At 43.4% G+C, this 72,089-nt stretch overlaps 1 protein-coding gene across 2 annotated transcripts; it reads right to left on the bottom strand.

The window, feature by feature from the left end:
* Positions 1 to 21,861: 21,861 nt before the first annotated feature.
* On the bottom strand, positions 21,862 to 60,865 carry SKIP16 (SKP1/ASK-interacting protein 16). Of its 2 annotated transcripts, none has more exons than XM_087390661.1 (5): positions 60,552 to 60,865; positions 45,105 to 45,827; positions 22,678 to 22,899; positions 22,381 to 22,487; positions 21,862 to 22,227 (listed from the first exon to the last, which is right to left on the bottom strand). In XM_087390661.1, exons 1-5 carry the CDS (start codon positions 60,762 to 60,764, stop codon positions 22,149 to 22,151), a joined length of 1,344 nt encoding a protein of 447 aa, XP_087246787.1. In that variant the 5' UTR covers positions 60,765 to 60,865; the 3' UTR covers positions 21,862 to 22,148. The 2 variants fall into 2 exon arrangements, with proteins under 2 accessions (XP_087246787.1, XP_087246786.1); XM_087390660.1 differs by having other exon boundaries at positions 21,862 to 22,223.
* Between the last annotated feature and the right edge of the window lie 11,224 nt (positions 60,866 to 72,089).

Genomic DNA, 72,089 nt, shown 5'->3' with positions numbered 1-72,089 from the left:
TAGATTATCTCAGCCACTTGGAGCCCGGAGAACATCCAGGATAAGGAATTCTTGATGACCTACCTGATGCTAGGTAGAAACCATTCATGGAATAGATTGGTATGAAAAAAGGTTGTAGTTCCTAATAGGTGGAGTGTTTCCTGAAAGTTTCAAAGCCGAATTGTGGTGGCCGACAGTAATTAAATATTCTCATGAACTTGGAGCCATGTCGGCCAAGTGTACTCCATCTTGTTTCCATTTTTGGTGCCACCAACGATAGGAGCACTGGAGGCCAACCCAACAACTGGAGCACTGGAGGCCAACCCAACAAAGACGTCTAAGGTGGGGAAGCACCGCTCAAAGCGCCGCACACTAGAGAACAAGAGCAACCACATCAGAAGATTTCCTGAGTCATGAAGTTGGTGGATACCAACCCTGACAAGACCCCCGACTCTAAAGCATTTGCAGATGATGACTTTGAGCTAATCTCCTTGTTCCACTTGCCCTTAGTTATTGAGACAGTATCCTTCTTTGAGTTGCCTCTAATAGCTCCCTCAACAAGTGCGACTGCCCTTGCACCCCTTCCCCCTGTTTTGACTACCTCAACTTCACCACCTCAAACAACCCTTCCTTTTTCTCTTCCAGTGTATTTGATCATACCACCTGCTTCAGTGTCTATCCCTCGACAAGCACGACTATCTTTATACCCATTCCCCCTGTTTTGACTACCTCGACTTCACCACCTCAAACAACCCTTACTTTTTCTCTTCCTCCAGTGTATTTGATCATACCACCTGCTTTGGAGTCTATCCCACTCCCCTCGGATGACCGCAGCTGTGACAAACACCATAGGGGAAATACCCAAGCTCAATGACCCCATCAAGGCACTATTTAAAAGGAAGGCCCCATCATAGAGACGTCCCCCACCACTTCCAACAAGTGCTCAAAGCTAGACCAAGAGGTGCCATCCAAACTCTCCTATCACCATGCTCCCCCCCTAGTTGGCCATTCCCATGGAGCTCCCCATGTCTGACCTTGCCCAAAAATGTCGACATGGCCCAACATTGTGCCCAATATGTCATAGACAACCTAGCCATCAATTAGATAGTGGGCCTTCACTAGGAGCTAGAACAAGCCCATAGTAGGCTACTATGGTTGAAGCTGCTAGGAGCTAGCATAGGCCCACCATTGCTATAAGAGATGGCACGGATGTGGTAGGAGTTTGTCACTAGGGTCTCCCTCTATCATAGCTAGTAGAAAGCCTCAAGCAATGCAATAGTAGGCTGGAGAGGATCCTGTTTGCATGTTGGAGAGCCTCTACAAGCAACATACAGACATGATAGCTCAAGACCTCCTTTAGGATATGCAGCTCTGTGCCACCCAGAATCAAATTGAGAGTGCAATCCCCATGGACATCAACACGTTCGTTGTTGATGGAGCTATAGACACTCATCATGGCAGGGCAGGCCTAGCAATGGAAACAAAACATTGAGTGCCTATAGCTCATCCTAGCATCTGGTTGCAAACAGATGGTCATTTTTTAGCAAGATGAGTTGGAGCCATATGCAAACATGGCCGGTGCTTTTGCTCTTCAACCACAAAGACATATCACTAGAATCGAGAGTTGGATGTCTAGTCTTCTATCCAAGGCCAAGATATTATGCTTGCATCATATGCTAGCAGCCAGAAGTAGGTAGCACTATCCCTTGCAAAGGGAAAAGCCCCCATGCCGATAGAGCCTCTGCAACTATATGCCCTCCTCCTACTCACCAGATTGGTAGAAGAAGCTGAATCCCCTCAACTTTGGCTACTACAAGAGCACATTATGCCCCTGCAATGCAACTAGGATGATGCCAAGAACCAGCTCAGGGCAGTGAAGCTGCATTTTGGCCTTAAGTCCAAGAGCTAGGTAGAGCAAAAGTATGAACTAGGGCAACAAATCAAGACGCTTGAATAGAGCAACAGAGTCCTACAAAAGAAGAGACCATAAACAAGGAGCCAAGGAGACATTACTCCCTCTCTCTCTCTCTCTCTCTCTCTCTCTCTCTCTCTCTCTCTCTCTCTCTCTCTCTCTCATGCATGCAAAGGCTATGCTGCTCACACAATCATGCACACCCATGGTTGTACTAGTGGTAAGACAATCAAGCCAACCAACTTGCCAAGGAAAGGACAACAACACTAATCCACACATCATGGTGTAATCAATGTACAAATTTGAGAACATAGCTTAAATATCAATTTTCCCATTTAAAAGAAAAACATCCAATTTTTTGTACACATGTGCTTCTCACTCAATTTATGCACTTGATTCTCCTCTTGCCTACATGCTACCTACATTGTGCCTTTGCCTCATTATGCTTACTCTGTGCCTTATTGTTTGAGTTAAACTTGATTCGTCTATTTCAGTCTTCTCTGGCTTCTAAAATATTGACCACCATTCCTCTTGTCTATTGCCCTGTGAGCCTTCTTCTACTACATTTTCTAACAAAATTTCAAAATGATCTCCTAGAGTCCTTAAAGGGGAAATGTGAGTTTGAACCTCACTTCTCTGAAAAATGGAAAGCAATTAGAAATAGCGATCCAACTAATCGAGAGGCTTTTACTAAGGAGTCACATGGAAATGGTGACACACCACAGGTTGGTGATAAAGGACTCAAGTGGAAAAAATATACTATTGGAGATGGCTACCTACTCTACAAGGGTAGAGTATGTGTCCTGGATAATAATAACATAAGGTGCCAAATTCTTTTTGAATGTCATGATAGTCCGAGTGCTGGACACTTGGGAATTCATATGTGCTTCTGAAAAGACAATTCTTTTGGCCTGGAATAGGTAAGGACACCCAAGATTATGTATTGAAATGCCCCAAATGCCAGGTTAATAAGGTTGAATGCCTTAAGGTAGGAGGTCTCCTACACCCATTGGAGATTCCATCTAGCAAATGGGAAAGCCTCTCCATGGATTTCATTGTGGGATTACCTAGGACACAGAGGAGGCACAACTCAGTGGGGGTAATTGTGGATCGGCTGACCAAGATGGCTCATTTTATTCCTATTAGTGAAGATGTTAAAACTCCAGAATTAGCTAGGCTATTTGTGGAGCATATCTATAGATTATATGGGCTACCAGCCAGTATTGTTAGTAACTGGGATAGCAAATTTAACAACCATTTTTGGAGGGTTGTGTTTAAGAGATTAGAAACTTCATTGAATATGAGCACCACAGATCATCCACACAGTGATGGTCAAACTGAAAGGGTCAACTGGATCATTGAGTATATGCTTCAGGCATATGTAAGTAAATGGAAAACTAATTGGGAATAGTATCTTCCCATATTAGAATTTGCATATAACAATTCCAAACATTCAGGTATAGGTTTTAGTCCATTCATGATGATGTATGTATTTCAACCAAGAGCCCCAATGACAGTGGGACTCAAAAAAGAGAAGGTTCAAGTGGCCAAAGACTTTCTTGAGGATATGAATCAAATGCTTAAGTTAGCTAAAGATAGCATAAGAAGAGCTCAAGATAGAGCACAAAGTTATGCAAACCCCCACTGTAGAAAGTTGGAGTAAATGAGAAGGTTTACCTTAAGGTACTTGAATCTTCAGAATCTCTAAAGACAGGTAAATGTCCGAAGTTGTCTCCTAGGTATTATGGACAATTCACAATACTTAAGAGGATTGGAGAACTTGCTTACAAATTAGCCTTACCTAAGGGATGTAGAGTACATCCAGTTTTCCATGTCAGTAGGCTTAAAAGAAAATTAGGAGATGATGATAATCTCATTGGAAATGAAGTCCTAGTTGAACTCATTGAACTTGCATCTTTACCACACGAACCAGAAAGGATTTTAGACAAACAAGAAAAAAGAACACAACATACTATATGGTAAGAATGTTTGGTTAAGTGGAAAGATAGATCTAAAGAGACTTCAACATGGGAAAGGGTAAGCAGTCTCCAGAGTACATTTCCCAATTTTGTTTTCGAGGACATAAACCATTCTTAATGGGAAGGGAATGTTATGTCAGCCATAATCCCAGTATCATCTGGTATGGTTACAGTGAAGCAAGAAACTAGAGGGCTTGATAGTGCTTGCATCAATATGGAGTGCAATGTTAAGGCCTAAAGGGAAGTAAGGTACTAAGGTCCTTTATGACATGTGGCACTCAAGTGGGCTCCAAGTGGCAAGCACTAGGTTCAAGCGAGATTTTAGAGAGAGGCTCCACAAAAGGAAGAAAAGGGAGGGAACTCAGGGAGAGTTCACGTACGGTCATGAGTGGGAGCACTCTAGGAATCGTGGCTGGGTGGAGAAGCAAAGAGAGCCCTTTTTTGTGGTCATGTAACAAGCTCGATTGCTATTAGGGAGGTGGTTCAATTTTTCCCTATACATGAAGATGGAGAGACAAACGATGAATCACCATAGTTTGGGGAGTGTTTTCATGACCTTATTGACTATCTAGAAGATGGGGATAGCTTTGCAGTTGTTGTTCACTTAGACAGATGACCCATACTTTGTGTTATAGTGTACCAAATCCAAGTAGGAGGTTGATGGAGCATTTAAGGATCATAGGGGAACAAGCTATGAGAAACGAGATGTAGTAGTTGGAGCTATCTAGTACCAAAAACATCCATGAGAGACCGCAAATTACAATCTATTGCATAAGAGTCCACAAACATTTGTGTACTCTCATCTAGTAAGAGCTATTAAGGTCTAGTTGCAAGTTGTGCCTAGCAAAAGAAATACATAAGTGTATTCAAAATGGATTTAGACATGCATGAGCACATCATGGGGTGTCTTGGAGTAGTGGACGACTAAGAAAGTATAAGAAAATGTATTCTCACTACCTGGGTATAGTAAACCAAGGAAAATGTATTCCACTTATCTTGAAAAATGGAAAATGTATTTCAATCATCTTGTTTTTAGTAAATTCCAAACCCACTGCACTTGTTTTAGTAAATCCCCACTGTGCTTGTTTAACAAACACTGTGCTTGTTTTAGTAAATTATGAACCCGCCATGCTTGTCTAGTAGAACATAAATAGTAAATCCCAAACAACCCTGTGCTTGTTTTAGCAATCCAAAATGAGGAAAAATTTATGCCACTTATCTTGTAAAAACACCAAATTGGTGATTACAAGTCCTAAATGAATGAACTGTATGCCATTCATCTTGTAATAACTGAAGGAAACCACGATGCTAGTGATACTTAATCCTAGATGACATATCGTTGTGCAACAAACTACTAAGACCGATTGCAATCCTAAATAAATACAAGTGTCAATATGGGCCCTAAGGGTTCTCCTTTAGGGAAAAGGGCCATATGGACATGTCACTAGACATGTATGGCATGCCCATTTGTCCCTTAATTGCAAAGGGGACTCCCCAAGGGCTCATATATCATGTGCAACTAGTAGCCACGCTAGTGACCACTTATCATGTACTACCATTGTGATGTTTGCAATCCTAAAACAACTTGTATAAAGGAAATGTGTTGAGACACAATCCTAAAACCAACCACCATGCTGGTTGTAATCCTAAAATAGCTTGTTTGTATAAAAGAAACTTGTATTCAAATTGCTACAAACTTTTGACAACTTTGGCAATACTTAAAAAGTGGTTTCATTAGTAATTGAACAGATTCATCTCATACATCGAGGTCTTTTAGCTATATCTGGTCACTTGAAGGTCTTTCAGTTCCTTGATGGGATTTATTTCTCCTTTCCTTTAGGGGTTTGGTTCCACATTTTTCTTTCTTCTTTGAGATCCCTTCAACAGGTTGCTTTGAGCTCTTTGGGTTACATACACTCCCTGACGGGAGGATCTGCCTTTTTTTTAAAGGCACGAGCTTGGGCCTCTTCCCTTAAGGCTCCTTTCTTTTAGGGGTTGATTCTTCCCTTCTTCAAGGCCCTTTATTTTTGCATTATCGACTTAATTGAAGAATGTTCTTGTAGCATCTATTTTCTCATTTTGTGGATAGATACAAAGGTAGGCATAGTTGATGTTTCAATGACCTAGGTAGTGGAAAATTATGATCAGGTCCTCTACATTTTGAGGTTGCATCCAAGAATGCCCCAATGTAAAACAAATACAGAGGGTGGTTGTGCTAGGGCCATCAGATCATGCATTCGTCTATGAATTACCCATGGCAGACTGAACACATATGACCCTACCACACCTCAAGAGGATAGTCATCCAATTTAACTATTACAGATGTCGATACCATAGTGAGTGCTCTCAACAGAAGTGGAACAGAAGAGGGTGAGAGAAAGGGAGAGCCTGAAGAGAGCCACACAAGTTTAGTGGGTGAAAAACACCATAATCTTCTATGTCATCCATATATAAATGTGTTTGAGTATTGTACATAATCGGGGTTAAGGTATAGTGGCCTTCAACCCCAACCTCCCACTTAAAGGCCAATGTGCCTTTAAGGGAGAACATCCAGTGAGCATACTATCCAATTCCCATCAATACATGACATTACTCAAACCTTTGACTAGGTAGACTCTTCATCAACATATTTGTAGGGTTATCATTTGTATGAACCTTGACAAGGTCTATGCGCTTGTCCTCATGTACCTCCTTGATTAAATGGTACCTGTCCTTAATGTGTTTGGGGTCTTTGCATGAAAGACTGGATTCTATGCTAGTTGTATATAGCACTCATGGAATCACTATGCAATGTTGGTACACCTATATGAATCCCCTAATCTCCCACTAGACGATCAAGCCATATAGCCTCCTTGCAACCCTCTGTGACTGCAACATACTCAGCCTCTGTGGTAGACAAAGCAATGAACTTTTGTGCATGAGGAGACATCCACGACGCTACACTCCCATTGCAAATGCAATGTCCAATCTAGTAGCTATCATAGCATACATAAGACTCCCAACCATTGATGCATAAGGGACCTTGGCCATCATTTCCCTCTCCTCATCTAATTTGGAACTATCTATCTGACTCAGTTTCACATATGGAGGCAATGGAGTACTTATAGCCTTCCCCGCCCTCCATATTGAAATGCTGCAACACTTTTGTAACATATGCCTTTTGTGAAAGCCAAAGGAGTTCCCTATTCTGGTTGCACATGATGCGCATACCAAGATAATGAATTGTAGGTCCCAAATCCTTCACGTCAAAGGCTTGATGCAACTTGGCCTTCAATGCATCCAACTCATAAATGTTCTTGCTAGCCAATAGCATATCATCCACATAAAGTGCCAAGAGTATTAGGCTATTATCCTTATCACTTTTAGTGTAGAGGCAGTGATCAATCTTTCTTCTAAAACCCTAGGACCGAATTAAAGCATCAAACTTCTGATACCATTCTCTAGGTGCTTGCTAAGGCCATAGAGACTCTTTTTCATCTTGCAAACAAATGTTGTTTGCCCTTTTCTTCAAACCCTTCTGGCTATATCATGTAAATTTCCTCATGCAGATCCCCATGCAAGAAAGCTATCTTGACATCTATTTGCATAAGCTCCATATCTTTTGTTGCCACAAGTCCAAGTATGCATCTAAGTGTGGTCATCTTCATAACTGGAGAGAAGATCTCATTGAATCCCACACCCTTCTTTTGCTTGAAACCTTTAGCAACCAAACAAGCCTTGTACTACATCATTACATATGACCTTCATCTTGTAGACCCATTTACATGGCAACGCTTTCTTTCCATGTGGCAAAGAAACCAAGTCTCAAGTATTATATTTCATGAGTGAATTCATCTCTGATTGCATAGCATACTCCCACTTGCATTGATCCTCATGAATCATAGCCTCCTTATAGTAGCTCCCTACAATTAGTAATCATCACATAGTCTACCCTTGGAACAAATCTCTTAGGTGGTCTAGACAGTCTAGCTGATCTTCTCAAGGGCATTTTAGCTTGCTGTCTTTCCTACATATCAGCCACATTTGGCTCATCATTTCCACCAATAGATGATCGATCATCTACCCTTTATTGTGTACTTGGGTGGGGGGCATGGTGATAATAGAACTTGGATGGCACCTCCTAATCCGTGTCCATCTTTGAGCGCTTGTTGGAAGTGGTAGGGGATGTCTCTATGATGGGGCCTTCCTTTTGAACAATTCCTTGATGGGGTCATTGAGCTTGGGGATTGCCCCTGGGGTATTTGTCACAATCGTGGTCATTCAAGCGGAGTGGGGTAGACACTGAAGTAGGTGGTATGATCAAATACACTGGAGGAAGAGAAAAAGCAAGGGTTGTTTGAGGTGGTGAAGTCGAGGTTGTAAAAATAGGGGGAAGGGGTGCAAGGATAGTTGCACTTGTTGAGGGATAGACACCGAAGCAAGTGGTATGATCAAATACACTAGAGGAAGAGAAAAAGGAAGGGTTGCTTGGAAGACGTTCAAGGACAATCATGCTTGGAGGCGGCTCAAAGAAGGTCACCGTCTCAATAACCAAGGGCAAGGGGAACAAGGTGATTGGCTCAAGGTCATCATATGTTAGATTCTTCAGAGTCAAGGGTCTCATTAGGGTTGATATCCACCAACTCCATGACTCTGGTAGTCTTTTGATTTGGTTGTTCTTTCTTCTCTAGTGTGCACTTCGAGCAGCACATCCCCGTCTTAGATGTCCTTTTTGGGTTGGCCCCCAGTGCTCCAGCAATTGGTGGCACCAAAAATGGAAATAAGATGGAGTACACTTAGCTGACGTGGCTCCAAGTGTTTGCTCACTCTGCAAGGTGTTTCTCACCTCGTGGAGGAAGCACGCTATGAGTATTTTAACCAACCTATTGTAGCAGCCACAATACTAGCAAGCTTTGCTTGCATCCAAGTCAGGGGATGAGAGGAGAGTCGGTGCAGTTACTAAAAGGTGCTCCTAGGCAGTCTTCTCTTCTCTTTGAAGATTTGGTTCTTTGCATGGTGGTCAACCCATTTATTTTGGTGGTGCTACACTGTATCGGTAGTGTGGGTCGTGGCAAATCTGGTCTCTCTGAGTTGTTGCAATTAATCCTTGCAGTGTGTGAGTGACTCTTTTGGGTTCAATTGATATGTGACTGTGATCCTGTGGCTTGGCACCAATACCCCATAGGCACCACCATTTCGATTCCATTATCCATTTTGAATGGGGTGAGGCTTGTCATCTCCTTATAAGCTATCCAAAATCCTGTAAGATAGAATATAGCTTTTGGTCCCAATGATTTGACTAGGGATTTGGCTAGCATCATCTTGAGGAATTAGAAATCTTGGTCTCACTCTTGTGTCCATATGAGTCACTTGTTGGTGCTAAGGAGCACATTGAGGGCGTGGCTACATTACAAGGTATTAGAGCATGTAGTTGTGCCACTGTACTTGGCCAAGGAATCAGGCTAACTACTTGCTGGTGGTGGGTTGCTCCGCCTTGTAGATGCATTGAACCTTATCCAAATCTAGGCTATGTCGTCTATTGATATGATGTGGCCAAGCAATCGTCCACTATTTTATAGTGAAGGCATAGCTGCCAGATTGAGTGATAGTAGCTGCGCAACACAACATTTGGTAAGGCACATTTGGAGGTGGTTAACATGCTCGCTTTATTCTCCAAAGACATTGAAGTCATCCAAGAATATCTCATGAAGGAATTGAGGTATTCATCGACTACTTCATGGACCAAGCATTGGAATGCTGCTGGTGCATTCTTGAGACCAAATGTCATGACATTAGATGTGAAGAACCCCTATTCAATGATGAACATGAAGAACCCCTATAACTGGTCTTCTTTGTCCATCCAAACCTGATTGTAGCTACTGAAGCTGTCAAGGAAGGAGTATATCTCATGTCCAACTATCATGTCCAGCATCGAATCCATGAAAGCGAGAGGGAAGGGATTAGTTACTGTTGTGGCATTGAGCTTGCAGTAATCCATGCAAACCCATAACCTGTTGTTCTTTTTTTGGATGATTACTACTAGGGAGATCTAGGTCGCACTATCAATTGGTAGATGAATCCCACATGCATGAGATTATCAATCTCCTCTTTATCCCATTTAGTGTAGTTTGGGCTCATCCAATATTGCTATTGTCGAATTGGTTTTGCATCATCTTTCAGAAGGATCTTTTGCTAGTTAAATTTAGAGTCAATGCCCTTCATATCTGTGTAACTGTAATTCCATGTAGAAACAATGAGACACAACTGTACTTGTTTATTCTCATAGAGTGGTTACATATATAGGCAACTACCTTCATGTAGGTAGATCCCAGATCCACAATCATCTCCTTGATTATCTCAATCAATCACCTCCTATGATCACTCACTCATCATCACACCTAATTGGAACCTTCTAGCACACCTACACTCACACACTTCTTGCATAGGACTTCAATCCCATAGGCACACACACACACAGACATCAATTTGCCCCTTCATTCCCCCTCATAAATTGATGACCTCATCCCTTAGCAGTAGTACATGGGATGCTCCATGGCTTGCCCACTATCATGTGGCAACACTCATGGGCCCAACTTGTGACTCACTCATAGAATTCTTGGTTTACCACTAGGAGATGGACACAAACTATGTATGCAAAAGCCCAATGAGTCCAACAAGGAAAAATCTGAAAAGACTAGCAATCATTTAAGGATGGAAAACACACATAACATAACTTAGAAAACATATGGATCCTTCCCCTTGTCAGATTTGACTTGGGTGTTGTAAGCAGTGAGAGCTTGAGCTTTGACATTCTCTGGTTCTTCTTCTTCTTCAGTTTCTGCTTCCTCAACAAGATTGGTTGAACATCTCTTTTGGGAACATAACATTCCTTTTCAACGTGCCCAGGTTTGCCACAAAAGTTACATTTCATTTTGCTCTTTCCCTTGAAGTTGCTTAAGTTGCTTCTGGCCAAATATGCCCCTTCTTTGTAATAATCACTTCTTTGTTTGATCTTTCTCTCCTCCTCCAAGAGTGATGCTTCAATTTCTACCAGACTTATCTCTAGAATAATGGTGAGACTGGTTACAATGGTGCCATATTCTTCATTGAGACTTCTAAGTAAGATGGCAATGATAATATCTTCATCAAGTTTAAATTTGATGCCTGATAATTGTGTCAAAATGCTCTTCATTGAATTTAGATGTAAAGAGATGGACTCCCCCCTATCCAATTTTAAGTCAAAAAACTTGATAAGCAAGCTATACTTAGAGCATCTTCCCTATGCTCCAAACACATGCTCAAGATGGGTCCATGCAACATGAGCAGTCTCACATCTATCAATGTGATGAATAAAGGAATCACTCAGACCAAGAGCAATTATAGCAAGAGCTTTTTCATCTTTTGGAAGCCATGAAGCTTCTCCTTCTCTAGTTGTAGGTTTAGTTTCTTCGCCATTTGCTACCTTCCATATTCCCTTTTTCATGAGAATAAACTTCAGCTTTGTTTGCGAAGTGTGGAACCCCTCTCCTTCAAACTTATCTATTTTCAGTTTGGAAGCCATTTAGGAAGGTTTTACCAAATTAATGGCAGTGTCTAATCCCTTTACAAAAGGTCAACCTTTTTGAACAAAAAAATCACCTTCACCATATAGATGCAAATTGCAAGATAAGAATTCTGAAAAACCTAATTGTTTGGCATAATCATAACCAGTTGACTTCTCCCACAACCTCTTAACTAGATTCTTTTTCACCTTGTACTTGGTCTTTGTAGTCTTCTTGATTTTGGAAGAGATTTGAGAACTTGAGGTTGGCATGCATGTTGTCAAGAGATTAGCACCAACTGAACAAACACTCTCTGAACTGAAATGACATTCTTTTAACTGATTTTTAGAAAAATAATCTCTGAACTGAGTGTTTTACTCCTCAAGCATTTAGTGTAGCATAAAAAAAACTCCAAAAATATACTAGAAATACTTGCAGAGTTCATGTAAACTTGGAGGATGAACTTCAACCAGATGAGAGCAGCTCTTTGAGGGCTTTTGTTGCGCAATGAAAGGTATAGGACTAGAGGAGAACCATCACCAAGCTTGGGTGAAATGCCTCGTCAGGTCACCATAGCCAAAAGCTTCAAAGTCGACTAGTTTTTCTATCTATACACCACCATTACTAGATCATTTGCCTTTAGATTTGAGATGTGGATAGCTCTTGGTGTTGCCCAATTTCCTCTGAGAGGAATCACCAAAATATATCTCCAGCTGGTCGCATTTGTAGAAATTGTGCGGACTGTAACTCTTGTCGGCACAGGCTGTAGGAGCACTCACTTCATAATTCCTTCAAGGTGGAAGTGCACCCTACCGAGGGGAAGCTACAGTAGAAAGGGCTAAGGAAATGCTAGCCTATAGGTGGAGAACAAGCCTAAGGAAATTCAGGAAGGAAAGAAGGAGAGAAAATCTTCATTTGGGGAAGATGAAGAATCTAGTAGAATCTTAGTGGAATCCAAGAGGATTCAAGGAGGCTCAAAGAAGAGAACTCAAGGAGGCTCATGTAGGCTGAGTGGCTCTAATACTACATGTAATTCCATGTAGGAACAACGAGACACAACTGTACTTGTTTATTCATAGAGTGGTTACATATATAAGCAACTGCCTTCATGTAGGTAGAGCCCAGATTTACAATCATCTCCCTGATTATCTCAATCAATCACCTCCTATGATCACTCACTCATCACACCAACTGACACACCTAACTAGAACCTTCTAGGACACCTACACTCACACACTTCTTGCATAGGACTCCAATCCCATAGGCACACACACACATCAATTTGCCCCTTCAGTAACTCCATGTGAAGACTTTGACAAACATCTCAAGGAGTTCTTTCAGTTCTGTTCAAAACTCTCGACGACTTAGTCGAGTATTGACATAGACCATCATTTTCCATGTCAAGATTCAAGTCTACCAAGGCATCTTCTATCACCCTTTGAGAGTGTTGTAGTTCCCTCTTGAAATCCTATTCTGGGTTAATGAGTTATAGTAGGTCCGACAGAGTATCATCGACTGCTTTGGGTAATGGGGACTCGAATCATCCTTGACCAGTAGATCATCATCTAACAGCTGCCTTTCTTGAGGGAAATGGTATTTGTCAAGGATGGATACAACATCCACCTTGAATAGAGTCACAATATCAGGGTTGTTTTGAAGGAACTCTTCCTCTTCATCATCATCAAGTCCTTTAGTCATGTTGACTCCTTCAGCCATATGTGGGTGGATGCATGTTTTAATTGGCCTTTGGGTTTTAATGGATAGCTTCACCTTATTCTTACCCTATAGGATTGTGATCCAGTGAAATCTCTTTCTTTATGTGCACTTGTCACGGCCATGGTCTACTATAAGTAATATTGGGTAGGCACTTATAGTAATATTGGGTAGGCACTGCTGATGTCTTCCATATGAACGACAATGATGGCAACCACAAACATTAGGTTTGCCACTTTAATAGGAATATTGTGGAGGAGGCCCATCAGTTGCACACGTCATTGATCTGCCATCCTCACCAAAAATGGAATTGGCTCCCATCTAGAGAATCCAAGTTGCTTACACATATCGTTTGATATGATATTGACCCTTGAACCACCATCGAGCAATGCACCCACACCGGGATCTCTTGGCCCTTCAATGTCACTATAAGTGTCACAACATTCTCATTGTAAATTGGTTCTTTTGGTTGAGCACTCGGTAGTTTGAGTTGATGATGCATACCAATAGGCTGGTATGAAATGGTCCTATGACACACGCTAGCTGGATTGGTACTACCGGTTCAAACACTAAGATGGTGGCAAAGCTCCTGGGAGAAGGTTGGCACCAGATCCAATAGTTGCTTTATTGAAATGTTGATTTGTAGGTCCTTCAACGTGGTCCATATGTCAAACTCACCCTCGAATGATGCTTGCACACCCCCACCAAGGTTCTCTTCCTTTTTTTGAGGCACACTTAACCCGATGTGACGGAGCTCATCTTTTGCAAATAGTTTCTATTGAGGATTTTAGACCAAGCATCAGACTAACTGGAGGCTACAAATCTTGCACCCACTAGGTCATTGTGTCATGAACATTTGCATATTCTTTCCAATCAATTGGCTTTTTGTTCTTCTTTTGTTTGGGTCATCCAGATGGCAATGCAGGACTTGACAAAATCTTCATAGCCCTTGTCATCACATTGACGGCAACATTAACATCACTAGCTTCAATTTCTGGCTCATTCTGAGCAAGAATTTGTACAATGTGAATCTGAGGTGTTGTAGGCATAGCCAACAGGAATGTGAGTGCACCACTCAACCCTTTTAGCCTGGTGTTTCTTGAATAGTTTGCACTTGCTCTTGCAATGGATGCGCACACCAAATCGACGGTCGTTGCCACATGTTGAATTGACGCTATAGCCATGGTTTGGACAAGAATCACCAGGGGTAGAGGTGGTGTGTGGCGAGCATTATATCTATGGGCATTCATGTGTGCATGGCCATTTGGCGAATTGCACACCATAGCTAGTTGTGGTCACACTCTTCTAGTCCATGGCCATTGTTATTGCAACATTTGGGACACCACACACAATGGAATAGGCATGGCGAGGCTTTAGTGCCATCTTCTAGTAAGTGTGTGTTAGTAAGGCCATGTTCTATGGATGATTTCTTAGGTTTTGCTGATGTCATCGAAGTCAGTATCAAAACTATGGTCAGCTCAATGGAGGGTTGACACTTCATGTGGACCACTATCCATTCTGCATGGGGTGTTGTCAACAAAGTGTTTGAAGTCCAACATGGCCATATCTGAAGAGGCAACAACTTGCTTTAAATTTTGGTTTAACCCATGCATGAAGTATGAGTTCAATACTTCTTGGGTCGGACATTGTGCTTGTGACATGTGGCTAATGAGGGTGCAAAACTTGGCAACATAGTTGTGCAATGTGAGGTCATGTTGTTCCATACATCGAAGCTTTGTGAGGACATGAACCGCCTTCTTTTCCACATGTAAATGAGCTAGACAAGTAGTGCAAAGCGTAGCAAAATCTATGAATGGGCTAACGGCATACTGCGTGGCCTAAATCATTACTTTATTGTTGAAGAGTCTGTTAGATATCAATGCTCCACTCTCGTATAACTACACGGGAACCAGCTAACTATACTTGTAAGCCCCCCATATGAGGAGAAGGCATTTGAGTAGCTCGGTTATCCGGTAGGTCTTGGTTTGGACACTAGATGGGGGCCATGTGTGGCCTAATGGCTAGACAGCTTTAGATAGAATTGGCACACTACCAACTAGGCTACATGCAAGTGCGGGAAGGCATCCCATGACTGATCGCACTGAGGGTAGATGGAGCATTTCTTGGGTTAGCCCACTCTCGGGTTGCGAGGCCTGTTTGGAGCCCCAGATGATCCCGGATGGCTCTGAGCCGAACAGAGTCTATAGGTTAGTTGCTCTATTCTGCACCATGGTTCTAACGTGTGGTCGGTGGCCTATTTTGGGACCGACCTCCAATCGGTCGTTTTGGGCTGATTGGTCGGTCTGCCAATATGACTGGTGGCTATATAAGAGCAAGCTTGTGAAGCCCATATTTATCACTGGCTACAGCAACCCTGATTCCTTAGCATCCAGCCTCCGTCCTCTACTGTTTCCAGCACGCCATCAAAGCTTCGCACACAAGAGTGCATGGCTGGGAGGCAACGCCATCTATTGTATCGGTTTTACAGTAATCAAATTTTTTATTCTCGATACTATCTACTTTTCTCTCTTGCATACGAGATCATGTTATCTATTGAGCACAGACGTTGTATTGTTTTCTTACAGAGTCTAGCTAGGAATGTCATCATTTTGATGGGTTTTGTCTACTATACTACGGGGACAAGGGCCTGCCATGCACTTTCAAACAACATGACCTGCGCATCAGCATCCTCTTTAGGGAAGTCAAACAACTTTGGGTACATTATAGTCATGATTGGGCAATGCATGGGAACATGAACGAGTAAATGATGGAAGACAGTTGGTGGAGGATACAGAGGCAGAATGGAGATATCACCTGAGGTGGTCCCAACAAAGCATGGGCAAGGAGAGCTAGGACCACACGATGCTCATTAGCTGTGAGAGCACTATTACTGGTTTGTAGTCCACTTACTCAATGGAATCTTGAGAGTGGCATGTTCATAGTTTCAATATTGAGCTTCTTATGCAGACATGTGCCAGGGGGATACGAAAACAACGAGACACAAAAACATAAGTGTGCGAGTTGAAGACCGTGGTCACCGATTTTGTATGTTATGTTAATTGTTCGTATCGATACAACATGCTATGTTAATTGGTCATATCGATACAACATTCTCTAACACAGCTGTCGAGAGCCCAAAAATGAAGCAAGCAGATAGGGTGATAAAACTTTTCCTCCCTTTGCTTATTTGAGCACAACATTGTTCTACTATCTTGTGATTTTGGAAATGAGAGAAGGGCCACATCTTGTGTAAGGAAAGTCCCAATTTCAATTTACAGACACAAATATCCAATATCTAGAGGATTTGTTTTATAGAGAGCACCGCTACTTCAGAGGCCTATGAAAGGGCTATTATAAACACGTAGAGAGTTCTTAAAGAAGAAAGGAAGCACATAGCCAAGATGAGGTCTCAAAATATGTATGCCATCTAACAATAAAGTATCCATCTTGAAGAGAGGTCTAGACAAATTAACAAAGAGATCAGGAGAAACTCTTAAGTGCAAAAAGGAACCTGAGAATCCAAGAAAAAATAAAAATAAGAGCGACCATGTCATATTTTAGAGAATGGTGGGTAGGAAAAATGGATAGACCAACAAAGGAAACCTTTAAATTAATTAGAAGGAAGAGAGAAAATGAGGAAATTCTTTTGCTTAAGAAGAAGGATGGGACAATGGCCAGTAGAATTGAGCACAATATGGAAGCTTTCTATGTGTTTCTTTGCTACAAGGAAACATCCATATGGTCATCGAATATCTCAAATAGTATGATTCCTCAATACCACATGCACACATGCATGGAATGTTGACTAGAACATCAGTCCTTTACCAGATACCATCTTGAATGTGTGGTGTGTGTAGGAAGGACTATCCTTACACAAGAAGAGGTTGACTCTCTGACAACAGTGGACTTCAAGTTAGAGATAATTGGCTCTAGAAGTAGGGAACAAAGGACTGCATACACAAGTGTAAATAGCAACATTAGCCAAGAAGATGTTGGTAAATTGCCACCCCATGCATACTACAGGTCAAAAGTGTAAGAGGTAGCTTGGAAAAAAATTCAGCTTGCAATGATTCTTGATGCACATCTCGTACAGAAAAGGGTTGTAAGGTTGGTAGAACATGAAGTTTTTATTATAGAAAGCAAGGGTTGCAACTTAGCTAGAGGCTCGCAATATTAAGTGTCAATAAAAGAGATCCCATGTTGCACACGTCCAAACTTCCAAGAAAGAGCAAGGGGTGGGAAAGCATACTTGGCATGAAAGCATATATATTTTGTATTTCTTTGAGTCTTGGTCCTTGATGCAAAAAAGCATAGGTTCACCCATCAGCCTGTGTGAAGAGCAAGAGGTGAGGCTTTTCCTCACAAGGGAAAGAAGGTTTTTCCAGTAGCCCCTGACACGTATGTAATCATTGACCCCCCCTTAAGTTTATCTATAGGTGCAATTCATAATTACCGTGTAGACACACATATTTTGAAAAACTCAAGGTTGAGGCCTATCCAAACCTAATCGTTGTAAGGGAAAGGATCGCACAATTTCTTATCATTAATGAAAGTAGTTAGTTGTGCTATAACAAAAGTTCTAGTGCATTGTGTATCACCTCCTTCAACAAATCAATGCTTGTATTGCATGCAACTTAGTGATTGAAATGGTACTTTGTGCCCATGGCATGCTTCTTTGTGCATACATTATTGAAACGTATACCACCTCCCCACCCTCCTCTCTCTCTCTCTCTCTCTCTCTCTCTCTCTCTCTCTCTCTCTCTCTCTCTCTCTCTCTCTATCTATCTATCTATCTATCTATCTATTTATCTATCTATCTATCTATATCACTTATTTCTAAACCGGGATGGCTTAGACTTAATGTGATTGTGCTAAACTAGCCGGGTGCTAGCTCAAGTCTAACAACAGTTTACTGACTGAAATTGTGGTTGAACAAAAATAAAGGAATGAAAACCAATATATTGATATTGTCTAACTGTCAAATTCAAAAATGAAAAGCAATATATTGTTATATTCTAATTGTGAAATTCAAAAATGAAAAAGAAATATACTTGTTATTATCTAATATGTGAAGTTAAGACCGTCAGGCTAAACTAGCCTGGTAGTTGAAATTGTGATTGTCCCAAACCAGCTCAATGGTTGAAATCATGACTCTCTTAAACCAGCCTAGTGGTTGAAATTGATATTGTCCTAAACCAGCATGATGGTTGATTTTTTTTTTTTTACAGTAGCTTGATTAATTTAATTATTAGATTCATTATATGTGACTATATTAAACCAGGGGGGTTGAAATTGTTTTGTTTTCTCGTAGGTTGAGACCGCATTTTTGCACGTACAGTGTTTTGTTTTTTTTCCCTCATAGTAGTTCAAAAAGGGGGCTCAGTGTACTACTGTTCCTACATGTTGGGTCAGCACGATGGAGATGTATCTCAAGTTTATGGATCAGAATCCTAACATTTCAATTGGGCTGAGGAGCTTTGAGCATTTTAAGTCTTGGTACGTCCACCAGAAACTCAAAGACAGGAATGTTGGATATTGCAAAACACACACACTTTGACATGGCCTGACAAGCCATGAATGACTTAAGATCTGGTCATGTTGGAGCATTGCTCCATGGGGATCGATGCCCATGTCTCCCCAACGAATGCGTAGTCTATAGGCCACCTAGATCCTCATCATGTCTTGCAAGGGAGACCAGGTTTTGTAGCCTAAGGTCTCTGTGAGAGCCAGTGGTTTATCCAAAGGGAGACCGTGAGTGGCACCGCATAGAATGCATTTGTGGCACATGCAAGCATTGTAGTATGAAGCTGAAGAAGAGGCACTTTCATGTTTGTCCAAATGAAATGAGGGAAGACAACCATGTTGCTCTGAAATGGAGGAGATTTGAAAATGTCAATGTTGAAGGATCCGATAAAAAGAGATGGCTACTATCATTTAAGAGCACTCAGGTAAGGGAGCTTATAGGTCACTTGGTTCAATCCATCCGTGGTTCAATCAAGCCAGCTGTGGTAGGATAAGCAGTTCAGAACATGCCTTACCGATTTTCCCCATGACACTATTATCTATGTCATAGATTTTGCAAAAAATTATTCATTTCAAGAACAAGATGAGATGCAAAGTGCCCACTGGTACAACAAGCAGATAACAATTCTTGTGCATATCACGTACAGTCATTTGCTTGATTCTTCTACGACTAATGCTAATCTACTTGCTGACTTAAAGGAGTCCAGGTTAGTGCAATGCATATACCATTTCTACTACATCAAATGATAGGGAACATGACATCTTATTTGTGCAGCATGCTTTTAAACTGCATTGGGAATGGCTGAAAAAAGAAAATCCCCATGTGGAAAATATAAAACAGCATTGGGCGTAGTCAAATGGTGCTACCTCTCAATTTAAATCAGCATGTGGATTCTACTTTGTCTCAAGGTTAAAACCCTGACCGGTCTAGACATGATGTGGAATTTCTTTGGGTCTAGCCATGGCAAGGGTGAACATGATGGATCTGGTGCTGTTATTAAGCAAGCTCTATTTAAACACCAATTAACATGCCCTCAAGAAAAGCACAATGATGCCCATGATGCTATAACATGGCTTATAGCCAACCTCTCCAAAGGCACGCATTCAACATACAGTTTAAAAAGCCTTAAGAATAGTGTAGTGCGCAGAGTGTTCTATGAATTGAAATTGGATGAAGTGCAAAGGAGAAGTCGGCACGGTCATGAGAAAATTAAAGGAGTTTATGATTTGCACAGCATATGGGGCTTTTAAAGCAACCACCTGATCAAAACAAGAAAACTTTCTTGTTTCTACAGTGCATGCATCATAGGGGATCATGACAATTGTGAGAACATTGCAACTGTGAAGACATGGGAGCAAGTTTAAGTTTTCCCTCTACGTTCAAATGGAGTGACAAACAATGGAGAGCCAAACAACAACTTGCCATAGTTTGGGGAGAGTTTTACTAACCTCACTGACTGTTTAAAAGAGGGGGATAACTTTGTAATGGTCGTTGCCTCTGAGAGAACGAGGAAGATGACCCATACTTTGTGTTGTAGTGCACAAAACCTAAGCACGAGGTTGAGGAAGCATTCAAGGATCATTGGGGAACAACCTATGAGAAGTGGGATGCAGTAGTTGGAGCCTTTGGGTACCAAAAAACATCCAAGAGAGGCCACAATTACGTTCTGTTACATAAGAGTCCTCAAAATTTTGTGTACTCTCATCTATTAATAAGTATTAAGTTCCAGATATAACCTATGCCACAACAAAAGGACAAGAGTGTCTTCAAATTGGATTTAAACACGCATGAGCACATCTTGGGGTGTGTTAGAGTTGTAGACGAGGACAACTAAGATAGTCATTGCATGGAAACAATATTCCATTTATCCTAAAAAATGAAAAATAAAAAATGTATTTGAGACTACGCTTCTTTTAGTAAATCCCAAACTAACCACCGCGCTTGTTTTTGTAAATCCTGAACGAAAAATCTCACGCTTGTTTTTAGTATATCCCAAACAACCACTGCGCTTGTTTTAGTAAATCCCACCACAAATCCACAAATCCTGAACGAATGAATTGTATGTCATTCATCTTATAGTAATGGAAGCAAACCACGGCCTATTTTGCACAAGGGCTCATATCTCAAGTAAATGCCTAGTCTTGAAGAACTATTGATCTTGTTGTTTTTAATTGGCTACCTCATCCTAATTGCACTGGTATTTTCGTAGTTGTTGTCGACCTCCTTATAGACATTGACTCTTTCAGATGCATTTGTGTATTACATTCAAAAGGAGTGCTTGTCAATTGGTTGGCTTGATGAAAACCCTTCTCAATTTACCTAGGTGGGGTTATTCTATTCTCAAGAGGATAGTAGTGACACTATCTTCATCAAACTTGCAAGCTACGCTGTGTGCAAACTCTAAACAAAAGGACACGCGGTTTTCCTCTGGTAGTGCAAGACTTATTTCTTGAGAACTAGTAAAGGACATCTACTCTACCCTAATGAGCTCAAAATAGGACGATTGGTAGTATTTGGCACCCTTTTCTAGGGCAAGCACCTTGCTAACTCTAATTGAAATGATACCACCTTGGGCTAAGTGGGTTCCTTCAAGTCGCTTCTCTAGGAAATTTTATGGAGTGTTCATCATGCATGCACAAGCAATTTTGCATCAACTACAGCTCTACAAGTTTTTATTTGGCTTCTGTTCTTCCTTAAGCAAATCAAGTTTTACTTATACCACCTCCCTCTATTCTTACTTATAGGCAAGTTGATACTATTAACTCAGACTCGAGATCCTTCGAAGCAATACTAACTATCTTGATCTCCTTTCAATGTTGGCATTGATGCTTGTAGTGTTCCATCTTTCCAAAAGTCTAAAAAGTAATGAAGACAACTACAAGCATATCCTCTAGTTCATCAAGTTGTTCCTTCCATTTGGGATCCAACTCTTGCTTCCAAGCCAAGCCTTGAGCAATGTGTGTGTCAAGCACAATCGTGATGGAGAGCTAAGGCATTAGAGCTCAGCATTAAAGCTGAGGCAAGTACCAAGCACAAAACTCATTAACCTATTACAAGCAAGCTCCCCATGCTCAAAAATTATTAACCTTCAAGACTAGGCATTTACTTTGAGGAAAGGATATGGTGTGCACATTGTTCACTTCTTAACCTTAAAAGATTTGATATGTTTTCCGTATATATGAAGCACAATCAAACTTAGGAGAAACGCTCTGCAAATGCAATGGTTTTGCAACTTTAGATGCAGTGCTGGAGCATTCAACACTGTCGGAATAACATTCAAATTCAAATTCTCAATCAGTCGATAAACCTCTTAAATGTACAAGCAACTAGACAAATCAACTATGTGACTCTTTTTTGTCCAATTATAGCCTTGTTTACAGTGCTGTAGGCGATTATGATACAACAACAAGCACATTGTAGCAATTATGTCTGAGGTAGACCTCATGTAAGCAAAAATGCATCATCCCTGCTGCTTTCAAGGTCTCTATACATGCTTGGTCCAAAGGTTCCCTGGATTGATGTCAAAATATGAACTTCGGCACCTCCATGTTAAATCGAGCGACTTTGACATAAAATTCAACCCCTTCTGGATTTTTCTTGCTGCATAGAAGTGCATGTGATGAGCTTCAAGCATGTAGTGTACTGAAGATCTTACATGAACTGTAGATACTCTCCATGATAAACTTTCAAACGAAATACTGAGCATATGTGAGCATGTCCTTAGAAACGACACATAATTATGACTCTACATACCTGCCTGGAACAAAGGTGAAATCTCCTTCAATAGAGCCTGGTGTCACATGAAATGAACTACAGCTCTCATATGTGAATGTCTCGTCCCCTGAGTTTAGCAGTGGATACTGAGTGCACGATCACCCAGTGTCCCAATGAGAACCGCATCAAAAAAACTATATTCATAGAATCTAACAAAAAAGCATTTCAATCTCCAATATGCACAAAATCATGTTATAAAAAATTCATAAGCTGCAAGCACCAATAAAACACATTGAGAGATTTCAAACAAGGTAAATAATTTGAATTTCGGCATACCAGGCCAATAACAGCATCTGCATGTACTTGTTGTATAACAGTTTCATTTTCCCGTATTATCCAATGCCTCCTTAAAAGTTGACAAGAATTGAAAGGATGGTAGTATAGATCATTCCCTGAAGGAAGAAGGCGCATACGGACTGAATAGCTAAACATATAGTTACCATCACCACCATCCTGCAAGTCTGAAAACTCTGGTACAAAGACTGCAGAGCTCCGTACCTGCAATTTGTTGACCACAAGGAAGATTCACAATCCCTCAGAAATTGGATCATCCCAACAGTACATCCAAAGCCACACACAAATACCCGCTATTGTTATAATCTTCAGTCCTTTTGAAAAACATTTGATCACAACAATAATTTATTCTCGAGGGACTTGTATCTTCAACTGTTTCCCCCCCTAAGAAAAGAACCATCTATTAGAAACTATGATAAAATACAAAATCAGCACTCTGTGACGCACGGAAATTAAATAGTGTTAGCTGTCCTTCTCAGGGTCTCATCTTACTTCCTAGAGTAACCCGATCAAATGCCACTGACAAATCCTGGTCAATCGCCTCTCTCGAGATCAGACAAAACCATCCACGGGCAAGAGACTGAGGCAGTTGTCTTGAGTCAAAGATCTCCTGACAAGCCAGGCAGAGCAGAGTGACCCAATGCTCCCAAAAAGTATGAAAGACTCGTGGGGAGAGACTATCCTCCCCCAGGCATTCTTGCACTGGGAGGGCCTTGTGGGCCTCTGTTGGAATGGTCACCTCCCCATCTGTACGCCCCCAAATGAGGAGAGCATGGGGGGGGTGAACCTAGGCAGAAAAGATAAGGGAGGGGGCTGCCACATGGGCAGCACCTCACAGGGAAAGGACAGCCATAAGGGGCTGCCACGTGGGCAGCACAGCAGCCTTTCAGAGGCGCTTCAAGGACTGTCTGCACGGGCTGGAACAGGCCCCGAATAGAGGCAGACAGGTAGCGCAACTGTACGGAGCAGTACGGAGGGTGTGCAGACCCGGGACAGGTGGCGCGCAACTGTACGGAGAAGTACGGGGCTGGATCAGGCCTGTTGGAGCAGCAAAGGAGGCTGCCATGAGGCAAGGACCTGCCTTTATATAGGCTGGGCCCTTGCCTTGATTGGAGGGCCAAGGCCCTAGAAGAGTGGGCCCAAAAGGCCCCGGTTTGTGAGCCCTAATAGGGCTGGACCAGCCACAGACTGGTCGGCCAGTTTGGTGCAGGCTGGTCGGTTTTTGCCAGCCCTCCCCTTGGGGCCTATAAAAGGAGGGCCTCCAGCCCTCATTCATAATCACTTGGAGCAGCCCTGCTGTCTGCAGACAGGAGCAGCAAAGGGGGAACCTTGGCCTACATTCAAGAGGACAAGGTGACCTAGGAGAAGCTGCCCAATAAATTTTGGCTTGATGCAGTGATGTGTGCCAACTATGTGCTGAATAGATCACCTACACGGGCATTGAAGATTGTTACACCTTATGAAGCATGGAAAGGCAAGAAGCCTTCACTTTCACACATGAGAGCTTTTGTGTCTCTCTCATATGTTCATGTACCATCTCAGCTGAGACATAAGCTTGATGACAAGGCCATCAAATGCATATTTATTGGTTACAGCCAGGAGAGCAGAGGGTATCAGTTATATCAACCAAATACTGGGAAGATTATTGTCAGTAGAGATGTAATCTTTGCTGAACATTCAGCTTCTCCTCTTGTGGACTGCAAATCTAAGCCAGATGTTGACATGTTTGATGCCTTTGAATCTTGGTTACCTCTGCCATCCTCAGAAGAGGATTTTGACCAGCAACATGAGCCTCCTGCAGGCCCTCCACCAAACAATAATCAGCCACTACCTCATGCTGATTTGCAGGTTTCTCTTCCGGCACAAAATGATCCCACTATTCATCATGCAGTCATTGAAGAAAGAGCTGTCAATAGACAGCAAAGGCAAGTTCCCAGATGGCTTCTTGATACATTGAGGGACAGCAAACAAGATCAGCCTTTTGCTGCCCGGACAAGATCAGGGAATAGACAGCATGGTCACTTTCTTGAGTTTGCACTCCCTGCTACAGCTTGCAATGAATAGCCTCTGTACCATAAAGATGCTTTTGACAGCAAAGAGTGGATAGATGCAATGAGAGCTGAGCTACATTCCATTGCTAAAAATGACACATGGGAATTAGTAGATCTCCCTCCCGGCAAGCATGCCATTGGAACCCGGTGGGTCTACAAATTAAAAAGGAAATCTGATGGCAGCATAGATCGATACAAAGCCCGTCTTGTTGCAAAAGGGTATGCCCAACAAGGCATTGACTTTGAGGAGACATTTGTTCCCACATCCAGGATTACTACCATTAGATGTGTCATTGCCATTGCAGCCCATCATCATTGGCAAGTGCACCAACTTGACATCAAGACTGCTTTTCTTCATGTGGATCTGCAGGAAGAAGTATATGTCACACAACCTCCTGGCTTTGAGGTTGTTAATTCTGAAAATAAGGTATACCGATGGCTTGAAGCAGGCACCCAAGGCATGGTATGCCAAAATTCATGCACACTTACTATCCCTTGGTTTTCAAAATAGTCCCATGTGGAAGTGGATCTGATTTTTTAGTGCTGATTTTATATGTGGATGATATGCTCATCACAGGCCCAGATACTCAGCAAATTGCATCTTTCAAGGCTGAGTTGCAGCAGGTTTTTGAAATGTCAGACATGGGACAGCTCCACTATTATTTGGGAATTCAGTTTGCTCATGTTGAGGGGGGGATCATGATGTCTCAGTCCAAGTATATTGGACAGCTCCTTGATCGTCTTCAGTTTGAGGATTGCAAGCCAATTTCTACTCCAGTGGACCCTGGCTTCAAATTCTCAGCTCATGATGGGAGCCCACCATGTGATATCACTCTTTATCAACAGGCTGTTGGATGCCTTATTTATTTATGTCACACCAAACCTGACTTACAGTATGCAGTATCTCAGCTCAGCAGATTCATGCACATGCCCAGTTCACAGCATTGGCAAGCAGTGAAGAGAGTCTTCAGATATCTCAGAGGCACTCAGGATTTAGCCCTCTTCTATGGTGATCAGGGTTCACTTACCATGCATGCTTACACGTATAGTGACTGGGCAGGATGTTCCGACACCAGAGTGTCACATACTGGCAATTGTTTTTTGCTTAGCAATTCATGTATCTCTTGGCTCAGCAAGAAGCAACCAACAATTGCCACATCTAGCTGTGAGGCTGAGTACACGGCAGCTTTCACCGCTACAGTAGAGTGTGTTTGGCTTCGACAATTACTTACAGATCTTGGTATTCGCCAGACATCCTCCACTATTGTCTACACTGACAGCCAGAGTGCTTTGGCCATTGCGCGTAACTCAGTGTTTCATGCGCGTACCAAGCATATTGAAGTTCATTATCATTATGTTCGAAAGCGGTTGTCAACAGGAGACATAGAGTTGTCCTATCTTCCCACAGAGGACAACATAGCAGATATGTTTACAAAGGCACTTCCTCGTCCCAGGTTCGAAGTCTTTCAACAGGCTTTACACTTGCTTTCCTTTGTTACATGATCTGACATCCCTTGTACATTCATAGGTGGCTATATCCTTTTGGATGAACATGTGCCACCATGACCAGAAAATACCAGGTGTTCTGAGACGTTTCCAGAATACTTCAGCCCATCCCATGGAGGGGGGTTTGTAGGCCATCTTCTGGTGGTTCTAGTGATGCCCTATAGGCCATGGTATGTGCCTTGTAGGCATAAATATAGGCACTTGTAGAGTTAGCGCCTTTTAGGCCACATAGGACACTTCGTCCTATGTGACACCTAGGACACTTAGTCCTAGGTCTAGGTACTCGTACCTTGTACTTCTCTTTTTCCTATTATCCAAGTTTAACGTGACGGCTAAGACGTGTGCGACACTTTGCTACCTGCACTCTCTCTCTCTCAATCGATCCTACAAGGGTGTCAGACAGCGGCAATTGTTTTATGCTTGGAGCTTCATGCATCTCTTGGTTCAGCAAGAAGCAACCTACAGTTGCCACATCCAGTTGTGAGGCTGAGTACATAGCAGCTTTCACAGCTACAGTAGAGTGGGTTTGGCTTCGCAAGTTACTTGCAGAATCTTGATATCATTCAGCCCGACTCTACTACGATCTACATCGACAACCAGAGTGCTTTGGCGGTTGCTAGAAACCTAGTGTTTCATGCACGCACAAAGCATATTGACGTCCACTATCACTATGTTCGAGAACGACTGTTTGGTCGAGACATCCAGTTGTCCTATGTTCCCACTGAGGACAACTTGGCAAATCTTTTCACGAAAGCTTTACCGCGTCCCAAGTTTTAGGCATTTCGACATGCTTTACACTTGGCTCCTTTTGTTACGTGAGGGATCACTCTATACATATCATAGGTTGCTATATCCCTCTGGGACGAATATGTGCAACCATGATGTAGTTTCCAGGTATTCCTAAGATATTTCCAAGATACTTCAGCCATACCATGGAGGGGGGGTTGTTAGCACTTAGCCTTGATATGAGCCTTGTAGGTCAAGTCAACTCTATGAGTACCCTTTGTATTTTCCTCTTATCCATTTGAGCAGTACTACGTTTTGCTCCAGCTTGTTGTTTGCTTCCCTCACTCCACTCCCGTTCCATTGCTTCCTGCACCCAACATGCCCCACAAGTACCATAGTCCATTTTATCCGCTCCTACCAAAGGGTAATATTTTGGCGACCAAAGGGGTGATGTCACATGCCTTACTTGATGGGTCATTAATATTGAATCAGTATAACCAACTCTTTACAAGGCCTATAATACATATCTTTTTAAAACGAGGAAATTGTTTAGTCTAGTCAAATGTCATGAACCTTGTAGAGGGACTAGATTAGGGTACGCCTAAATTACGCATGTATTTGTGGCAAGCCCTTCCTTTTAGGCAGTACGAGAGTTTTTGCGACTAAGTTTTCTAGGCATGTATTTGTGGCAAGCCCTTCATTTTAAGAAATGTGTGAGTTTTATTGTTTCTTAGTTATTGAGCAGCTAGAGATTACTGGTGCAAGTAGATGTAATTTCAAATGAGACAAATAAGCACAATCTACTTAAAAGCACCTAGGACTCGTGTGCACTGGAGCACCAAAACGTTCATGGATAAGCTCAAGAGAGGGGTCTATACTGAGGCTCTGTAAGTGTGACCAAATGGCTCCAAATGTTACATAAAAAAAGCTATAGAAATCTCTGAAAGGGAAAAAAGAGAGAAGCCCCTACCTACCTACCTATATATAGAGAGAGAGGCTGAGCTTGAGTCATCTCCACTGCAGCTCAATGCAACATTCCAAGTCATCACTTATCTATATCAGGTCAGGGGGTATGGGCACTGCACTTCTAGACGTCGCAGACTACCATGGCTAGCATTGTCCTCTTCTATCGCCCTAGCAGTTGCAGATGACCAGAGATGCTGGAGTCACCCATCAGATTATACACGTAGAGTTCGCCATGACCCTTCTCTAGGTTGATGCCATCTTTCAGACAGTGACATTTCTCCAAAAAGTCTGGGCCTTACCCTAGTGGAGATTACCGAGGTTAGCATTAGAGTCCTCCAGGCGACTAGCAGAGAGCGATGTTGATACAGCATAGTATGCACGGATATCCACGTGGTTTGGTAGTCGTGGCATTCAAATGGACAGACTTCCCCCCTTTCAATATACTCTGGATGCACCACCCGAGATGAGATCAACCGTATCATACAGTTGGACCTCCTCTAGTGGACCTCCTCCAAGTCCATACAGGTAGAGGAGTTCTCCACCAAGATCCAATTCTACCATGACCACTTCCTGAGGGTCTTAGAGCACGGTCTTGTCATCAGACCTCAGTATCTCGAGGACAGGAGAGTCTCACATGCACTAAGGGTTGCCATCGATCAGTTGCGAGTCTCATCACATCAGCTGCGGATTGAGACAGGGAGAGCTACAGGCATACCCAAAGAGCACAGGACTTGCACATTGCTAGATGGAGGAGGTCGAGACAGAGGAGCATTTTCTATGTGTTTGCCTAGTCTATTATGAGATCCAAGGACGATATCACTGCCTCTTTCAGGAGGGGCATGGCTTTGGTCCACTTACACGGCTGATCCATTTTCACGATCAGGTTTGTGTTGGGCTCTATCTGATTGAGATGCGACGACGGAGAGACACATTGACACGATGGACCAGAGAGCAGCAGGGATTGATGCCACAGGTCATCAAGATCGACAGATCACAAACTTTTGTTAGACTTCTATGCATCTGAGTCAGCTGCCTGTGAGACTGAGGAAGAGGAGCTTGATGAGATGAGAGCATCATGGATTAGCAGTGGAAGTGTCCACCACAATGCTGCTAGACGAGGGACACACACTCCACGGAGAGGGACTAGAGCACACATGATCGAGGTTCGATCTATCTCAACCCTCCTCACAGGTGACCGCCAGAGACGAGGCATCACCCTTAACGTAGCCCACCGGATCCAGACATCAAGGAGACCACGCCCTCCCCCACGTCGAGAGATAGCTCGACAGACACAGATACGAGAGCTCCTCAGATCTCATCAGAGAGCCACTATATTACCTAGATATACGGAACCTGAGCATGTACTAGGAGTGCTAGCTCTGAGCACCTGATACTTCTCTGCTATTTTGCTTTTGCTACTCTAGTATTTGGACACTTGATTCACTAGCTCAGCACTTAAGCTTTCAGCAAGGGTCTTAGTGAACCCTTTGCTTCAGCCCTTAGTGGCTTGTATGAGTTCCTTTTTGGCTTGCATTTTGTCTCATAGGCCCACGAGGCCTCTTGCAGACGTTAATGCATCTCTCTCTCTCTCTCTCTCTCTCTCTCTCTCTCTCTCGCTCACGTGACCAAATGGCTCCAAATGTGGCCTAAAACAAGCTATAGGGGCCTTTGAAAGATAGAAAAAAAGAGAGAACTCTCTCTCTCTCTCTCTCACACACACACACAGAGTCTATTTTTTTTAAGTGAAGCTTTATTACCAAGTGGGAAACCTCAAAAGAGGTAAAAACCCACAACAGTTACAAGAATAAAAAAGCAACCCTGGCCCAAAGGACAAGAGCAAACATCCCCAGAAGTCAAAGATAAAATAAGTACAAGTAGCTAAGCTGTCGGAGGAGAGGACATGAAGACCACATCCTCCAAAGTGATCCCATTCCGAGATAAAAACATATGGAGAGGCATAGCAGAACCATCATCAAAATGAACTTTCTTTGGACCCTTGTGAGCTTTCTTCACATATGCTAGTAACCGGAACTTTTGGAGAAGAGGATCAAAAGCTGCTTGCATCATAGGGTGGAAATCCTCCAGCACAAAAGTAGTAGAAGTACCCCCTGATACAGAAGAGGAACTAGAATCCGACATTTGAGAAGCATCTTGGGCAGCTGTATCCAAACTAGCAGAAGCATCTAGAATATCATTCCCAATCTGTGTAGATGATGGAGCCGCAACAGATGCAGTAGGTAAACCCAACTCCAAGGATATACTTGGAGGCCTGGCATATTCAGCCATAGCGGTATCCCTGTGCTGTGATTTCAACGGCATTTGCAAAGAAAGCACTTCCTGACCTGATATATCCACTGTAGGTATAACATTCTCAATAGGCATATCTGGAAGTGACATATTCGTATTCAACAAAGGAAGGGAGGCAGACTGCGAGAACAACTCTTTGCCCTGAGGGTGCACTCGCCTCCATTCTTTTTTTTTAATGTTTTGCTGCTGGACTTTATCTGACTGAAGAGGAGCAGAAGCCTGAGGAATAGACAATGAGCCTTCAACCTTGGTAGAAGAACGAGCGTGCAAGGGGTAGTTTCGAGCGAAATAGCCAAGTTGTCGACATTTGTAGCATGTGTTCATTCAACAATAGACCGCCTGGTTACAGTACGAGCAGCAACAGAGGGAGGCAAGAACAAGAGGAAAGCAATTTACTATTTTGTGGACTTTAAAAAAGCTTTAACAATTACCCAACAAAAAACTAGGGAAAAGATTTAAGAGTTGCAAATACCTCAAGAACTTAGGGAAGGCATGCTCGGACTATGTGAGAAGGTCCTCAAGCTTGGTAAAGTCACTAGTAGATGGATCAAAGTCTAAGGAGAAGATAATGATACGCCGTGACATAGGGGTCAAACAAGGTGGTCCCTTGGCCAACTCTCTTTGGTTTATTCATAAGTGAATTAGAAGATTGGATAAGAACGCAGGCCAGGTGTGCCTTACTCTTGCTTATCTATGTAGTCTCTTTGCAAAGGACAAAAAGGACATGCAAACACACCTAGATGCATCAGCCAGTTCTCAAGGATGAAAGTCAATATTGCAAAGACAAAGCTCATGGTAATCTGAACAAAAAACGAGCAAATGTTCTTTACATTTGAAGGAACCCATAAAAGCTGACACAACCCACAAATACTAGGAGCTTGAGTTTATTAAGAACTACACGTGGAATGTTGTTGGATTAGGGTTGGTAACCTCCCCACTTGTGAGCCCCAGTGCTACGGGGGAGTGAACCTAGATGGATAAGATGGGACATGGGGCTGCCACATGGGGAGCACATGGGCTGCCATAAGGACAGCAGAGAGAGTGGAAGTACCTGGCAGATCAGGGGGCCACCATGGTGGGCAGAAGTGGTACAGGAGTGCCACAGTGCTGTCCATGGCTGGAAAGGACAGGCATGTCCAGGGACAAAGGACAGGCATGTCCAGGGAACCCAGCAAGCAATGACTGGACAGGTGGGATGACCTCAGCCAGGGTACGGAACAATACAGACTTCAGTACGGACTGTTTGAAGGCTGTCTGGGACCTGGAGCAACAGGGAACAGATGTGGAACAGGCACAGCAAGCTATGGCAGGCCTATGGGCAGACTTGGGGCTAAGAATCAAGGCTGGAACTGAATGCCATGTGGCCAGGCAGGGCCAGCCAAAGCCTGCAAATGAGCCCTGTCTCAGACAACAGACAGGAGCAGCAGTAGGACCTATAATGGGCCTATATTCAGGAGGTGAAGGTGACCCAGAAGAAGCTGCACACTGAGCTGCCCACGCTGCCCTCCTAAGCTGCCTCCCTGGACAGCAAGGCGGAGGGGATCTTTCGAGAGAGAGTCTACATAAGTTCAGTAGAGTAGGTGGCCTTAGAGATCTAGAGGTGCCAGGCATATAGTAGGACATTTTGGTATTGTATTGTGTCCAGCTTTGAGGATGGACGGAAATATATATGTGTTGCTTCTATATTTGTCTTGGATACACTGTCTATTCTGGCTTGCACACACACATGAATGGTTTCATGTGGTTGTGAAGTACACACATGTTATGAAGTTTGATTCCGTAGTGAAACAGTGTAATTCCTGGGCTCATCTATCAATCTTCCGCTGGCAGGATACCCTCTGGTGGGATTCCATTCTCTAACACGGTATCAGAGCTCTAACAGAAGTTCTCGGGAATTGGAGCTTGAACACAAGGACCTTGCTGAATTGCTTGGGGGAATTAGCTCAGTGTCTGAAGGATTGTACCCATGCAGGAGGCTCAGGTTCAGGCAGGCGTCTAAAGGATTGTACCCAGGTGGGAGGTTCAAGGTCAGATAGGTGTACAACACTCTAAACTCTTTACCTCTTTCAGTTCATTATCATGGCCAATAGATATCACATCCCAAATTTTAGTGAGACAAGAAAGCTCAGTGGGACCACTTACCCGTTGTGGAAAATGAAGGCTCATAGCCACTTAGTGTTGAGGGAGTCGTGGGGGGTTGCGATAGGGACATAGCTGTTGCCTCAGACCACTGTGACTAACCTAGCCACATCAACTTCGGTAGCAGTGACAACACTAGCAAACCCAGTATTAGTAAGAGCATGGCAAATCTAGGATATGGAAGCTTTGGCTACCATTGTGGGTACGACGGCAGATATGGTGGTTCCTCATATTCAGATGGCAAACTCTTCACTTTGAGAGATATGTATGGGCTCAAGGAGGCAAAAATCTTGGACCTCAAGACAGAGATATATGGCATGAGGATGGATGAAGGGGATTCGATACAGGAACACATCACCAAGATGAAGGTGGTGCGGGATCAACTGGCAGCACTTGGTCAAAGGACGAGCTCGACCTGGATGGCAAGGCTGTTGGTGGGAATGCTCCCCCGAAGCTATAGTAGTTTTGTGACTACAATGATTGCAGGCAGAGGGCGGCACCTGTGAATTTCGAGGAGCTGGTTCCATTGTTGTTGCAACAAGAAGCTCGGGAAAAGAAGTACGAAGCTACGGATAAGGATGACAAATCCCTAATACCTCAGGACAGGAACAAAGGCAAGGGCAAGGGTAAACCTGGCAAAGGCAAGCCCAAATCTGATTAAGGAGCGGATTCTTCAGATGAAGAGAACAAGAAGAGAAGAAAGAAAGAAAAGAAGTGCTTCTATTGTGATGAGCCAGGGCATTTTGTGAAAAATTGCAAAAAGAAGAAGGCTCATCAGAAGAAGAAGCGTGCCACACCTTAAAACCAGAGGAGTCACCACCAAGAAGAAGGGTGCCACCTTGGAGTCATAGGCATAAGCGCAGTTGGTGGTGACAGAGGAACTTTTCTTGGTGGCAACTATGACTGCTACTAAGATTAGGTACATGGACCCCGGTGTTACTGTCAAGATGTCTGGCATTGAGGATTTGTCAAGAGAGGAGTCATAAAACTTTGTGAAGGTGATGGACCGTGATGAGTGCTTGGAGTCATCTCGGTGCTTGGCCGGTGTTGCTGAAGCAGAGGAGGATTATTTGACGGGACCAGAGGAATCAGGGTCAGACGGAGGCTATGACTTGGAGAAGGAAAAAACAGAACCACAATCAAAGCTTCATGCTCTAGGTACTCTGGATTTATGCCTGGGATATGATGTCTCGGGTAGGTTGTTTGGTTGCAGACCTAGCCAGACAGAGGACGGATTGAAACAGACCCTGAGAGCTTGGTCTCGGAGAACTTCAGGCTGTTCACCCATCATCAGGGGGCTAGTTGGAGGATGCTGGTACTTGGAGTGCTCGAGTTCGAAGGCGGGTTCACGACTAAAGGTGGTGGTTTCATTAGGTGCTGCCAAAGATGGACTTGTCTACCAGACTAGTGCGAAAGGAGAACCCGACCAGACGGAGCTAGGAGCCACTGGTTAAAAAGACAGAAGAAGACCATGACAACACCAAAGTATTCCAGAAAGCTACCATACGGGAGCTACTAGAGCATCTTCATCAACGGATTTAAATCAGGCCAATGTGGTTCGGTGAGAGGGGATTGGGCTGGATACAGCCAGCCAACCAGGCCTGGTTGAAGGGCCAAACCAAGGCTGGAACCTGCATGAAGAAATGGGACAGTCAGCCCCAGTTTTGGAGCCCTTACAGGGCTGGTTTTGCAGCAGACTGGTCGGCCTGTTTGGGTTGGCCAGAATGATGCTGCTGGTCGGTTTTTTGCAGCCCTTGAAGGGCCTATAAAAGGAGGGCCTCCAGCCCTCATAATTCATCACTTGGAGCAGCCTTTGAAGAGCAGAAAGGAGCAGCACCAGCAGCAGCAGTTGGGCCTCATCCTAGAGGTGAACCTGGCTGGAGACCTGCAGACTTAGATCACATGGAGGGCTGCCCACCTAGGCTGGTTTGCAGACAGCAAGGTGGAAGAGATCTGGACGGAAATTCTACTTATGCTCGAGGTGGAGCACGCAGGCTCGAGTCTAGAGATAGCCGGCAGATAGTAGGAGGACCTTGTGGTAAGATCAGAGGACCACACCATTGGTGGGACTCTAGATCTATCTCTTTTGTATTGTGTCCATAGCTTTGGACAGAAATATATTATTTTGGTGTGTACTATATCTGGCTGGTTCATTGTCTATCGATGAGTCTGCACATCTATGCTATGCACATAAGTTTAAGAAGTTTGTGATTCCACGCCCCACACGCACACTGTGTGAGCTCCTGGGCAATTCTACTAGTCTTCCACTGTGTGTATCCTCTATTGGGTGATTTCTAACAGTATCCTATAGAGTGTGATCCGGTAGGATAGTCATTTGACTCGTAACTTCACTGGCGTGACGTTCACCCCATGCACTAGCTTCTACAATCCTATCATTGGATGTGATTGGTGGATACTGAAGATCCATGACCATGCTGGAGATGGCAGTGAAAGAGAAAGACCATGCTGATTATGGTAACAAAACGACCATATTGAAGATGGTGCATCACATTGAAGGTGATTTGCCGTGCTAAAGATGATAGATCGCACTAAAGGTGATGGATCGTGCTAAGAGCTCTGATGTTCAGAAAGGGTCACACCGAAGGTGACAAGTGCTATACTGGAGATAGCAATGCATGGTGATCAGCCATGTAAAGAGAGAACTCTGAATTGCCGATGAAGATGTGCACATGGTAGCAGAAGGTGTCCGGCCAGATGCAAAGTTCTGTCACAAGAACTCGCATAGAAGAATACACACGTGTGGTCAATAAAAATGAGGTCTCAAGAAGGTAAAAATAATGATTAAAAAATATGGTAGTAAGAAAGAGCCATTGTTACACCTGTTCTGCATCTCTTCCCCCTTGCTCCAAGTCCCGGACAGCCTCCAAACAGTCCGTATTGTTCCGTACCCTGGCGGAGGTCATCCTGCCTGTCCACATAGTCATTGCTTGCTGGTTTCCCTGCACATGCTCATCCTTTTCATCTTGGAGAGCCCTATGGCACTTTTTCACCACTTCTGCCCACCATGGTGGACTTGGTGTGCTAGGTACTTCCACTGTCTCTCAAGATATGAGCTGAGAAAATAGGAAAACTGAGTGAGGAAAGAGAGAGATAGTCGATTCGAGTTGTTTGTAGATGATTTTTGAGGTCTATAGTTGTACAAATCTAGGAAAAGGTAGTGGTGATCATTTTTGCTAATCCTTGTAAGCTATCCAATCCTCAAAGAAAAGCTGAAAAGTGATGATTGGGTGAGAGTTACAATGATCTCAACAAGGTGGGAGTATTTGGGCTCACGTAAGATTCAAAAGCAGACAATGGGGAGGTGACCAACCCTAATCCAGCAACCAGCCTGTCTAGTCAGGCCTTCTCCTCTGCTGTCCACCTGCCCTCTCTGCTGCACCACTTGCAAGCTCTGTTGCAGGTCATATACCTGCCCACAAGCAATGCCATGTGGCTCGCCTTTCAGTTGCCTTTCTCCTGGGTATTCTCCGCCATTTGGTGCTGCTCCAAAAAGCCTCTGACAGGCCAGATCCAAGCTAGAACTCCATAGCCAACCTTCCGTCCATTTGTTGCAGCCACCATGGCTCCTCCAGGTTCTTGTTTCTTTCTCTGATCTCTGCCCCCATGGCAGCCATAGTGGCCTTATCTCAGGTACTAGGTTCACCCCGCCAATGCTCTCCTCATATGGGGGATAACAGATGGGGAGGTAACCTTTCCAACAGATACCCTGCGGGATTTCATTATCTAACAAATGCATGTGTGGAAAGAACAGTTATGGGAGGTTTGAAAGCCTTATATAGCTAACTGGGAAATAAGGAAGTTCTGGCAAATGGTTTCTCATAGGAGAGCTGCGGGTCAAAGTGCAAACCTCCTAGTAGCAAAGATAAGGAATGTTACCCCTCTAAGGGGAAGATCTATGTCTATACATAACATACCTTCGCAAAATATAGAAGATGCATTCAAGCTGAGTCCCGCACCATGGAGGCCACAAAATACAGGATGGCACAAAGAGGGGCTCAAGTGGATGGACCGAAGGGGAAAATGCTGCAGGAATTATGGCAAGACCCAGAAACAAAAAATGAAATTCTACCTTTTTGAAATAAAAAATGAAATTCTACAGCAAGAGATCAATCCAATGGTGAAGTATGATGTATAGGAATACCATGGGGAAGATATCTCAACATTCAAAAGGTGCACAGTCTGCAACATAAGAACGAGTTCCCACAATTTAGAGGTGGATAAAGGCAAATGGACTAGACCAAGAATTTCAAGGGAGGTGAGAATCTGTAACATCTTCCTAACAGAGGAAATATAAAATGAAGAGCACAAACCCTTCCATCCACAGTAACAAGGCCCTCAGCCTAAGAGTCCTATAAGTCAATCAGCCAAGCAACTGGGTGCATACCTGAAGAAAATTTTGGGACACTATGGTAAAATTCTGGACATGGCCAAGCAGCTGAACCAAGCACATACCAACAACTTAGGAATTTTGGAAATTGTATCAGATGGATGTAAAAAGCTATTATTGTTTTGATGGCGGTTTCTAGTTGTAGGGCCTCAAGCGGACTTTGATACAAACATATAATCTCTCTCTCTCTCTTAGGCCCTCTTGGGCAATTGGAACTGCCCTACTTGTAAATAGGACAGTTAGGACTGACCTAACGAATTTTCTGGGTAAAGGGGGTCTTTAGACCCTAACTTTTTACGGGTCATGGATTGGCAAGTCGCCTATGGAAAAATGACGTGCAATGAAATTCACATGCAACGTGTGAAACCAGCCTCAACAACGTAAAGGATGGTAGGATCCACTTAATTACAGCATACACAGTAAATTGACAAATAATTATGCACCACAGATCAAATCACAAGGGAGCTAGAGTGCTCCCCTATGATTTGATCTATGGTGCATAATTATTTACTGAATAGTATGCTGTCTTCTTCGCCTAGTCTGCTGGACTTGCACCAAGCCAACCACAGGCTTCCCCCTTGAAGAAGTTAGGTGGATCCAGGCAATGGAACCACTGAAACCAGCCTCAACAACGTAAAGGGTGGTAGGATCCACTTAATTACAGCATACACAGTAAATTGACAAATAATTATGAACCACAGATCATATCACAGGGGAGCTAGAGCGCTCCTACTCAGAAACAAGGACACCGATTGGCCCCAAACGTTGGCGCCCCTTGCGGTATTTATTTAACATTCATTTGAAGCCAAGCGGCTGATTACAAAGGTCTCTCAGAAGCTCCCGCAAACTCCTGTCCAGCCCACCCTATAACTCCATGCTCAACTCCAAACGGTGAAATGGCATCCAAATACTAGACAATCCATCCTTCTGGCCAACCAAGTGCGCAACAAAACCCCAAAAAGTATCAACTGGCTATCTGCTCCATGTACTCGCACAACCCAAAGTCCAACCAACCAGACACGGCTGAACAACTGCAGCAAAGCCCTCGGTGCAATCAATCAACAAAGCACTTCCAAACAGGTTGCCTCAATCTATAGCCTCTCTGGCCACTGCCCAACAGCATAAATCTATAGCCTCTCTGGCCACTACCCAACAGCATAAATCAAACTTTCTTCTCGAGGAAAGAAATCCAAACGCAATAACTAGCCAGCAACCAATCCGGGAACGAAAAAAGCAAGCCTTCTTCTACCCAGTGTCCACAGAAGATAGGTCACCGAGGCTGGAAAACCCTAGATCCTACATAGAAAAGCTGATTCTACTCTTGCACAACCCCAAAAGCAGCTTAGAAGAGGACACCCACGCCTGGAAAGTTTCCAAAATCAGCAACAACACCCAGAAGCTCCCTAGAATCAAATCACAAGTTCCCTACAGAGCCTTGACAGCCTGGAAAACAAATCGCAATCTCCAGCAGCAGCCGAACAGGTCGCAATCACTTGGAGACACCCTGGAACAAGAATCAACTTTCCAAATCAAGCCCCTAGCACGTGCGATTTTCCCTGGAGCTCCCAGAATACCCTGGAACCTCCCCTGGCAGGTGGCAACTTCTCTTGGCAGCACCTGGTCCCTCCTGGCATATGGCAATTTTGCTTTAGCAGCACCTGGCAGGTTCTAGCAGCTTACAACTGATGATCTGGCTCCTCTAGAACTGATCTTGGCCTTTTGAGTCCAAAAGAAGGGCTCTCCCCCCCTTTTTAGAACCCTGAGCTATCCACATTGCATTTTAAGATCCACAATGCCAAATTTGCCCTTGGTAATGTTGGTCTTTTATGCAACATTGAGCCCTAGTGTCGTCCCAATGAAGATCTCAAGCTCGTCAATGTAGAAGACAATCCTGTTTGACCCCGATAATGCCTCCTGATCTCTTCTGTCCACCTTGGAACCCTGCTGGAGACCTTGTCATAAAGCTGACTGCCCAATTATCCCCTGACTGTACCTCAGATCCTAATGAGGCAAGCTCTCAGCACTTTGTCAAAAGCCTTGCAGAAATCCATAAAGCAAGATGTGCTCTAGCCTCCTCAATGACATCTCAGAGTGTGAAGTCGTGATCTAGCATTGCATGATCAGCACAGAGCCTGCCTGCACATTAGCTCTGAGTCCCTCAAGCTCTACATACTAGCTAACTTGTATCGAGCACTAAGGCATAGATCTTGAGCATGACATGCCCAATCATAATAGTCCTGTAGTTTTCTGAGCTCATGGAATCCAATGCCTTAAATGGGAGTGATGGTGTTAAGGGTCCAATTGTGGGGGAAACGGATGCAGACCGCTTCATTCAAAAGCTTTGCCGTGATCGGGCCCATGGTACTTAGTCCATATCCAATGTATTCAATACATAGTCCCTCATGTTCTTTGGCTTGGCCATTATGTACCTTCAAAGCTGCATGTTTGACGTCACTGGTGGGACAGGGTAGCTGTTGGAGGTAAGGTGGAGGCTGGTGAGGAATGTTGTAGGGTGTGCGAGGATAAGATTACTAGAGATTGGTGTCAGTGAGAGGAGAGGGAGTTCATAGCTCAGGAAACTACTGCCAAAAGTCCATGCGTGGCAGTCAGCATGGCCGGGATAGGATGAGGTTGGTCGGTCAGCATCTAGCAGCCTGGTCGGTATTTTAGGGCCCAAGGGGAGCCTATAAAAGCAGCCCCCTTGGCCCTTATTCTTCATCCCCACCTCAAACCTTCCAAGCCTTTAGTGTAGCAGCAGACATGCTTCCCCGAAGTAGACCAGCAGGATGCCTCAGCCTATATAGGGATCTAGTGAGGATTCACCTCCTCTACGTAGTCTAGTTTCTTTCCAGTTTTGTAGTTGAGAGTTTCAGCCCCTCCATACAGTTGTATTCAGCCCTTTGGGCATTCATACATTTCAGTTACATTATCGCCCTATGATTCTCTCACTCACATCCACAGCATCACTTTGTGTATTGGGATCTCACTCTCTCTCTTGCTCAATACTAGCTGCAACTGCAAGATGATGCACGTGAGTGAGAGAATTAGAGGGAGAGAATGTAGTGGACCTCCGAAGAGGAAATAGATACAACTGAAAAACGAATGTCCAAAGAACTGTACGAAGGGGCTGAAACCCTCACTGCAAAACTGGAAAGACTAGACTACCTAGAGGAGGTGAATCCTCACTAGATCCCTGTAGAGGCTGAGGCTACTTTGCTGGTCTCTGCTGCGGGGAGGTCTTGCTGCTACTATTCGTAGGGCTGAAGTGCCCAACTGCTATTAGGTCATCCTGGCCGATCTGTTCAATGCCGACCGGAGTCCCTGGTCTGCTGGTCAGCGTTGACCATGTCGGTTGAAAAGGCAATGATGATTTAAAAAAAAGTCAGCGCATTGACTTTTTATTTAAAAAAGTCAACTCTGTGTTTTTGAATTGCGATGATGTGGCGTTGACTGTCTTGACTGTGTGCTGATTGCTGATTGCGCAAGGCTGCCTGCATGGCTGTACAGAGGTTTGTGATGCAGTTGACCTAGCTGCCTGTGTTGGCACCAGTTGGCATGGCCACGTGCGTGTGGATGCCCGTGATATCCCCTTATGCTAGAACTTGAACTAATGTATGAAAGGGCCCTCCCATCGTGCTGACGGACTGTTTGTGGTCTACCTGGATGATAAATCTTGATCTGAATGCCTGGTTCATGAAGCCTGATCTGTAGGAACTGAATTCCGGAGTTTGGTGCTAACTTCTGGTAAGGATATTGTCTGTGGGTTAATGCTACAGGATGATGCTCAGTGTGGTTTCCCTTGGTGCATATAGGTGATAGGGACGGAGGAAGGTTGGGTTTGAGAATGGCATCCTGGTCTTGGTGTAACCCTGTTGCCTGTTGTAATATTGTATCATGCTGTAATACTGTGTCTTGCTGGTGCCGATCTCAAAACCCTTGAATCAAAGGTCGAGGCGGAACATCCTTAATCCAATAGATGAACTTGGACTTATGGCTTGGGATTTTGACATCCAAGCCTTGGTGCGATAGTCAGGTCGGACTTCGAACTAGTGCCACCATCGTGCTCCCAACATGACGTCCGATGCTTGAGTAGGTGCAACCCTGAGTGGCCGATACCCACCTTGAGATCTTCAGAGTGGCTGAAGCTACTTGCATGTCACTTTCTATCCACTGCCCTGGAAATGCACCATTCATGGTCATTGGTTTTGTTGGTATAAGAGGCAACTGAGCCTTCTGAGCTGCTTTGGTGGAGATGATGTCCTTGAAAGTGCTTGGATAAGGACCTTTTGACCACCAACTTGTCAATTAAACTGAAACATATTGGGAAACTGATGAGGCTCCCCCTTGTCCTGAGCTTCAAGCTCCTATATGACTGCTGAGGCTCTCCCTGTAATCTGCTAGTCATCAAGCTCCTCGATGACTAATTGGGTTTTTGAAACTGTTGCCAAACCACTTGACACGCCTCCTGTGGTAATTCGGGCAATTTTCCTTAATATGGCCCGGCACATGACAATAGAAGCATCAATTCTCTTTGGCATAGAGTGCTCGTGTTGCTTTATCCAAGTACCTGCCATAGCCATTGCTATCCTTCGCCATCCAGCTCTTCTTCTATTGCCCATTCCCACCATCACTTGGTGTGGAATCCTGGGACTTCTTACTATTGACGTGCATGGATCCTTAACCCTTGTGCATGAGCTCAAAATTTTGAGCAAGCTCGTATGCACACTCATAATCCTGTGACCTGAAACTTCTGACATACCACTGGATGTCTATACACAGCCCATGGAGAGATTTGCAACTGTATAAACACTTTCCTCCACCTGCAACTGTATAAACACCTGAGTGAATCTATTGGTATAATGATTCATCGTCTCGGTGTCTTCGGGCATAGCTCATACAACTGACTGTGGAGCCTGTCCAGGTATTGCGGTGGCAGGAACTGTGATCGAAGATCTTTCATGAGTTCCGTCCAGTTGTAGAAAGGGGTCTCCTCGTCTGCATCATAGTGGTCCTTTTGCAATAGCAATTTTTAATTGCACCACTCTTTTTGGCCCCCTGTTGCACATTTTGGCCCTAGGAATTAATTGCCTAGTAACTGGGTGCACATTCAAAATTCCCAAGGATCCACTGGGGATTTTTAATTCCCCAAGTCCCGCACACATGGCCGGACGCTCACGCCCCAAAGGCTCAAGGCAATCACACGCAAATTACGAGTCGCAAATCAAAAGTCCCATAATTTCACGTCCTTGTGACGTGTCACTGATAGGAGGGAGCCGGCTGGTCAAGTCTGATGTAGACTCTCCAACATATGGTGACCCGGGCCACAGGGGGGGTTTGTATCTGCGCTCCCCCCACACCAAAGAAATGTTGGAAAGGTCACCTCCCCATCTGTAAGCCCCCAAATGAGGAGAGCATGGGGAAGGGAGACCTAGGGCAAGACCTGCCGCATGGGCATCTGCCCAAAGAAAAGAGAAAGAGAGGGCTGCTACATGGGCAGCACCTCACAGCAAACACAAGAAGAGGTACCTGGCTGTCTGGGCAGATTTGCAGGGAGCAAATGATCGCAGCAGCTGTACGGCTAGCCATATCAGCAGTATGGAATGGTACGTGAATGTGGAGCAGCATGCACAGAGCTGATGGAGCTTGGACATGGCCAGGCAGGTGGCAGAATGTGCAGAGGCCAAAGGCGCCTGCATGGCAGGGCTTTTGGGCCTGGTAAAAGGCCTGCAACCGGCCTCTATAACAGGCTGAAGGGTGGCGCAATGCCATGTGTCAGGTCGGAGGTGCAGAGGCCAGCAAGCAGGCTGGTAAACTCCCCGACCTGGTCAGTTTATACAGACCCAAGGGGGTTGGTGGAGGAGCCGGCCGGTTACACATTGAAGGGCCCAAAGGGGCATGGATTGGAATGCCCATGGAGGGGAGTACTGGGTCGGCCAGTAGGACCCTCAGGGGTCAGTTTTTGGGGCAGGAAGTCGGCCAGCAAGGAGCCCTATATAAGAGGGCATTGCAGTCCCATTTGATAACCACCAGCGTTCAGGGAGCAGATTTGAAGCAGAGGAGCAGCACACTTGGGGCCTACATCCAGAGGACCAGGGCAGACTGTATATTGCAGACAAAACTTGAAGAAGGGCTGCACACCTAGTCTGACACTCAGGGCAGCAAGGTGTGCAGGACAAAGGACACAATTTGGTGGGACTTTGGCCCTCTTTTGTATTGTGTCCATTGGACGGAAATATTTTGTTGGTCCTATATCTCTCTTTGAGCATTGTCTATTCGCTGATCTGCAAATATATGTGAAGCACTCTAAGTAAGGAAGTTTGTGATTCCACCCACACCACCACTGTGTGAGCTCCTGGCCTTTCCACTCTGCGTACTCTCTGTTTGGTTGATTTCTAACAAGAAAGGGGGTAATTCCCCTAGCAAAGCTTGCATGCATTCCCTTTGAGGAAGCGAATGGTGATGGTCCCTTCCCTAGGTTCTTTTCCTTTCACTCCACTGGAGCTCCCATTTCAAGCTTTAGCAGCAAACACATGGGAGCATCTCTAGCTGCCCAGCAGTGGACAATGAAACTTTTCAGTTGTGAAGGAACAAGTAGTCAAGGTAGAAAAGCTGATCCATCATCGACTGTCTCCCTCAGCATTTTTAGCCTTTTGTTCTGTTTGCTTTGTCGTTTGGCAGCAGCCCGTGAACATGCTACAGTTTCCAATTCGAATGTTGTGGACACATTGTGTATCTTCAGCTTCCCAAGCTGCCACATGCTATTTGGTTACACCTTTTCCTAGTAAGGCCTTTCAAATATCTATGTGCATATTGTGCAAGAGTGCCTAGCTTGTAGAGGCAGTCGTTAGCTTTCCATCCAAGCAAGGACAATGTGGTTATCTTCAATTTTCTGATTGGATTGCTACGCACAATTGCATTTTTTTGGCTGGTGACCAACGATTGGTGACCTACCAGCATAATGAAGGGGGACGGAGCAGATGTAGGAAAGGGGACGGAATAGCAAAAGGGAGTCAATGGAAGGGCGGGTGGGGGGGCGGGGGGAGAGAGAGTGTGTGTCTGTGTCTGTGTCTATGTCGTGTGGGTGAAGAAAGCAAGAGGGGCCTAGATGAGATAGGAGATGTCGACATCAAGAATGAGTACAATCATGGGGAAGTGAGTCCCAGTTTCTCCTTTTCAACCCTCTCAAGTTCCTCTTTTTGCCCCTAGGGCTACCCCTAATTTGGCCTCTTTTTCACTTTATAACATGGTAGAGAACCCCACAACCCTCCAAAGGTTGTCAAAAGCCCACATGCTGCAGGCCTAAGCATTGAGGAAGAAGAGGGGGCAAGCAAAGAGCAGCTGCCAGTGAAAGAGAGCCCCGCAGGCTAGCAGCTCAGCAAAAAGGAGTTACGAGGGGCGAGGTGGGGTGGGCTACAGGAGATGGGACCAGGAGGGGGTGTGCGGTGGGGGTGCTAGACATATGATGAAAGGAGGAGCAATAACGACTTCATGGGGAGGAGCTATCCCTATTGTGTTCTCTGAAGGCATACCTAAAGGGGAGCAGAGGCAAAGGCCAGAGCATGCGCACATGAGAATGGCCAGAAAAGAAAAGGCGGGGTAGGGGGGGTGTTTGCGGTGGCCGGGCGGCACACATTGGAGAAGAAGATGAAGAGATCAACAGCAGGTGCTGGCATTAGAAGATTTCAGTTTCAGACCAGCTTAAGCACCATGCCACAATGCAGTGCGCCCACTTCTCTTTGGCAACCTCTAATTGGAGAAAAAGCACAAAGCCAGTATTCTTAGAGGGCTGTCATTATTCACATCAGTTACCCACGGTTTTCCTTAGCTCCATACCTCCTCCTCTTTCTGCCTGAGGCCATCCAATCCTTTCTTGCTGCCTCAGAGACAGGTTTATGTGGCCTTGTCTACCTTTTAGAGAGACCTCCTGTAGAAGTCAAGTATGCCTAGGCAGCGTTCAATAAACTCAATTGCTCAGGAAATGACTTTCTGTATGCTTTGAATGGTAGAATGGTCCATCTCTGTGGGTATAATCAAATAACAAAATAAGGATGTCTAGCCCCAGGAGACTTTATGTTCAACAAAAGAATATGCAATTCTATGTACGCATCACTTTCATAAGCCAGAATCTCTACTGGTCATGCTCTATTAAACTTCAATAATCAATCTATACAGCAACAACTTGTGCCTCTGATCTTGTTCACACAACTTGCAGCCTCCAAAGCACAGAATCCCTCAAGACATTGTAGAGTGTGTGTTGTCTTGCCTGCAATGCAGAGAAACAAGTATAAAGTGAGTTCGAAACGCACCTGTACACCACAGGTGACAGCCTCTGTACATAAAGGCTCCCCTTCAGGATAAAGCCATATGCTGCGAGCTCCATTATAATTTCGCACTGAAAACATGCCAGTCTTCAGCTGTGCGCAATATTCTTCAAGCCAACGCAACAGGGCATCTTGCATGTCAGTTGTTTCAGAAGATGGAGGAACGCATCCCATCATTTCCCCTTCAGTTTCCAAATTCTGAGTTCCTACGTATACTGAACCATCTTTACAGTCAAGAAAAAAGAACTTTGGTGAATATAAAGAAGCTGCGATGATGATCTGTTTCCAGCAGACTTCTGCAAGTTCCCAGTGAGGTATTAAATACTTAGTCAGCTGCACTACCTTCTCAAGTGGTAAAAGACACACATTGACACGATGATCGTAAAAGCTGTAGCCGCCTAAGAGGCCCACAGGTCTGTTAGGAGCATCAGCTTCATCAAATTCGTCGTAATCAAAATAAAAATCTTCAGGTAGTTCCTGCCCACCACAGAAACGATAAAGCAAACGAACCGGCGGTGGAAGGCTCCAACCAAGTGCTTCTTCTACATGATTTATATCTTCTTCTGAAGAACCAGGTTTAAGTGAATCAGCAATTTCTGGACAATTCATTAATGTCCAGGACTTCAAATTTTCCCAACATCTTTTGGCTCGGACGACCAATGATGAGGGGTACATTCGAAAAGCAATATGCCACTTTCTGTAAGCTTCCTGCAGTTTCAAGAAGTTTGGTAAAGCAATAAAGATTAGTAAATTTTCCAACCACATTAAAAGGCTTACACGTGTTCAACTTGTAACTTCGAGGATTTATTATCCAATTGCAAAAACTCCTACTTCAGGAACATATGATCACTCATTTGCAGCGAACAAAATTAAGATGCAACTAGCAGTTTGACATATTGAGCTGTCTTAACCTTCGTATGACATGGTATTGTCCTTCTCTTAGTTTTGTCTCCTTAGTACTCATTTCTAAAAGCCCCATATTAGCGCTCTGTGTGTGTGTGTGTGTGTGTGTGTGTGTGTGTGTGTGTGTAGGTGTGTCGCACGCGTAAAAAATTTGGGCACATGGCTTCGCAATGTCCAATGAGTCAGCATAAAATGCCTCTTGCCACTTTGCCTGTTCAAATGCCCATTAAGGATGCTCTTACCTCTATTGGGAATAAAAATAAAGGTAATAGACAGTTTTTTGTGAATCAGGATAAAGGCAAAGCTTCAGTGGTTTCAAATGGGAATGTTTCTTCCCCTTCACCTCTTGCTATTCAATCCTCAACAAAAGGACTGAAACCTCCAACTGATGGATGGCAAAGTCCAAGAATATTTATTTCTGTTCGATGACCTCCATCCCCTCACACTTGGAATGGTGCATCTTCTAGTGGAAACTCCCCAGAGGTCAATTCAAGAATTGGGATCACATGGGCTGCAGTGACAACTAGCAGAACCCTCCTCCCTGAAGAAGAGGTTGCTGCTTTGCTGTCCACTCCTCAAGCGGATATTTCTTCTCAAGGAAGAGGCCCTGACCCTGAGGTAGAAATGCAGGGTTGGCATCATGAAGGTTGCTGTTGTACACAGCTGTTATTCTCCTATAAATATTTGTACATATGACTGCTCATATCAAATGCTTTACTCTTAATGTTCAGGGGATGTGTGACAGTAGGAAATGGAAATCAGTGTGGCTGTATATCAATAGATTTCAGCCTGATATAGTGGCATTACAAGAACACAATCAACACGTCTATGCAGGAAAGACAGGTCATTATTGTGGCTATGATATCTTCTATGCTGGGGAGCATTCTTTCTCCGGTGTAGTCTTTCTGATCAAGCATGAACTTCAGCCAGTTATTGCCTTAAATGACAACCAAGGCAGATGGATTATTCTTCAGTGCATCATTTAAGGCGAGGTGTTTGAATTTGCCTCTGTCTATGCACCTCAATCTTCTCGGGATAGAACTGCAATTTGGGATGCCATGCACCAATATCCATGGAGGTATCATGCCTTCATATGTGGGGATTTCAATAATGCTCCGCAACAAGGTAACAATACATCGGGACATACTCATATGTTAACTCCTGAAAGGCATGCATGGTCTCAATTACTGATGCATCTTGATTTGGTTGATCTTTGGAAGGAATTGCAGCCTTTGTCACCAGGCTACACCTTCCAACATAATGCCCTTTCTTCTTAGCAGACACGTCTGGATCGCTGGTATAGTGTAGCTCCGTAACAAAATGATGATTTTACATGCAAAATGTGGGTTGACTATGCCTTTGTGCATTCAGATCATGCACCTTTATGGTTGAGGTTATCTTATTATGATATGCCAGATGATAGACAGCCTCAAAGGCAACATCTGATTGTGAACAATAGCTATTTGCAGCACGTTGTTTTCAAGGCCATGGTTACTGAAGCATCTCACTCTCTGTCTTCTCAGAGCCATTTCGATATTGATAATGCATGGGATTCTTTAGCTGTAATTAGAGATTATGGCAAGTCTTACATGAAGACCTCGAGAGAAACTGTTGCTCAGGCCAAATTGACTTGTCAAGACCTCACTGAACTCAGCCATCTTCGTCCATTGTCTTTGCATGAGCAAACAACACTACGCCAAGCCAGACATTGTCTTCAAATCAATGATCACAAGAAACTGGCTAAATGGGAGACAAAGAGCTTTTACAGATAAAGGCTGCTCTTCCAAACAATTTTTTAAAAGCTTGCATCAGAATATTAAAATCAAACATTTGCAAGGTGCTTCTGCCTGATGGTTCATGGACTACATCACGGTCACAGCTTGCTTCTGTTTGTGTCCATCATTTCTCTCAACAGTTTGGTTCTGCAGATTCTCCCTCGCAGCAGGTTCTGTCTGCAAGAAATTCACCTTTACAGCATGTTTCTCCTATTATTTCCACTACTCAAGCTTTGGAATTGGAGAAACCTTTTACTGAGAGGGAATTGTCAGATGCAATCAAATCCTATGGTAGATGGAAATCTCCAGGATGGGATGGTCTTACAGATGAGTTTTTTCTAGAATATTAGAAAATGCCAAACACATGGAAGAGAGGTCTTGTTAAACTCCTTCCAAAAAAGCAAATTTGTAAATCTTTGGCTGATTGGAGACCTATCACGCTTATGCCAGTCATTTACAAAGTCACTACCAAAATGATTGTTGATCGGCTCAAAGGTTATTAACATGATGGGTTGCATCCTGCGTAATATGGTTTTGTTCCGCGTAGGCATATCACAGATAACATTGCTAATGCTATGTTGGAATCGAATATGCAAAATATATGCAGCAAGATGTTTTGCTATTACAAGTTAATATTGCCAAAGCCTTTGATACTGTTAAGTGGGATTTTATTTCATCAACTATGCAGGCACTGGGATTTGGCACAAAAATGCAGCAGATTATCAATTAGCTATATCAAGATAGTAAAGCTGCCTGCATTCTTTCATGGGATATTTCTACAACCTAGACTCTTGGTTGTTCTGTTCGGCAAGGATGTCCCCTCAGTGCTTTACTTTTTGCCATAGCCACTCATCCAATGCTTCAATATATGGACCACCTTTTGGACACTGGCATGTTGCACGGATTGGAAATTCTTGGCAGCCGTAGCATGATCGCTCAAGCATATGCTGATGATTCTTTCTTTACTCCGAAAAATACTCGGAGTGATCTCTCCATGATTATGCAGGCTCTTTCTACATATGGTTTGGCTGCTGGTCTTCGTGTCAATTTTCAGAAATCAAAATTATTGCCGTTGCATGCTAAAGACTGGCATAGTCTTTTGTGGCCTGGGGAAATTGTTCCAACTTCTCAATTGATTCGACATCTTGGCTATCCTATAGGTTGGGGGCTCACTCGTTCTCAACAAACTGATTGGGTGCTCACAAAGTTGAGGGCAAAACATGAATATTGGAAGCTTGCAACTTGGCCATTACATGTTCGTTTGCGAATAACGCAATCCATTCTGATAGCATACATACAATTCTATCTGCCTCTCATCATGTTCACTAAGGCAGATCTAGTTTCCTTTATGTCTGCTATCATGGAAATTTTCTGGTGTTCAAAAAATGGCAAGAAAAGTCTCAGATTACTCTCTATGCATCGTCTCTGCTCTCCAAAGATGCATGGGAGACTGAACATACTCAATATTCAAATTCATATACTTGCTCACAGGGGGAAAATGATGTTGCAGTTTATGCAAGGGGATCAGCCTTGGGCTTTCATGATCCGCTCTCTTTTATTGCATATTGATACTTCTGCTTTTGGGCATTTGCAGCCTACACAGTGGGATTTCCTATTTGGCTCTATTCAAGGCAAGATCAGAGGCTGTTCTTTTGTCTCTCGTTTGCTTCTTGATTGGAAGCATATTTTATCTCACTTGAAATGGCATGGCAGGGATTCTTTGTCGGGAAATTCTTTGAGGGCTGAGAATATTTATTGGTCCAAAGTATTCCACCCTCCTTTGGCCATACAAGAACCCAGGCGTTCTTATTTTCTCTCTTTCAAAGGCATTTCTTCTGTGGTGGATGTACTTCAGGATGATGGCACTCTTTTATCTTTTTCTATGGCTGCTAGCAAATATGGTTTGGGAGCTCATTATCGTCCTTTTTGGCATTAAATTTCACAAATGCTCCAACCGTTCTTGCCAGTACCTCGTTTGGAACTTCAGAATAGACTTGAGGATTGGACTCTACATTCTTCTTCCTCTTCAGCCCATCCTTTGAAGCTTTCACATATCACGGTGCCCTCTCTATATAAAGTGTTATTATTTCCACCTTGGATTTTTGACAGAGCAAATTATGTTTGGCATATGGATCGCTCACTACAGTGGTGGAGAAAGCAGCTGCGTCTCCTTTGGCATTATAAAGTCCCTCTTAGGCAACAGCTTTTCCTTTGGCGAGTCATACTTGGCATTTTTCCATCTGGGCAGTTACTCGCGCATAGACATATTGCTCTGGCTGTTTGCCACAGATGTCTACATTCTGCTGAATCTGTGCTTCACATCTTCTGGCACTGTCCACACACTTGTGATTTCCTCGCTCTCATCCGACAGAGGCTTCGAGCAAGGTTTCCTACTGTTACTTTTGGCAGGTTCTTCTGGTTGTTTGGAGTTCATCCAGCTAGACAAGGTTTTGATTTATTTTTTGTTTGGGTGCGCTACTGGGCACTGTGGACTCTATGGATCGACAGAAATCATAGTCTTTGGTGATCCTCTTTTTTCATCTTTTGTTTTTTTCAAACGATCTCTGCAGCAATCATTCTATGATTGCTGCCAGACTCATTTGATTGATCATGATGCATATACAGCTTATACTGAGATTTTCAGTTGAGTAGTAGTTACTCCACTTTGAAGTAACTATGAATGTAATTATTTTACAGCAATAAAATATTTCTTCTCACAAAAAAAAGTGTGTATGTCACATGCACACACCCTAGACTTATGAGGCATGTTGTTCCACATTGCCTCTGACAACAAGAGATCACGGACTACTTCACAGGAGAGAAGCATACAAAGACTACAGGCCACCCAGCTAGGGACCTGAGCTATCAGCTTGAGACACCAACTCGGGAAACTAGATGCAAGCACAAGGAGCTCCAATCACATTTAATTGCCACAGGACAGTGCCAGGCTGCTAAACGCCCATGAGTGCACAAGAGTCTAGGACGAAAGCAGCAGTTTTGGACGTTCCAGAGGCATTAGGACTCCGCGTGGGTCCATAGTCTAGCCAACACAGAGCTCAAATCCGGACACATAAATTGTCCTAATGCGTATGTTCATATTCCTAAGAGGCAAAGGGGGACGATCGACTCCAAATCCCAAAAGCTTGTCTTTATGGGATACAACTCTCTGTCAACAGGTTACAGGTTGTATGACCTCATCATCAGAAGAGAGTGGTCAACAAGGACATGATCTTTGATGAGCAGGCTCCAGTTTACGTGGTTGAGGAGCCACAAGATCCTAGTGATTATGAGGACCAATCTATTGTTCATACCCCTAAGCCAAAGCAAGCACCAGAAGCTCATCTAGAAGTTGATATTTAGCCCCCGCATTAGGAGGAGGCTCAGGGTTCTCGTTGTGTTCCTAAGTGGTCCCGGTAGATCGCATCGAGGTAAAGATAAAGCCCCGAAGGCGGCACCTCCACAGGTGAATGATGCTGTATGATACGGAAGCCAATAATAAAGCCCAAGAACCCTCCTTAGCTGCTGCTGAGTGCACCTTCCAGCTCCCCGAGGTTGACTCTACGTCCAGGAGCTAAGAGGGGGGGTGTTAGAGTTAGTCATCTCCTGTATGTACTCAGAAGAGCATTTTCTAATAAAAATTTAAATACAATTATCTAAAAATAGAATGTCATTGAAGAAGACTCCTACAAATTCTCGATAGCATTCCATCAGCCTGTTTAAAGTATTTGGGCATTAGTAAGGCCAAAAGGCATTACTAAGCATTTATGAAGTCCCAAAGTTGTTCGGAATTACAGATAGACCTAAATATTTATGGGCTACATTTATGTATGTTCCACTTCCGTTTAATTCTTTTCCTATGAGCACATGTTACTAACCACTTTTGTGAGTTTAAGACTTCACACCACGGTCGATTATCATCTAATCCGTGTAGATATCATCATCAAATTAGTGGTTACCATTTATCATTAGCTGATCACCATGCATGCTATCTTTAGTAGAGCCCTAGCATGGCCTTGTCCCTTCAGTGTGACTATATCTTGTCACCTTCAATACGACCATATCATCTTCAATGTGATCTTTGTCATCTTCACTACGACTTTATCATCTCTAATAAGACACTGACATCTTCAGCATGGTTACACCATTTGCAGTATGGTGATGATCTTCAATATCCATGATACTCACATCAAATGACAGGATGTTGAGAGCTAGCGCATGGGGTGGACATCACATCATTAAAGTTACAAGTCGATTGACTCTTCCTTACCAGATCACCCTCTACTTGATAACATGCCATGCAAGATTGATGACACTTCCCACATCCACAAGGGTTTCCTAAAACCCCTAGAGTCTACAATACCCTTATTCTTCCTGACAATTTCAGACTGTGCTTTGGGGGTGAGCTTTGGTGTGTTGGTCAATGATGCTTGGCTTTAATCGAGACTGATCAAGATCACGTAACTTTTACCATGAGGTGGATGTGATGTTCAAACCCCTAAATCCATGAGTATAGTAATTTGCACCTTGATCACTCACATGCACACTCGTTAGAGCACCTCCAGATTGTGTCAGTTTAAGTAAAGTCTGAGTTGCCTAAGTCAAGATATGAACCTGGCAAGCCTAGGATTGTATTTGTTATACGCCTACATGTGTCATTCATTGTGTGCATGGGTAGAGGGGTCATGGGGCAAATTTTATTACAAAGAGTAAAGATTATTAATAAGATTCCAGGTAACAGTCCGCTTTTTATTTAGCTTTTAACCATTCCGCTTTTCATCTTTTAGCTTTACTTGCCTTTCCTCTCCTCTTCAGCCCTTCTATTATTAGACCTTATACTTCTGCTTAAGGGTCTCCCCTCTCTTTATTGAATGACTGTTCTCCTAGCCAATTTGAGTTCAGCCTGCTCCCTCTTCGCACAAGCGTCATCAGCCCTTCTCCTCCTTGTTCCCTCTCTTCCAACGCATGTGCATCCTCCAACCACCCTCTTCCATGATGGCCATTTCGCCAAGGAGCAGTTCACTGCGATCCAGGCCCGTGCAAAGTAAATCAGCGTGCTTATTCAAGAACTGGACAGTAAATCACAGCAGCTTTTCTACCTTCTAGGCCAATTGCAATCTGTCCAAGCCTCTTGCCCCACAAAGCTGACCCTCGCTCACCTGCCAAAAACTTCGTACTTACTTCTTTCCTCGATTCAACATGACTACTTGCTGCAAATGTATCCATAACAGTTGTAAAGTTCACTTTAGTACTCAGTTAAAAAATAGGCCCTATAAGTTTATAAAAGGGTCACAAAAGTTGTTGCCGCTTCAGTGTTTTTGTACATACAGTAGTTTTCATGAGGCCATGCCACATGGCACCCTTGTTCAATAACTCCACATACAATTGAGTGCTGGCCCACTTCCATAAGCCTATAAAAGGGGCTTCAACTGCACTTGCAGGATCATTCAAGTTATTACACTTTTGAATCCATAACTGTTTGGTACTTTCAAGCATCAGCCTTGAATGGCTCCAAATGCAAGAAAGATTGAATCATGTTAGAAATCAACCAACAGAGGGTACGCACAGCGGAAGACTGATAGAATAGCCCAAGAGCTCACACAGTGTGTGTGGGGAGTGGAATCACAAACTTCTTAAACTTATGTGCATCACATAGATGTGCAGACTCATCAATAGACAATGATCCAGCCAGATATAGAAGCTACAAAAGAATATATATTTCCGTCCAGAGCTATGGGCACAATATAAAAGAGAGATAGATCCAAAGTCCCACCAGAGTGTGGTCCTTTGATCTTACCGCCACGTAATTGTACTATCTGCCGAATATCTCTAGACTTGAGCCCGTGTGCTCCACCTCGAGCGTATGTAGACTCTCCGTCCAGATCACAACACCTTGCTGCCCGAGAAGACAGCCAAGGTTCAGCCCCTAGAAAGCTCAGTCTGTAGCACAGCTTCAACTCTCCTTCACCTCCAGTATGAGGCCCAAGGGAGTGGCTTCAGGCTGCTCCTGTTTCGGCTGAACTGTTGGATGAATGAATGCCCTGCCAAAGGGCTCCTTTTACAGGCCCCAAAGGGGCTCAAAACTGACCGACTTGAAGGGGCCTCCTGGCTGACTTTGTCTGTCCACCAACCGACCCCACAGCTCCCCATTTATGGAGCTGTGGGCTGCCCTTTTAGGGCTGTGTGCTAGCCGACTTTGGTTGGCCAGCCGACCAGCCTGCTAGCCCTATATAAAGGGCAGGGTACTGCCTTATTTGCTTATGCAGGGGCTAGCCCATAACCAGGCCTGGTTGGCTGGCTATACCCAGCCCAACCAGCCTCTCTACGCAGGCCAACCCTGCTACTGCACACCTGCCTTCATTGCACCATATCCAGAGCATGTTGCAGGGCATGTGCCTGCCCACAAACCTTGCCCAATAGCTTGCCATGTAGGCTTCTATACCCTGGGATACCCCGCCATCTTGCTGCTCATCAGAATCCTCTTGCCAGGGCAGATCCAAGGCATGCTGCCCCTGCCTCCAGGTACATGATCTCTCTCTTCTTTGATGTGAGGTGCTGCCCATGTGGCATCTTTTTCTTTTCTCTTGGGCACATCCTGTCCTAGGTCTTCCTCCCCCACGCTCTCCTCATATGGGGGCTTACAGATGGGGAGGTGACCTTTCCAACAAATCTAGCTTTGGCTAGCAAACATCATGGGAGCTGCCTGGATCCCATGTTCTCTTCCTAACAAGATTTTTCTTTCTTTCAAATTTTTATTATGCCTGCTAACTGGTTTCTCTGGTTTTCCCTAGCTAGTTACTACTAGGAACGAGTAGTAGAAGTTTTGTTACACTAAACACACACGCACACACACACCTTCATAAGACTAGAATATAACCCCTAAAGATTATTCTTCTACTTGAATAGTAAAATCTGAGGGTCCTTTCTCTATGGCTTTTATTGGGCATTAATCCTTAGAGGAAGAAAGTTGAATTTTTGTGGCTTTTAAGAAAAGATCCCTTAAAAAGGCAAAAGGAAGGACAGAAGGTATCAGCAGTAACAACATGTCCTAAAGAACTATCAATGAAAGACGCTAACTTTTTACTAGTATAACAACAAGGGTTACTAAGAAAGGCTAGCTTTCCATGCATTGTAAGATTTCTACCAATGTTGCATAATTGAAGGCCTCTTGTCCTAATGTTTTCACATATTTCCAAGCACTCACAGAATCTTCCAAACTCTTATGACCCAATGAGGAAGAGCACTCATAACTTGCAGTGACTTCAATATAGAACCTAAACATACCTTATCAAGACTAGGAGAAGTAAATATAGCAATCATAAGCTCTTTTCTTAAGAATGGGAGTGCTTTTAAGGCCAAGAACTTGAAACTTTAAAAACTTCTCTAGTGATACTTCCCACTAAAAGCAATGTTGATTTCTTTCCATCTACTCCTTGAGAGCTGACCACCAATTAAACTACACTTTCAGGCCTGTTAGGATAATTGGGCTTCATCCTCATGAGGTTAGAGAGTAGTTAGGGCTTGAGAGTCCACGTGGACCTCTTGCATGCAATCACCTACATAGAAGGTGATTGCCTTGCTCTAGTACTCTCTAGGGCAGTCGCCTTCTTTCCATTAGTCTCCAGGACGGTGATGAGAGTCGACCTCCACGGTTCTAGGGAGGGCACATGACTCTTGGACTCTCTACACAGTCAGGGACGGGAGGCTTACGTGCTGCTCGTGAACACGAGAAGCAGTGTCATGAGACGGTCTATCTAATGCTTCGACAGTTGTAGTGTGTGTTGTGTGAGCCTTTGTGGCAGAACCTTTGTGGTTATCTTTGATGCTTTGTAATGAGCAACAAGCCCAGTAGGGATGCGCTTTAGTTGTTAATGAATAGAAGTATCTTGTGGTGTGAATTGTCGAATATCTCTATCTTGCGCCTGGATAATGATCTAGAGTTCCTCGACTGTGTGGGGATCATCTTAAGTGAGGAAAAACGTCATTGTTCAACCATCTATGATTCTAGAGCTTATTTGGTCAATGACAAGAAGAAGCGAGCTACTCGTGACACTCGCAAATGCTCCTACTGTGGCAAAGATGGTCATATAGAAAAGTTTTGCTATGCAAAGAAACGAGATGAGGTTCTAAAGACAAAGAATAGTAAAGACAAAGCACTGGTCGATCTCTTCGTGAGCAGTCAGATTTTATGTTCTTTGTGAACAAGTCCTACATTTTTAGCTCTTTGTGAGCTACTAAGTTCTCTGTGAACGCTATTTTGAGGCACATTTGTTGTGAGCATGTTATCTCGTCATTGTTGATGTAGCTCTTTGTGAGCAATCTATATTTGATGTAGGTCTATGTTTGGTTGATGTTGTTCTCAATATCAACTCTTCCCTCATTTCGGTTGAGGGCGGGATTGTTAGGTTAGAGAGTAGTTAGGGCTTGAGAGTCCACATGGACCTCTTGCATGCAATCACCTTCGAAGGTGATTGCCTTGCTTTAGTACTCTCCAGGGCGATCACCTTCTTTCCATTAGTCTTCAGGACGGTGATGAGAGTCGACCTCCATGGTTCTAGGGAGGGCACATGACTCTTGGACTCTCCTCATAATGAGGGACGGGAGGCTTACGTGCTACTATTGACCACGAGGAGAAGTATGAATAGAAGTATCTTGTGGTGTGAATTGTCGAATATCTCTGCTGTCTTTCTTCTTCAAGTCTGAATTTCGTTGTGAGAATAATCAAGTAATTGCACTACATGCATCACTGATTTGAATCAATATCCATCAAGGCCTTCAAAGCCAGTTGCCTGCACTTGTCTAAAGGCATGTGCTTGAGAAATGTACATTGTATAGAAATGGCAACAATTCATCGTATTTTGGCTCGAAAAAATCCAAGCAAATACATGTACATCTCTACGCCCAGTAGTGACTCCTTGGTTTGCATCTAAGCCAGACAACCTTGAGAAATAGTTGCCCCTGCATGGGATTTCTTTGGCTTATGAATAATCTTGAAGTTGAATTTTTGAAGCAACAACATCCATCGCACCAATCGTCCTTGTATTACTATTTTGTTGATCAAGTACAACAATGCTTGGTGGTCCACAAAAAATATCTTGACGAGATAAGTTTTCTAAAGTATATAGAAGTTTAAACATAACCTTAATATTATATCTTCCAAAAAGCTTTACAAAAAATATACCTGAATAAGTCAATCCAAATACTGTAACCTTCTCTTATAGTCTCTATCGGTGAAAACCCTCCGGTTGAGGAGTAAGGAGAACCCCAAGAAACATGATCTATCAGTCTAGAAGTAGATGCAATGTTTCTAATAGGGGAATCACAAGAAACATGATGCATCCATCTAGAAGTAGATGCCGCATTTCTAATATCCTTAGGGGAATGGGAAGAAGTAACAAGATTTACTTTTGGCTTCCACATTTGAGTATGATTATGACGATAAGGAGAAACGTTCTTAGTCTTTGGATGAGTTCTCCAAACCAGAATGATCTATTGACTAGCCTTTTTACTGTTATAATGAACCGGCTCCCTTCTAAATTAAAACCTCTAGGAAAGAAGGTCAATAACTTTTTTGGATGAGAACTTTACATAGGCCTCACTGCCTTGGAAATTTCTTTCAAGTTAGCAAATTCAGCTTCTATATGCTCAATAGGAAAAAAACGAAAGGATCCAAAACCAGATTTTGCCGTTGCTGCATATAAAGATCTCAAATCTCCAATCAAAGAATCGTTTTTATGAACTTTCTTAGCTTCCCTAACATGCTCTTGAAAACAGAGCAAAGCAGTATGCTAAGTCTGACCTACACAAAGCAGACTACTACTATGAATAAGTAGATAACATAGATTCCTTGAAGGTATGAATAGGACTAAGAGATTGAAGGTTACAAGATGTTTCCTCTTAAGACATCTTAATTTATTAAGAATCCTTATATTGTTATTTGTATAATGTGTCCTAACCAATATGAACTTAAAATTAGACCATCTGATAGAACCTTCCCCAAAACCATGAAGTTTATTCACATTCAATCTAGCTAAGAAGTTCTATTACACTAGGCCACGATTCTGTTTCTCCCCTGCTTTCCATGCCCAAAAACAAAATCGTTTTTGGAAAGTGGCCCTGTTCCAAAATCCCAATTTCAGCTTTTTGCTGCTTTTTGCAGTTCCACTCAATGATTTCTGCTCTTGCAGAGCCTCAAAGATGTTAGAGTTAGGATCCCTTGCTTGTAGCTGAGTGAGGGCCTTTGCTGTGGGTGTGCCCGCCCTATGTGAGGCTAGAGTAGGAGGGGGCATGGCTATGTACCTGTCTACCATGGATTCCTCGAGGTTCCAACCTATTCTGGGTACTAGGAGGTGCAGCGCCAGGGGGCTGTCATCATGCAGTGGAGGGTGCACAATGGTGCGGAACAGTACACCATTGTTCAGGGTCCCATAGGACCTCTTTTGCTGCCACAAATTACAATACCTATCAGTCTAGGCCAGCATGGGGGGCCAACCATGCCACCCCTTGGGCAGTAGACCTGACCTGCTTGGTCAGGTGCAGCATAGTTCTTGTCATAAGTGCTCTCTCTTTGTTGTTCATTTTCCGTTGCACTCTCACAAGAGAGGATGCTGATGTCTGAAGAGGGAAGGAATGTTACGCTCTAGCTGAGGTAGCATGACCTCGGAAGAATCCATACCATAATTGTATAATCTCAGCCTTGATGTTTGCTGAGATTGGACTTTACTTAGAGAATTTGGGGGCTCTTCTACACCTGAACACGTCCAAGGACTTCCAGTGGCTACTTTTTGTTATTTTAGCACATATATTTCGGACTCCTCCACAAGAAAGATCATTGCAATTTTGATTATATGTTTTATGACTTCTACGCTTCCTTGGGTTTTGTCCAAGGATCTGAATTGCTATTGTAATCGAAGCCTTGCATCATTGGAATTTAGATATGTACCAAGTTTATCCTTGGTTTGAGGTGCACCTCATTCACATCCATCAGGTGCTAGTGTCTTTTCTTTCTAAACCCTAATCTCAACGTGTCACATGCATCCTCATGCTGTGGACACGCTCGCAACAGATCCGACCACGTCAGCTGCCACACAAGCAACCAAGACAACAGGTCCACGTGGACGGCCACATCAGCCAACTGCCACACAAGCAGCCAGGTCACCCAGCCACACAGGCAGGCAACGTCAGCCTGCACAGTTAGCAGAAGCAGTCACGACACCACGTCCATGCCACGTGGCAATCAGGGGTGCCACAGCCTGATCGGTGTAGGTCGGCCATCAGCAGCAGGCTGCTCGGTGGGGTTTCAGCCTGGTCGGCCAGTTTCAGGACCCAAGGAGGCCTATAAAAGGCAGCCCCTTAACTCTCATTCACTCATCCACTTCCAAGGCTGTTTGGGGCCTTAGTTCTCAGCAATCACGACAGGGATCAGCAAGCAATTCAGGCCCAGGACAGTCAGCAGCAGATCTGCCCCCATCCTTGGGCATCAACAGGTTCCTCTATAGGCCCGGTTTAGTCTGGAGAGCAGCAATTAGGATTATGCATCAGAGCAGTCCCTTGTCTCCATCAGCACACAGTAGTGAGGGTTCATCCCCTCCATACGATACTTAGACCTTTCAGTTATTTGCAGTTATATTCAGCCCTTTGGGCAAGACATTCTTTCAATTATTATTTCCCTCTTTGGAGGCCTATTGTAATTTCCTCCCTCGGACTCTCACACTCACTCCACAGTTCCACTTGTGTTTTGAGTGCATTATTCTATCAGTTCATGCAGTAGTGAGCAGGAGAGAAAGTGAGTTAGGCTATCTCCCTATTACACTATGTAAGTCTTGAATGATATGTATGTGAATGCTATTTTCAGTTTGCATGGCTATTTGAAATTATAAGTTTATTAAGTAATTCACTAAAAATTGCGCTTCCCACCATAACACGACTCTGACAAGAATGCACCCTTCTTTAAGTACCACTCGATCTAAGGATAGATACTCTTAGTGTCTATACGGCTGAAAATAAAGATCCTCCTAGACGATCAAAAATGTCATCTATTGGAGGAAAAGGGAAACACTTTTTTATTGTCTTAATCAAAGCAACATCCTAAAGGATCCATCTTTCTTGAGGATGAGCAAGAGAAGGGAGCAAAAGGAAGAACTAGTAGGTCCAATCAAGCGTTTCTCTAAAAGCTCTTAAACTTGCTTGAAGATCTCATCTTGTTCAGTTTGACTAACTCGGTATCGAGGTCTATTGGGTGAACTCTTTAGGCCTTTCTAGTGGAAGCTGACTAGGCAATTGTACTATCTGAAAATCCTTTAAGGAAGTTTAACCTTTCTTGGGTAAATATATTTGAAGAAACCTCATCTAGAACTTCCTTTGGGGACATATGCCTTAACTGTTGAAAATCATGAATGGACACCTCTCTCTTCGTAGAATTTGAACGACTGTTGCACGCCCTGTTGCGTACATCATCTTTCAGGTCAATCCTAGCCTAATAACTACCCATGCCATGCCTGTTCTGTGTAGGCTGCAGTGTCTCAAGAGAATTGGGGTCTACTGCAGCTAATTCAAAAGGCTATTTTTACTTTCATAGTATGTTATCGAAAATTTGAGTTATTGAAGAGACCAGCTGGCATGTTAGCCAGGGTAGATAAAACAATGCCGTTGTTCCAGACGCCACATAGAACGCTGGAAAGGGACGCTTGCATAAATTGAAAACATTATGGAAACCTATTTTAAAGACATTAAAATCTGGGGAAAAAAAAGGGCAGACCTGGAAGGAGGAGCAAGGATGTCCATGGTGATCGAAAGGGGTGGAAAGATCGAAGCGACTGAGACACAAATCTTTCCAGACAGAATCGTCGGAGGCAAGGACGTGCCAGCGGCGAGCAACGCAAGCCAATCGAGCGATCTCATGGGCCTCGAGTTTTCGCAAGATGGAGTGAAGAACAAACTCGGGCAAATCTTGCTCAACTGAGAGCGGCATCGCCCTAACTCAACCAGCCTTTCACTTATCGTTCCCTTTTAGTTTGGCTCTTGAAAACCTTCGTGTACATTCCTTTTGGCTCAAAGGAAATTTCTTTTTGGCCTCCCGCATCTGATAAGAAAGAAAATATAGGTATTCTTTAAAGACTTTCTTTTTATTTTAAGGTGATTGGTCCACATATGCTCCATTGAATTGCTTTTAGGCTAGTAGGGCTTTCAATGCATGCATTCAGTGACTCCGTCTGCCCCTCTCCCTTCTCTCTCTCTCTCTCTCTCTCTCTCTCTCTCTCTCTCGTTCTTCTTCTTCTCTCTGGGGAGGCCACATGAATGAAATTCATCTTTTTTAATACACTTTCTTTTTAACACGATGGGGATCCCACTACTGCCCTGCCTTTTGGAGTATCATTATAGATCTAAGTGTAAAGTAGCTCGATAAATATTACCAATAACTTGTAAAAAGGAAACGATAGGTGTAACTTGGAAGGAAAGGAAAAGAGAAAAAGCAAGCAAAGGTGAAGGAATGAAAGAGAGGAGAGAAAAGCGGTGAAAGAGGTGCGTGTGTGTGGTGGATGGACCATTAAATAAAAGTGGGGACGTGCCTATTCAAGAGTAATATAAAGTTGGTGTCATATAAAAGACAAAGAGAGCCTCCATCTTTAAAGAGAAACACCTAACAAAAGACAAGCATTTAGGATCTCCACAAGAGGACAAACAAAAGACAAGAACATGTAGGACCTCCACAAGCAAACAAAAACCTTAAACCCTAAACACTTTAGAAGCCCTTAAACTACTACTAACCCACACTTAAACCTCATACTAACCACAATTTGCATGGTCAAATTGACCAAATGAACTAATTTCAAAACTATGAACCTAATTAGCAACTCACTAACCAAAAACATCCCTTAGGACCCTTTCAAGGGGCACATCGCCCTCAATTAGTAGGCAGTCAGGGGTCGAACTCACGTACACCCCATATACATGCACCCGTCTCAACCACCAGACTACCGAGTCGTATGCCACATAATGAAGTTGAGTCGCTGCGATGGAAAAGATCGCCAGATGGATGAAGATAGCCAACAGGAAGACGAAGAAGAAGACGACGAACCGTATCAAAGGATCAGGTGGGTCAGAAGCTACTTCCACCCCCCCCCATACCAATGTGCGATTCTCGAGAGTTTTCATTAGCGCATAGGAGCTTCCGAAGGGGGCACTGCATTCAATGAGGCTGCCCCATAGGTAATGATTGGGGCCTCTTCCCTTGCTCCTCCTTTGAAAGAGGGTCTCGAGGGTGCTCTGGGATACCCTCCAGGCCTCCTTCAAGGTCCTTCAATGCCCCCATCACCTCTACCACAGATTTGCTGGCACAGTTTCAACACACAACTACCTATCACAGGGAAGGGAGTGCAAAGTCTCCACATACAGTTTGCCTCATAGGCAGCAACGGGTTATCAAGCCGAATATGGGGACAGAGAACAATAGTTTCAACAAGAGGGCGTGCATCCTAGGAAATTGGGGCATGCGGGTGGCCTCTTAGGAGCAATGCTCACCAAAAAACATTTTTGTGAATAGATACAAAAAACTAAAATGTTAAAAGTTCTTATTGAATTGTGCAAGTTTTTAGCAAAAAAATAGCGAAACTGGCTTCAAATTTGCAAGGTTTAAAACCTTTAATTTTTAAGTTTGAAGGTTATTTCCATATTTTGCCATTCCTCTCACATTAGACCTTGATTTTTCATGAATATTGATTAGGAGGCCTAAATGGATGATTAGAGCATTAATAAGCTACTATACAACTTAAGCACCAACTCAAGTGCAAGCGAAAACGCAAGAAAAGACAAAGCTATTATTAAATTGTTGAAGTGAGCATTAATTATTATACATAGCTCCCAAAGATGAATGCATGAAAAGAAAGTTTCTAAAAAACTTGTACTACAAGTTTTTAAGTCATGGCAAATGTGATGGGCATCAAATGAGCTTATACTCTATTTAGAAGTTGCACAAGCCTCAAATTGGAAACGAAATTACAAGACCACAAACTTTGGCAATTGAAGAATCGTCTATAGATGGCCATAAAATATCCAGAGATTAACCCATGAAAACAAAGTCTCTAACAAATGGACTTGTAATACAAATTTTAGAGTCATGGCAGATGTGATGCAAGGTGATGGACACCAAATGAGCTTATAATCTATCTAGAAGTTGCACAAGACCCAAATTAGCAATGAAAAATGCAAGGCCAATAGGGACAACAAAACTTTGACAATTGAAGAATAGTTTATAGATAGCCATGATATTGGTTGCAAGTGGGTTGATTGAGTTGAGCTCATATATGATGGATAGATAGACAATATAAAACTTCGCTTATGGCTAAAAGTCATGTATAGGAGATTAACCCATGAAAAGAAAGTCCCTAACAAATGGACTTGTACTACAAATTTTAGAGTCATGGCAAATGTGATGCAAGGTGATGGACACCAAATGAGCTTATAATCTATCTAGAAGTTGCACAAGACCCAAATTGGCCAAGAAAATACAAGGCCACTAGGGACAACAAAACTTTGACAATTGAAGAATAGTTTATAGATAGCCATGGTATTGGTTGCAAGTGGGTTGATTAAGTTGAGCTCATGTCTGATGAATAGATAGACAATATAAAGCTATGCTTATGGCTAAAAGTCATGTATAGGAGTATGGAAATGACTTTGAAGAAACTTTTACTTTGGCAATAGAGCTAACTAATGTGGAGAATTATTTTCAAAGCATTGCTTTCTTAAATGGTTACATTGATGGAGAGATCTATGGATCAACCTAAGGCTATCTAGTCATAGGCAAAGAGCATTTCAAATGCAAACTCAAGATATCCCTTTGTGGCTTGAAGCAAGCAGCAAGGCAATGGAACACAAGGATTGAGTTATTTAAATAAACAATGAAAAAAAAGAAAGAATTGATGCATTTTTTAGTAGTTTGGATTCTAGACATGCTTCCAAGCATAATAGAGTACAAATATTACTAACAAAAAGCTAACAAGTGGGCTTTTTTTCTCTCACTTGTTTTAGTAGAAATCTCTTGGCAAAACACAAGAAACTAATAGTGGCACTAACCTTAGTTGAAGCTAAATAATGAGCAACTACAAATAGTGTATGCAAAGTTATTTGGCTCCACAACCTCTTGTTATAGCTTGACTTGCTTTCAAGATTTGCGATTTCATTCTAGAAGTATTCTTCCTTTTGTGATCCAATCTCATTTTATGAAATGCAATTACAATGAAGGTTGAAATTGCAAAGTGTGAAGGTCATGTGAATGGCCCAATAAGGATAGGATATGTTTTTTTCCACAGACCTCAAAACAAATATTGCAATATTGGTTGAAACTTCACACCCACTTGCATAAAGTAACCATTGGCAATTTTTGTAGCAAACCTTGAAACCCAAAATTTAGTGAGAGAATCGAATTATACTAGATACGCTTACAAAAATACCTTCTATGATTAACCGAATAATTACACTTTGATCCACACCAGATAGTTTTGAACCAAAGTCCTAAGTATATCAAGATGACTTGTTCTCTTGGAGAGATGGTGTACATATACACCTTCTTGGTCTAAAAATACACCGGGTCTTTTTCAATTGCAATTAGATGCCCGTTTATTTCAACCAACTTTATGTGAGGTTAAGGGAAGCAAAAGCTTTCATCGAAGGGTAATTCAATGGGTTAGGAATGAGCCAAGGGAATATTCAAACGTTTGTTGCGTTGCGAGTGACCCCAGTGTCATTCAGGCGGCTCATGAGTGCCTCAAGTCAACCCCTGAGAATTTGACTCCAGGCGGAGACGAGGGGAGGGAACCCAAGAGTTTTCTAGCGGAAACGGCATGGGTAAACCCCCGTATCTTTGATCGATGGGTCGATAAGACTTGCCAAGCTATTTGGGGCTTTTCCCCCTACTACTATCACCAGGGGAATCCAATTGGAACCAAAAAATGCATGTAGAGGAGGGAGCTTTTTATTATATATATATCTTATAAATTTGAGATATATTATGAAAATTTCCAATGAACAACCCAAAAAATTTTGAAGTTTTAGTTTTTTAAATTAAAAATCCAAAATCCAAAATTTAAAATAGAAATTTCTCAAAACAAAATTCCCCCAAAAAAATTATATATTTTCAAAAAGTGTTTTTAAAAAAATCAACATAAGTTTTGCAAATTCAAAAATTTACCCAAAAAAGAGCAAAAGTTTGATTTATATTATAAAAATATCCAAAATTAATCCAAAAAATTGCAAAATTTCCCCAAAAAATAAATTTACAAATTCTTTTCCCAGAATTTTGATTTTTTAATAAAAGAAATTTCTCCCAAAAAATATTTATATTAAAAAAATGTTTATTTAAAAAATCAACAAAAGTTTGCAAATTAAACAATTTACCCAAAAAAGAACACCCACATGTGGGGGAGACCCCCCACATGCAGCATGCACCACATGTGGGGAGAGGGAGGGAGGGGAGGGGAGAGGGTGAGGGGAAAGGAAGAGGGGGGGGAAGGCGTGGGGGAGGGGGGATAAATAAAGGGGAGACACATGTGGCTCAAGCCACATGTGCCCTCCCCCCTGAACATGTGGCTTGAGCCACATGTGCCCTCTGACCCCCCAACATGTGGCATGAGCCACATGTGCCCCCCCGCTCCCCCCCCCAAACATGTGGCATGAGCCACATGTCCCCCATGCAACATGCCCCTCACCCCAACTTGTGGCATGAGCCACATGTGCCCCCCCCCAACATGTGGCGTGAGCCACATGTGCTCCCCCTCCCCCAAACATGTGGTTCACGCCACATGTTGGAGGGGTGGGGGGGAGGGGGGGTGAAATAAGGGGGAGAGGGAGGGAGTGAAGGGGGAGTATGGATAGGGAGAAGGAGAGTGGGGAGTAGGGAGAGGGGAAGAAGCCCTCCCCCCCTCCAAAAATAAAAGAAGTGTGGGTGGGGGGCCTGTGGGGGAAAGCAGATTAGGGAGAGGGAGAGGGAGAGTGGGGAGAGGGGGGAGAGGGAGGGAGTGAGGGGGGAGTTGGGAGAGGGGGAGGGGAGGGAGAGGGAGAGGGAGAGGGAGAGGGAGACTATGGAGAGGGAAAAGGGGGAGGGGAGAGGAGGGGAGAGGGAAGGTGAGGGAGGGGAATAATAAAAGGAGGGACACGCAAGCTGAGGGGAGGGGAGGGCGAGGTTGACTTGAGAGGGGTGGGGAGGGGTGACATGAGAGAGGGGATGTCGACTTGAGAGAGGGGAGAGGGGAGGGGAGGGGTGATGTGAGAAATGGGAGGGAAGGGAGGATATAGATTTAAACAACAAAAAAAATCAAAAAAATTTTGGTCATTCGTCTCTTCCCTATTTTGAAATTTCAAAAGATTTCCTCTCCTCTCTCCTTTATCCCCCCTCCCCTCCTCTCTTTCAACTCCCATCACCCACCTCTCCTCCCCCCTCCTCTCTCTCACATCCTCCTCTCCTCCCTTCCTCTCCCCTCCTCTCTCCCCTCCTCCCTCTCACATCGCTGCTCCCCTCTCCGCTCCCCGTGTCTCCTCCTTTCCTCTCTCATGTTGCTCAACTCTCCCCTCTTATCTTTCCCATCGCTCACCTCTCCACTCCTCTCTTGCACGTCGCCCCTCCCCTCTCCCCTTCCTCTCTCTCTCTCTCTCTCTCTCTCTCTCACGTCGCTCACCTCTCCCCTCCTCTCCCTCATGTCGCTCACCTCTCCCCTCTCTCTCGTGTTGCTCACACCTCTCCCCTCCTTTCTTTCACGTCACCCCTCCCCTCCTCTCTCTCACATCGCTCACCCCTTCCCCCCCCCTCCTCTCTCTCTCTCTCTCTCTCTCTCTCTCTCTCTCTCTCATCGCCTTTCCTCTCCCCTCCCCACCTCTCTCTCTTTCTATCTCTCATGTCACCTCTCCACTCCACTCCTCTCTCTTATGTCGCTCACCTCTCCCCTCCCATCATCTCCCTTTCCCTCCTTCTCCTCCTCTAGCCACATGTGGTGTGGGTGAGGGGGAGAGGGAGGACGTGAGGGGGGAGTAGGGAGAGGGAGAGTGGGGAGCGAAGAGGAGGGGAGAGGGAAGGTGAGGTAGTAGGGAGTTGGGAGAGGGAGAGGGGAAGTGGGTTTGTTGTTGGGGGGGGTGAAATGGGGAGAGAGAGAGAGGGAGGGAGTGAGGGGCTAGTAGGGAGAGGGAGATTGGGGAGCGGAGAGGGAAGGTGAGGGAGTGGGGAGTTGGGGGGTTGGGTGAAGAGAGAGAGAGAGAGAGAGAGAGAGAGAGAGAGAGAGAGAGAGAGAGAGAGAGAGAGACCACACACACAACATGTGGCGCATGCCACATGTTGGGCGCAAAACAAAAAAAAAAAATTGTGGGTGTGTGGCCAACGTGTGCCATGCACTGTATGTGGCCAACATGTGCTGTGCTTCACATGTTAGAGGGGGAGAGAGGGAGAGAGAGAGACAGGGGGGGGCATGAAGTGAGGAGGGAGAGATGCACCCCCCCCTCCAACATGTGGTGCACGACACATGTTGGGGGGGGGCACTCTCCCTCTCCCTACTCCACCTTCCTCTCCCCTTCTCTCCGCTCCCCCCCCCCTCTCCGTCTCTTGCTCCCTAGGACTCCCCCTCCCCCTCTCCCTACTCCCCCCTCACTCCCTCCCTCTTCTCCTTATTATACCCACATGAGTCGTCTGTCCTCCCCTCCTCTCTAATTTTTATTTTTTCCCCAAATTTCTAATTTTTAATCGAATCTATAGCAAAAAATGAGAGTTTTCAGAACATGTCCCATTTTGATTTGTTTCTCAAGTTAGTGGTAAAAAATTAGAGTTTTGAATAGAAGTTTCTATATTTTTAACTTTTAAAAAGTTTTCCCCCAAAAACCATATTTTCACATTTGATTTTTTTTTCATTTGATACCTCAAAATGGCAGTTTTTAAAAACATTGTTCACATTTTGATTTTTTTTACAAATTAACACCAAGAAATGGGGGTTTCTCAAAAAAATGCTTGTAGAATTTGCTTTTTTTCTAATTTTATACCATTAAATTGGGGTTTAGGGTTTAGATATTGACAAAGTAATTTATTTAATATTTTAAGGATTAGGGTTTAGCTTTAAGGAGTTAGGGTTTAGCATTTAGGGTTTAGGGTTTAAGGTTTAGGATTTAGAGTTTAGGGTTTAGGGTTTAGGTAAGAAAATAGGAAATATGCATGTCCAGCCATGAAAATGATATCCGATGGGTATGATGCTTTGTAGGGGACTTAATCCTTAGATTAAAGCTTGTGTAGTATTATGCCCATTAAATATGGATCATAGGCTAGAATTACACTAATGGATCCATATGCTAGAATTACACTAATGCATAATTTTTAACACTTATGCATGATTTATGGTAAGAAACCAAGAAATATGCATGTCCAACCATGCAAATAATATCTGATGGGTATGATACTTTGTACGCCCCTTAATCTCACTTACATTAACGCTTATGCAAAGAATCATGCCCATAATAAATACACACATAAGATAGAAGCATAGTCATGTATATTTTGTTTTGTTTCCTATTTTGAAGGATGGTTGCTTGTCAAGTAAATTATTTTAGAAGCAATTAAATTCTACTTTCCATTTCCATTGCTAATCTTTGTTTCTTTGGATACAGGATCTCACTCTACATGAGGGTTCAAGTGCGTAAATGGGCTGTTAAGTTTTCGATTGTGCATCAACAAGTGCAACAAAGTCTAATGACTCTGGAAGAGATTTAGAGGCATAAGAGAAGATATCTTACGCATCATTTTCAAAAAATGGTGTATCTTTACACCACCTCTATGTTGATAACAACAACCCTTGGATTATCAGATACAGGTTATCTAATTTATTTACTATTCAATTAATAAATAATAATAAATTAATTAGTAAAATAGCTAAGAAACTATTGAATAAACAATTAAAAAGGTATTTAGCGATAGAATTTATATAACTAGTTTAACAATTAATTAACAATTCATAATTTTTAAAAAGAAGTTAATCAATAAATCTTGTTAATTAAAACATTAATTGATAATTAATTAAGAAATTAATGAGAAAATAAAATTGATTGAAAATCATGCTTGTCTCTTTGAGCTTATATACTTTGTAATTTCTAGTATATATTAATAATAACCCTCAAATTTTTACCTTCCCCTGTTTTTCATCATAACTTTCACTAGAAATTTGAGAATGTAGTCATGTCTGTAGTCAAAACGATTGGAAAAGGGACAATGAGTTCATTTATGATGTCAAATGTGTAAAAAAGAAATTTTCTTTCCCTCACATTCTAATCATATCCACACCTCTATTTTTGTTTTGTAGGCCAACAAATGAATATATGCATTGCTCTAAAAACACCCATTTTTTAGTGTACTAAGTGAATATGATGTGGAGGTGCCCGATTTGGGAAAAAAAGTCCAAAATAAGAGAAAATTTCCAAATTTTGTGAATACAATGTTATATTATAGCCTTAGATTTTTTGTGGCTATACAAAGCTTTTTTATTTTATGTTGAAGGTTGAAACCTAATCCGTTTGCGTTCGTGGAGAGCCACATGAAACTTAGCCTAATATGTGTGAGGTATTCGTCACTTGTTTTGGTGCCTCTCTTGAACACTTGTAATCGGAAAGATATCAACATAAAAGGCTGTGGATATAATACTCTTGTGACCAGTTATTTTTTGAGATAGGTGCTCGGCCCTTACATATGTGCATAAAATGGTTTTATATCTCTCTCACCAAGATTATGAGCATGCTCTACCAAACTAGCAAAGCCAAAAGAGCTATGAGCAATGTGCCATAAGTGAAAGTAGCCTACACCCTTTGAACCTCTGAGTTGAGTGTGTACAAGCCAAAGAGCCTCGCGCTTTGCTTGATTATGTATAACTATGTGTATTAACCCTTACATAGTAAATAACACTGGAGCCTGGTTGGATAAAAAGAATTTTTCTGTGTTGCATACTGGATACATGAAGAAGATTATAAGTTACAGCTTTGCGACCTAAACTGGTTCTTGTGACAATATTGTGTAAACTCTATGGAAAAATCACAGATTAAGTGGCTAACCTAAGGATTCTCTGGATATATTTATTGGAGCCACGGATATAAAGATTTATTAATGATGAGTAACATGCATCTTTTTTTGTACCTCGTACTGTAGATGAATTTAATGAGGCTCTACGATTTTCTTATTGTCTTGATTTATAAATGAGCAGTAACTAACAATTCCAGAGAGAGAGAGAGAGAGAGAGAGAGAGAGAGAGAGAGAGAGAGAGAGAGAGAGAGAGAGAGAGAGAGACTAATGTCTTCAATGGCCTTGCGGGTCTATGTGACAAGGTACAATTAGAAAAAGAAACTCATACAAGCTACTATGGGCTAAGGCAAAGGGCTAACTAGGGCCCATGCTGAGTGCTATAATAAGAAACTCAGAAATCCTAAGGTGACAAGAGAGGTGACCAAGTGTCATCTATGATCCCGGTGCCATGGCAACTCTCCAGCAGGATGTGAAGATATTGTATATGTCCCTCTGTCAGGTCATCTCGTGCTATGGTGGACCATGTACCATGGTTTCCTTGATCTCTATGTCTAGTGAGCCATATCAAGGCTATCATCTCATCTCTAGCAATCCCCTCTAAGTACAGTTAGGATGGACTAAACCTCCATCGTGCATGCTTTGGTCAACCTCTATGTCATGCATGGTCTCTGTGTCTCCAGCTCCGTAGCTCTATATCATCCTTCCCATGGATCCACTCTGCCCTCATATCAGCTACCTCCTCCTCCTCCATCCCACTATGTCCTAAGGCAACCTCAAGTACATAGAAATTTGTGAAATATCAATATCTCGAATTCGTCTCTGTCTCATGTGGCACTATCACCTCCTACTATCTGATCTATCTCAATAGGGTCTTCATGTGTCGCTGCATCTCAACCAGATAGAGATCAGCATAGACCTGGTCATGAAAGTGGGCCAATCAAGAGCATGGCCCAAAACTATGCGCCTCTTGAAAGAGACAATGATCTCATTCTTGGATCTCATAATAGACTGGGCAAGTACATAGGAAATGCTTTTTGTCTCTACCACCTCTAGTGTGCATAACCGACTAATCTGCTACTCTCTAACTATGCCTATGGCTCTCCCTACCTTGATTCTCAACCCACATCTGCATCCTCATTGCATGTGAGACTTGTTTGTCCTCCAGGTATTGGGGGCTGATAATCACTCAATCCTCTGGTACTCTGTAAGTGGTCGCAATAGAACTAGATCTTGGTGGGGAACTCCTGGTACCCACCCAAGTCTATGATGTATAGAGTTGTAGCAGATCAAACCATATGATATGGTTGATCTCATCTCGTGGGATTAGGGGGGGCAAGGCATCTAAGGTGTACTAGAAATGGGGGAGTCGGTCCATCTAATACCTCGATTAGCAAACCATTTGGATATGCATGCATACCAAGCTGTGCTAACCTCTCTCTTGGCTAATCATCTAGATGGCTCTAGTACCAACCTAGGTAGTCTCCAGCTAGGCAAAGCCCAAACCTGGTGAAGATATGTCACATTCTTAAAGATAGCATCAATTTGGAGTGATGTCATTGAGAACTCTACGTACACTATCTCATGAGGGATTGATGGCTTACTCTGAGTCATCTTGGACCCCATAATCACTATAGCCTCTAAAATCTCAACCTATTGGTTGTCGATATACAATATATGTGTGTGTGTGTGTGTGTGTGTGTGTGTGTGTGTGTGTGTGTGTGTGTGTGTGTGTGTGTGAGAGAGAGAGAGAGAGAGAGAGAGAGAGAGAGAGAGAGAGAGAGAGAGAGAGAGAGAGAGATATCAACGTCCATAGAAGGCCTCGCGGGCCTATGGTCGTCAGATTATTGCGTATGAGGTGTTGAAGACCATAACCTTGGTCTTCACAAGGTTGATTGTCAGGTCTCTCTCTCTATAGAACACCTCTAGGGCCTCCAAGTGTCTCTGCAACCCCTACGCTGAGGATGAGATGAGGACTATGTCATCAGCGTATAGCAATATCTATATCATGAGATCGGCCAGTGGTGATCCTTCGCCCCCTAGGCAGTCTATAAAAGAGGTGATCTCATGAATGTATAGCTCGAAGAGAGTCGGTGAGAGAGGACATCCTTGCTTCACTCCAATCGTACTCTCGACCCAATCCGATAGGCCTCCTTGGACATGAACTCGGCCTCTGACTGGCTCATATAGGCTCATCACCCCCCATATCAGTGTCTTTGGAATTTGCAGCTCCTGTAACCTCCTGATCATGTGGGATCATGTGATA

The sequence above is a fragment of the Dipteris shenzhenensis genome, chromosome 19 (genome assembly GCF_047967505.1).
Source record: "Dipteris shenzhenensis isolate YYH24624 ecotype China chromosome 19, Dip_SZ_1.0, whole genome shotgun sequence".
In the NCBI taxonomy this organism is placed as follows: Eukaryota; Viridiplantae; Streptophyta; class Polypodiopsida; order Gleicheniales; family Dipteridaceae; genus Dipteris; species Dipteris shenzhenensis.
Note: the sequence above shows the minus strand (reverse complement) of the source record. Positions and strands in the feature narration are given on the sequence as shown.

Bases quoted from the DNA above. Each gene is read 5' to 3' on its own strand.
- SKIP16 (XM_087390660.1), bottom strand. From the start codon at position 60,764: ATGCCGCTCTCAGTTGAGCAAGATTTGCCCGAGTTTGTTCTTCACTCC. The intron at 22,900-45,104 runs GTGCGTTTCGAA...AACAAATTGCAG, and splicing joins CTGTCACCTGTGGTGTACAG to GTACGGAGCTCTGCAGTCTT. The intron at 22,224-22,380 runs GTATGTAGAGTC...CTATGCAGCAAG, and splicing joins TTCACCTTTGTTCCAGGCAG to AAAAATCCAGAAGGGGTTGA.